Source organism: Rhineura floridana, chromosome 6, assembly GCF_030035675.1.
Source record: "Rhineura floridana isolate rRhiFlo1 chromosome 6, rRhiFlo1.hap2, whole genome shotgun sequence".
Taxonomy (NCBI): Eukaryota; Metazoa; Chordata; class Lepidosauria; order Squamata; family Rhineuridae; genus Rhineura; species Rhineura floridana.
The window spans coordinates 86,486,842-86,558,930 of record NC_084485.1 but is presented as its reverse complement, the minus strand read 5'-3'; the positions used below and the strand labels follow the sequence as shown (position 1 = coordinate 86,558,930).

The 72,089-nt window shown below is 42.7% G+C and overlaps 2 protein-coding genes across 7 annotated transcripts in view; both read left to right on the top strand.

Annotated features, from left to right (window-relative positions):
- LOC133387666 (cytochrome P450 4A2-like) overlaps window positions 1-5,088 on the top strand; it is a 21,138-nt gene extending 16,050 nt beyond the window's left edge. For all 3 annotated transcript variants that reach the window (XM_061632905.1, XM_061632904.1, XM_061632903.1), the window contains 3 exons: window positions 812-876; window positions 2,786-2,868; window positions 4,636-5,088. In XM_061632905.1, the coding sequence (XP_061488889.1) occupies window positions 812-876; window positions 2,786-2,868; window positions 4,636-4,804 (317 nt within the window). In that variant the 3' untranslated portion in view covers window positions 4,805-5,088. The remainder of the gene's footprint in view (window positions 1-811; window positions 877-2,785; window positions 2,869-4,635) is intronic.
- A 21,068-nt stretch (window positions 5,089-26,156) lies between these two features.
- Window positions 26,157-62,096, top strand: LOC133387665 (cytochrome P450 4A6-like). 4 transcript variants are annotated; one of them, XM_061632899.1, is made up of 13 exons: window positions 26,157-26,203; window positions 26,868-27,013; window positions 38,714-38,855; window positions 42,337-42,381; window positions 43,675-43,802; window positions 44,210-44,340; window positions 44,500-44,654; window positions 46,693-46,799; window positions 48,325-48,515; window positions 49,574-49,707; window positions 53,172-53,236; window positions 59,477-59,553; window positions 60,597-62,096. In XM_061632899.1, the coding sequence occupies exons 2-13, from the start codon at window positions 26,870-26,872 to the stop codon at window positions 60,763-60,765; spliced, it is 1,488 nt and encodes a 495-aa protein (XP_061488883.1). In that variant the 5' UTR covers window positions 26,157-26,203; window positions 26,868-26,869; the 3' UTR covers window positions 60,766-62,096. The 4 variants fall into 4 exon arrangements, with proteins under 4 accessions (XP_061488883.1, XP_061488886.1, XP_061488882.1 ...); XM_061632902.1 differs by lacking the exons at window positions 26,157-26,203; window positions 26,868-27,013 and adding an exon at window positions 27,748-27,852; XM_061632898.1 differs by lacking the exons at window positions 26,157-26,203; window positions 26,868-27,013 and adding an exon at window positions 33,978-34,349.
- Window positions 62,097-72,089: the final 9,993 nt, after the last annotated feature.

The window sequence follows — 72,089 nt, the reverse complement described above, 5'->3', positions numbered from 1 at the left end:
ACAATGCAAGGGCAGCTTCCATATAGATGAGACAAATGAATTATCTGTGACCAAGGAAGTGCAGATTACAAAAAGTAATTCATTTATGCTACCTGTAAGGTACAAGTCTTTCCACAGGCTAGCCAACACTTAGAAATCCTATGGAGATACTTTGGGGGCTCAATTAATTGGGAACTTCAGCTGTGCAAATCCCACTGGGGTGATTAGGAAGTGAAAAAAAACATAGTAGATTGTGCTCAAAAGGTTTCTTAAATGGCCTGGAAGATTGTGGTCTTACCTATGCTGAAATTAATTGTCATGCTTATTTCAGTTTTTACTTGCATTGGCCTCAATAAACAAATAAACACTTTATGCTATCCATAAAACCAAGGAGAACATAAATAGACTTCAAAAGCAACAGGGCAGTAGATCATTACTAATAATAATAGCAGATCAAACTACAAGAGTACTCCAGTTAGAGTAAGCAATTGCTGCCCACCATAAGAGAACTCTTGAAAACCCCAAATGAAATGTAACACTCATTTTTAACATTTTATTTCTTCCAAGCTAACTTCTTCTGCCTCAAGTCAAGTTGTCAGAGTAAAGGCAAAAATGAGGGTGAGAAGGAAAAGTGCAGAGTATTGGGTGGATGGAAGAAGAGATGCAAAGATCACCAGCAGCAGTCTAAAAGTTATGATTCTGCTCCCCGCATCAACAGTATCTAAGGTTTCATTCTGCTGCATGATGGGACTCTACATTAATGGTCTGCACCAAAGCACTCACAATTCTAAAAAGTTGCAATGACAATATTTTCCTGTTATTTATTTTACAGGTTTTGTCGTTTCAGTTGCGATTCACTGTGTTCATCAAAACCCTAGTGTATGGCAAGATCCTGAGGTAATTATACAGCCACAAGAGTGGCTGTATAGTATAGCCAGTGTGGATTTTTCGTATTCTGCAATGCTAAATTGAAAATAACCCCCATGCCGTCTGCTGCTTCCCATAAGCTCATTTCAAAACAATACCTTACAAAACTTATAGTCCTGAACTCAGAAACGCTTGCTTAACAACCCTGTTAGGTTTTCATGGCAATACACACAACAATTAAAGAGAACTAAGAGTTCAAAGTGTAAAACAAGAGAAAAAAATATACAGACTCCTGTTGGACTTGTCAGTCGTCTCATAATTTGTTGAAATTAATTAAAAATCAGCCATGTTCAGAGTAACTCTAATCCTATTACTGACCTTGCCCCATACTCTGACCTTCATCTTCTGAAGTTTAAAAGTGTGTGTGGGGGGGGAATGCATGGCTCATTTTCAATTAATTTAAGAAATTTAACATTAAAGTTTATTATAACATCGGGCATGCTCAGTAAGAACCAACTGTCAGTGTTCTAAAATCCAGACTCACAGCTGTTTGGCTTGCCTAATCAGGAGGCCACACCCATGCCTACCTTTATTTCACTTTAGACAGTCATGGCTTCCCCCAGAGAATCCTGGGAAGTGTAATTTGTGAAGGGTGCAGAGAGTTGTTAGGAGACTCCTATTCCCCTGACAGAGCTCCAGTGGCCAGAGTGGTTTAATAGTCAGCTGCTCTGATTGAAGCTCTGTGGGGGGAACAAGGCTTCTCCTAGCAACTCTCAGCACCCTTCACTAACTACACTTCCCATGATTCAGCCCCTCTTCTGGAGACTGGAGCTCTGTGAGGGGAATAGAGCCTCTCCTAACAACTCTCAGGAAAGAAGCAAAGCAAAGAGAACATCAACAAACATACAAAATCTAATTCTCCATCTTTGGAGATGCAGTCCTGATTCAGGTGTTGCTACCACTCATGATATGCTTAGAGGCACATGTTACCACATTCTTCCAAAGTACACAGGAAGTAGATTGGACTGTGAAAGACCAATCCAAATTTTGTTGTTGTAGGGCAGTCCAATATCTCAAAGAGGAGATCAGGTCTCCTGCTCCCCTGGTCATTCACTATAGCTGCCCAATCTCCCTGCTTTTTAAAGGTTTGATAGAAATATCTGTTGGCTATAGGTACCTTCTTAAACCTCAAGGGTTTTTTGCCCATTAGTGAATAATTCTTTTAAACAAGGGAAAAAGTAACTGTATAGTTTATTTCAAGTATTTCACTAAGATCTGAAGTGCTATCGGGCTCTAGGACGAGCCTCTATGGGATAAAGGAATTTCCCGTTCACTTTAATATTTTTGTTGTTGTGCATTTTAATTGTGGAAATTTTTTTTGCAATTTATATAATTTGCTTTTATATTTTGTGAAATACTTAGAAGCCTATATTTGGCTACACACAACACACACACACACACAGGGTCAGTCTCATATTGGAGAACGTCTGCAGGATCACGATTTCTTTCAAATCAAAATATGTTGTTCTTATTTTAAGAAGCTCCAACAGTTGCCTATGATGAAAAAAAATGGAAATGGACTGCCTTCAAGTTGATTCCTACTTATGGCAACCCTATGAATAGGGTTTTCATAGGACAGCAAAAAACTATGAATACAAATTTGTTTAAAACAGTTCTAAATAATGTATTTTATATTGTTTTGACCTACTTGGACCTACTGGTGAAAGGTGGGTAATAAATTTAATAATACTAATAATACGTATCTCCCCATCACATCCAGAACAATGAGAGCTTTTTTTAATGGTTCCCTGAATGATCTGGGTGGTTTAGCTTTCCTATAAATAAACGTCTCTTTCTTCTCTGGTGTCAAAAGCAATACTCTCTGTAGTTTAGCAGCTAAGAACCATTAATAAAGTACTTGCAAACTCCCTTGCTTTAGGTATTTGATCCTACAAGATTTTCAGCAGATAATTCATCCCAAAGGCATCCCAATTCATTCATCCCTTTTGCAGCTGGATCAAGGTTAGTCCGGATTGTGCTCTTTTTAATAGCTTTTTCTTTTCTTTAAAGGCTTGTGATTTGTCTCAAGGCATTGCTAGTCTACTGAATATGACTTAAGGCAGGGATGGGGAATCTCCTGCCTCCTGGCCACCTGCAAGGCCATTTCCCCCAAAGCATGCCCACCTGCACATCAACTGATGTCATTAGTGACATCAGATGATGGATGGGAGGACAAAGTTTAATCCTGGTTTGGCTGTACAATTCTGTTCCCAGTAGGAAACAAGATCATATAGCCAAGGGAGCAAGATTTCATCATTAAAACCCTATGCAAAAGTGCTTTTTGAAGCAGCTTGTGCATGAGAGCAAATTGAAAGAGGTTTTTGCAAAGGCTTCAAGACAGCTCCTGCACTCCCATTTACTCAAATGGGACTGCAGGGGGCTGTCTTAAACCTTTTGCTAGTCTTCCCTCTCCTCCTTTACATCCCCAATCACAGAAATTTATAAGGGAAGCACAGGTGATTTTGACACGGGGGTGGCCCTTGTCTATCATGTTATGTCATGATGATGTCATGTGATTGACAGATGGGCAACCCTACCCAATGGTCAAACGTGGCCCACAAGGCAGATCCTGATAAAGATATTCCCTGTGGAGCCAAAATCATACCCCACACCTGACTTTAAGGAATTACAGGAAGAACATGAATGTAACCAGTGTGGAGAAAGTTATTTTCAGTCAGAAGAATTTCTAGAAAACTGTGCAATTCATAAAATTGTTTCTCCAGGTCAAATGTAGGTGCTTTTCCACAGGAACATTCCTGTACAAATGGTTCTGTGTTCTGTATCTAAAATACTGAAGTTGAGATCAAGAATAACACTTATAGATTTCCTATGCTTGCTGGAAGATCTCCTTTTAGTGTTGGCCAGAAGCACACAGCAGGACTTGCTCAGTCCCAGAGATTAGCAGTGCTCTCCCACGGCACTTTCATTCTTGGTTAAGTCACCTTAATAATATTCCTGTTGGTAAAACTACATCACTTTCCCTGAAGAGTAAATACATGAAATAATATTCCACATCTTCCAGCCTTCCCCGAACTGGACCCTTTAAGAAGACTACAAAATGTTTTTGACTATAATTCCCATCAGCCCTGCTTAGCATGGCCAATTGTCAGGCATGCTAGGTAGAGCTGATGGGAATTGTAGTCCAAAATATTTGGAGGGCACCAGGATGGGAAATGGTTATTTATCCTACTAAAGAGGCAATACTATTTGCATACAATAGGAGACTATTTTTCTTTATTGTTGCAACATAAAGAGATTAAACTAATGATATGACAACACATACAGTTTTCAGTTGCAAGTTGATGCAGCAGGAAGCTCTGTCTGTAAATATCAGAAGGTACTGATGTAATTCATTGGCCTGATCTGCAAAATTGCTCAGGCTCCATAAACTAGAGCATCCTCCCCCCAAATTGCTCCCCTCCTGATGTTTTGGACTCCCATCAGCCCCAACCAGCCTGGTCAATAATCTAGGTGATGGTGGATGATGAGAGTTGTGATCCAAAACATCTGGAGGATACCAGGCTGGGAAAGGCTAAAATGGAAGTTGCCTTTGAGTCATGTGCTTGTGCTCAAGTTTATTGCAACTCCTCAGTTTGCAAAAGAAGATCATTGACTGCTAAATGCTTAACAGAGAAACTACCTTGAGCTGTTTGAATATAAACAGAGGTGCCTTTGCAATTAGATTGTTTGATTATTTTCAAGGCTTTCTTTCTTTTCTCCTCTGATTAGGAACTGCATCGGGCAACAGTTTGCTATGAATGAGTTAAAAGTAGCCCTTGCTCTGACACTGCTTCGCTTTGAAATCTTGCCTGACCCAGCAAACCTTCCCATCCCCATCCCTCAGATTGTCCTGAAGTCTGAAAATGGGATACATCTCATCTTGAAGAAACTTGGTTGATATACCAGAGAATTCTATAAGGAGGTGTTTCTTCCTGAGTTGCTGTCAAGATGGTGGCTGTTTGCATGGAACCTTCCTCCATCAAGGGAGTCCCAGGGCTAGGTTTTGTTTACCACTATTTCCAGAACTGGTGGGGGGTTTTTTGGTATGCTTTTATGGTGGTTGAATTTTCAAGCTTATCATGGATATTTTTTGCTTTATTTTTTCACTTTTTCTGTGCAACACTAGAGTGTGTATTTTATGAGATGTCTTATGAATATGAATAATAAATACATAAATAATGAGCTGAATGTGTTTAAATGAAACTAGCAACACAATAGTTAAGTGATTCTTGTGCCACTCAAAGGGTATATATTTAATGATTTTTTTAAAAAAGTCTTTCTAAATGTTCTGACACAGAGTGAAATTGCAATACAATAAAAAGGGTGAAAGAAGTGATCCATCCACTAATGTAACTACTGGCAGTAGAGACCCACCTATCAAACAGTAATGTCAAATATCAGATTGCAATTCAAAATATGTAATACATAGTTTAAAAAAACCAGCACACAAAACATAAATGTATTGTGAAGATAAACATGTATAAATCAACCTTCATTTGGTACAAAAATACACCCATAAGCTGCAGATGTCGTTACTCAGACTTAGTACAAAAAACTAAATCTACATTTGATTACAATGATATTCTAATCAATAATTTTAGTGTCACCCCCCTCACATGCTGGGGTGGGGGGCAAAAGCAGCAATGGTTCTTTTAGATATATCCATGTAGACAATAAAGATTGTCACCAGCTGTGATAATTAAAGTGGTTTATTTAACTAACAGCATAACACTGCAGATAGGCATGATACTTCAGAACAGATAATACCTCACCTCATTCAGCTACTGGGACTCTCTCCTCTAGATCTTTACAGTAGCAGCTGCTGAGTCATACACTCCCTCATCCTGGCCAGTTCTTATGGTGGTATATGGAGTCTCTCTTCCCCTGTTCTGGTCTTATATAGCGCAACAGCAGGATAAGTCTGCCATCTGCCATCTCCCAGGGGCTGACCCCTTGTGGAGAACTTTCAAACAAGTGAATAGGACAGAAAGACCTGTAAGTTTGGGTTCCATCTTTTTCTCATTTTTCCAATCTTAAATTCAGTTCTCCACATTTCTGCAGCAATTTTTTAAAAATCATCCTGATGGCTGTGTTTCAGGTCTCATACTATTTTGGAAAGTGTGAATTCCATAAATTTAGTTTGAGGTGCCAACTGAATTGAATTTCTTCACATCCTTACTCGTGAGACAAGGTACTAAAATGCTTTCTTTGGAGGAACAGCACAAAAAAGCCTCTCAGTGCAGAGTTAGGGGGTATAGAATCATAGAATCATAGAGTTGGAAGGGGCCTTGTAGGCCATCGAGTCCAACCCCCTGCTCACAGCAGGAAATCCACAGCTAGAGCATCTCCCGCACATAGCTGTCCAGCCTCTGCTCGAAGACATCCAGCGAAGGGGATCCCACCACCTCCCTAGGCAGTCGGTTCCATTGCTGAACTGCCCTTACTGCCAAGAAGTTCCTTCTAATGTCCAATCTGAATCTATGCTCCTGCAACTTAAAACCATTAGACCTAGTCCTACCCTCTGGGGCAGCAGAGAACAAATCTGTACCCTCCTCTATGTGACAGCCCTTCAGGTACTTAAAGAGGGCAATCATGTCACCCCTCAGCCTTCTCTTCACCAGACTGAACATGCCAAGTTCCTTCAACCTTTCCTCATAAGACTTGTTCTCCATACCGGCTATCATCCTCGTCGCCCTCTTCTGAACCCGCTCCAACTTGTCTATATCTTTCTTAAAATGAGGCGCCCAGAACTGAACGCAGTATTCCAGATGAGGCCTGACTAATGCAGAATATAGTGGGACTATTACTTCCCTCGACCTGGAAACTATAGCTCTATTTATGCAGCCCAAAACCGTGTTTGCCTTTTTTGCCGCAGCATCAAACTGCTGGGTCATGTTCAACTTGCGATCCACTACAATTCCAAGGCCCTTCTCACACGCACTACTGCTAAGCCGGGTATTTCCCATCCTGTACCCGTGCATTTTGTTTTTGTGGCCTAAATGCAGAATCTTGCATTTGTCTTTATTTAATTTCATTTTATTAATTTCAGCCCAATTTTCTAGTCTATCCAGGTCCCTTTGGATTTTATTCCTGTCTTCCATTGTGTTAGCTATCCCTCCCAGTTTCATATCATCTGCAAACTTCATAAGGCTTCCTTCCACCCTGTCATCTAAGTCACTGATAAAAATGTTGAAGAGTATCGGCCCCAGGACAGAACCCTGTGGCACTCCACTCGAAACCTCCTTCCAGTCCGAAGCAGAGCCACCAACGACCACTCTTTGAGTACGGTTTTCCAACCAGTTGTGAATCCACCTGACAGTATTTCCATCTAGTCCGCATTTGACCAGTTTGCTAATCAAAAGGTCGTGGGGGACTTTGTCAAACGCTTTGCTGAAATCTAGATAGATGACATCTACAGCATTTCCACCATCTACTAAGCTAGTGACCCGATCAAAAAAAGAGATGAGATTAGTTTGACAGGATTTTTTCTTGACAAACCCATGCTGGCTCCTACTAATCACAGCATTGTCATCTAGATAGTTGCCAATGGACTCTTTTATTATCTGTTCTAATATCTTTCCCAGTATTGAAGTCAGACTGACCAGCCTGTGATTCCCCGGATCTTCTTTTTTACCCTTTTTAAAGAGCGGGACGACGTTTGCCCGTCTCCAATCTTCCGGCACCTCTCCCGTTCTCCAGGATTTCTCAAAGATGATGGCAAGAGGTTCCGAGAGTATATCCGCAAGTTCCTTAATACTCTGGGATGCAGTTCATCAGGCCCTGGAGATTTGAACTCATTTAGGTTAACTAGGTATTTCCTGACTATCTCCTTATCAATCTTGAACTGCAATCCCGACCACAATGTACTATTGTGACATTGGCAGCCAGTAAGCCAGGGATGGGCAATCTTTTTTTCCCCCTGTTGAGGTGGGTGAGAAATTTGATTCAGTTCACATTTGAAGCTGAATTTTTCAGTTTAGCACTTACTGAAACAGTATGAGAACCAAACCACAGCCATCCTACAAAATTTGAATACTTGAATTTTGCAATGTAGTTTGCCAACCAATGCTTATAAAAATGCATATATTAGGGGAGTGTGTATAAGAATGAATATATGAGTGAAAACAACATACAAATATGCATTACATGATGAGAAATTACAAAAATGTGTATGAAGTTTCAAAACTGCCTACAAAAATGTGATTATCAGGAGAAACGCATTAAAATGCTAGAGAATTTTCATGAGGATTATTTAAGAAAAAATTAGCAAATTGCTGCAGAAATGTGGAGAACTGAATTTAAGATTGGAAAAATGAGAAAGGTAGAGAACTGAAATTACAGATGTTGCCATCCCGAGGCGTGGGTCCCATTCCCTTGAGGGTAATCTGTTGGGGCCTGCATGCTGGTGTCAGGTGGGGCAGAAGCCAGCGAAGGATGAGGCTGGAGCCATTTTCCCCCTGCCTTCCTCTTTCTTGAATGCCCCTTTTCTTTTTCTTCCTCAGTAGACTACCAGGGAAGGGGCAGATCACCCTTGCTAGAGGTCTGAACAGATCATTTGCAGAGAACTTCTGAAATCAGGCCAAGAATCAAGCCCAAGAGCCATATGTGACCCAGATCTGCGGTCTGCCTACCCTTGAGGTAGATCAGTCTTCTCCTTTTGCTTCCCCCACCCCTTATTTACATGTCCAGAAATACTAAGCTCCACTTGTTGAGACAGGTCAGGCTGTAGATTCCAAAACATTGTCGCAAAAGTACATTTTTGCTTGAATTTGCATCACAAACATGAGAGGAAGCAGATGACAAAACAACAGCAGGGTTATGATGCAAGTTTACAAGCCCTGAGGGTTAAAGACATCCAATTTGATATTGTTAGTAGGTGTGGCCAGAGAGGTTTTTGTACCGCTCTGTCCTATAACCTCTCTTTTGCACAACATGGCAGGTTGCATCTTGCTCGGAACACCTACGAAGGTGAAGGTGAATGCCTTTGTGTGTAGAAGGATTATGACAGTGAAACTAGAGGCAGTGAAACTAGAGGTAGTTATGAAACCTGTTGTGAAAAGAAAAATAAAGCCCCTCACTGGGTTAATCTATAATGGGAAAATTATAGGCCTGTTTCAAATATTCTGTTTAAGGGCAAGATGAAAAATAAGGCTGTGAAGAATCAGATTTCTCTTGGGGGAAGCTGATTTCCTGGATGAATTGCAGTCTGGCTCAGAGAGAACTGTGGCCCATAACCTGCCTTCTGTGTATGTAACTTTGCCTTGAAAGGGATGAAGCATGAGGAGGATGGCTAGCTATCACATGAGAGCAGCATAATCAGTGGCAGGACCTGCTTAAGATGAGGTGGAGTTACAGCAATGCAACACCCCACCCACTTGGTTTGGGGCAGTACAGGATAATTAGCCAGTTGCCATTGAGGCCAATGAGGACATTTTGGTTCCCCTTACAGATTTGGCTACAGGGAGGGACGGTGGGTTTTTTTGTTTTGCATTCAGCACACTGGTAAGCAGCCTGAGGCATCAGAATGGAGAAGAGAAGATTGCCCAAAACAAACTCTCAAGGCTTAGCAGCCCAAGGGATAGAGAGCCTGCCCTTGGGCTTTTTCATTTGGTGTAGTGGTTAGAATGTTGGGCTACGACCTGGGAAACCAGGGTTCGACTTCCCACATAGCCATGAAGCTCACTGGGTGACCTTGGGCCAGTCACTGCCTCTCACCCTCAGAGGAAAGCAAGGGTAAACCACCTCTGAATACCACTTACCATGAAAACCCTATTCATAGGGTCTCCATAAATCGGGATCGACTTGAGGGCAGTCCATTTCATTGCAAGGTTTACTAGCTCAGGGGCCAATGATGCTGACAAGGGCCTCCTCTGCACATGTCTCAGGTGTGCAGGCAATGAAGAGTACAGGCTACTTATATGAGCCAGTTCTTGGAGGCAGTCTAGTGTCACCAAGGGATGAATGAGCTTCCCAAGCTTTGTCCCAAACAGAATTGGACTTTTGTGAGTGCCTCATATGAGCTCTCACAAAATGCTGGAGAAGTGCCTCCTCTGTTGCATCTTGTCTGGGATGGCTGAGAAGGCTGCAGAGGTAGCAGCAGAAATCCAGACCCTCAGTGGAGCATCCGTTTCAATCCCAGGAATGGGTGAAAGTCTCTTGGAAGCCTCCCTATACAGATTTCCTTCCTTTACCTGCTACTATGAAGAGCACAATGCAGCCAAAGGGAAAATGGTGAAGGATCAGGATGGCCCTATGCAGTGGATTCTTATCTCTCCCCCCTCCCCTTCCCATATATGAACTGATGGATTCCAGATAGGAAACCACTGAAAATCAGTATACCCCTTCCCTCAAGCAAGATGAACACAGCAGATGGAAATAGCTAACAATATCCAAGCAACCCAAAATATGGCAGCAAATCCTAACCTCCTCAGTTTCCCTAGCAGTTCACTGAATTTGTGACACATGCTTAGTGATCGCCCCCCCCCCAAAAAAAACCCTTTGTAAACAGGTAGCCCATCAGGACTCTTCTGTGAGTATTGTGGGCACATGCTTTTGCTTCAAGTTGTTCAACCCTTCAAAATACTATTTGCCTGAAAATAGTTTCAAATGGCTCAAACAAATGAGCTAAGTATTGGACTATAAGGGATAGCTCAGTAAATGCAACTCAAAACGAAAGGTGTAGTGATCTTTATGCCTGAGAGGGTCTGAAGGGAAGGAGTCAGTCTTCCAGATATGTGGAGCCTTCACTGTTTTAAAAGTTAAAGAGACTGACAGAGTCTGGCTGGCTGGCTGCCAGACGTCTGTCTGTCTGTCAGATGTCTGGCTGTCTGCTGCCAGACGTCTGGCTGGCTGGCTGCAAGATGTCTGTCTGTCTGCTGTCAGACATCTGGCTATCTGCTGCCAGGCGTCTGGATGTGTGGCTGCCAGAGGTCTGGCTGCTTGGCTGCCAGACGTTTGGCTCTCTGGCTTCCAGATGTCTCTCTGATGGCTTCCAGACGTCTGGCTGTCTGGTTATCAGACGACTGGCTGGCTGCCTGCCAGACATCTGGCTGACTGGCTATCAGACCTCTGGCTGTGTGGCTGTCAGACATCTGGATGTCTGCTGCCAGGCATCTGAATGTCTGGCTGCCAGACTTCTGTCTGTCTGGCTGCAAGATGTCTGGCTGTCTGGCTGCCAGATATCTGTCTGGCTGCCAGATGTCTGGCTGCCAGATGTCTGGCTGTCTGTTGCCAGATGTCTGGCTGTGTGGCTGCCAGACGTCTGGCTGCCTGGCTGCCAGATGTCTGGTTTTCTGGTTTCCAGATGTCTGGCTGTCTGGCTGCCTGACATCTGGCTTTCTGGCTGCAGACATCTGGTTGCCTGGCTGTGCGGCTTTCTCGCTTCCTGACGTCTGGCTGTGTGGCTGCCAATCATCTGGCTGTCTGGCTGCCGGACGTCTGGCTGTCTACTGCCAGACATCTGGCTGTGTGGTGCCAGACGTCTGGTTGTCTGCTGCCAGACATCTGGCTGTCTGGCTGCTGGACGTCTAGCTGTCTAGCTGCCAGATGTCTGGCTGTCTGCTACCAGATGTCTGCCTGTCTGGCTACCAGACGTCTGGCTGTCTTGCTGCTACACATCTGTCTGTCTGGTTGCAAGACGTCTGGCTGTCTGCTGCCAGATGTCTCGCTGTCTGGCTGTCTGGCTGCCAGACATCTGGCTGTCTGGCTGCCAGACATCTGGCTGTCTGCTATCAGACATCTGGCTGTCTGCTGCCAGACATCTGGCTGTCTGGCTGTTAGACATCTGGCTGTCTGGCTGCCAGACTTCTGGCTGTCTGGCTCTCTGGCTGCCAGATGTCTGGCTGTCTGGCTGCCAGAATTCTGGCTGTCTGGCTCTCTGGCTGCTAGATGTCTGGCTGTCTGGCTGCCAGAATTCTTGCTGTCTCTCTGCCAGATGTCTGGCTGTCTGCTGCCAGACATCTGGCTGTCTGGCTGTCTGGCTGCCAGATGTCTGGCTGTCTGGCTTCCAGACGTCTGGCTGCCTGGCTACCTCAAATTTGACATTATACTGCCAGACATCTGGCTGTCTGGCTGTCAGACGTCTGGCTGTCTGGCTGCCAGGTATCTGGCTTTCTGGCTGTCTGTTGCCAGACGTCTGGCTGTCTCGCTGTCTCTCTGCCAGGTGTCTGTCTGTGTGGCTGTCTGGTGCCAGACGTCTGGCTGCCACATGCCTTGCTGTCTCTCTGTCTGGCTTCCAGACATCTGGCTGTCTGCTGCCAGACGTCTGGCTGTCTGGCTTCCAGACATCTGGCTGTCTAGCTGTCAGATGTCTGGCTGTCTCGTTGCCAGGCGTCTGGCTATCTGGCTGTCTGGTGCCAGATGTCTGACTGTCTGGCTGCCAGATGTCTGGCTAGCTGGCTGCCAGATGTCTGACTGTCTGGCTGTCAGACATCTGGCTGTCTGCCTGCCAGATGCCTTGGTGTCTGCTGCCAGACGTCTGGCTGTCTGACTTTCAGACGTCTGGCTGTCTGGCTGTCAGATGTCTGGCTGTCTCGTTGCCAGGCGTCTGGCTATCTGGCTGTCTGGTGCCAGATGTCTGACTGTCTGGCTGCCAGATGTCTGGCTAGCTGGCTGCCAGATGTCTGACTGTCTGGCTGTCAGACATCTGGCTGTCTGCCTGCCAGATGCCTTGGTGTCTGCTGCCAGACATCTGGCTGTCTGACTTTCAGACGTCTGGCTGTCTGGCTGCCAGACATCTGGCTTTCTGCTGCCAGATGTCTGGCTCTCTGATGTGAGTCATCTGTCCATCCGTCTTTCTGGCTGCCAGACATCTGGCTGTCTGGCTCTCTGGCTGCCAGATGTCTGGCTGTCTGCCTGCCAGAAGTCTGCCTGTCTTTTGCTGAATGTCTGGATGTCTGCTGCCAGACATCTGACTGTCTGACTTCCAGACATCCAGACGTTTGGCAGCAGGCAGCCAGATAGTCAGACGTCTGCACTATATGGCCAGACATCTGGCAGCCAGAGAGGCAGATGTCTGGCAGCCAGAAAGACAGATGGACAGATGACTCACATCAGAGAGCCAGACATCTGGCAGCAGAAAGCCAGATGTCTGGCAGCCAGATGTCTGGCAGCCGGATGTGTAGCAGCCAGAAAGTGAGATGTCTGGCAGCCAGACAGCCAGACAGCCAGACAGCCAGACAGCCAGACAGCCAGACAGCCAGACAGCCAGACAGCCAGACAGCCAGACGTTTGGCATTAGAGAGACAGACGTCTGGCAGCCAGGCAGCAAGACATCTGGCAGCCAGACAGCCAGGCAGCCAGATGTCTGGCATACAGACAGCCAGACGTCTGGCAGGAGACAAGCCGACATCTGGCAGCCAAACAGCCAGACCTCTGGCAGCCAAACAGCAGACAGTGAGACATCTGGCAGCAGACAGCCAGCCAGCCAGACATTGGACAGACAGACAGACAGGCATCTGGCAGCCAGACAGCCACACATCTGTCCTCCAGACAGCCAGACATCTGACAGCCAGACAGCCAGACATCTGACAGCCAGACAGCCAGATGCCTGGCAGCCAGACAGCCAGACATCTGGCAGCAGACAGCCAGATGTCTGGCAGCCAGGCAGCCAGATGTCTGGCAGCCAGGCAGCCAGATGTCTGGCAGCCAGACAGCCAGAAAGCAAGACGTCTGGCAGCAGACAGCCAGACATCTGGCAGCCAGACAGCCTGACTTTATATATATGGCGTTTATTGATCTGACTAAGGCCTTTGACACTGTGAATTGAACCGCTCTCTGGAGCATCCTTCTGAAAACTGGATGCCGTGATAGATATGTGAATATTTTGCGACTCCTTCATGACAACATGTCAGCAACAATTTTGGACATCAATGGCTTTCAGAGCAATTCATTCAGAGTCAGATCAGGCGTAAATCAGGGATGCATCATTGCTCCTACCTTATTTGCTATCTTCATTGCTATGATTCTACACCTTATTGAGGGGAAACTTCCTACTGGTGCGGAAATCATATATCAAACAGATGTAAAGCTTTTTAATCTCAGTAGGCTGAAAACAAAAAGTAAGGTAACGTCAACCTCTGTCGTAGAACTTCAATATGCTGATGATAATGTAGTCTCTGCACATTCAGAGAAAGATCTTCAAACTATCCTAAATGTCTTTGCAGAAGCATATGGAAAGCTTGGGCTCTCACTTAATATTAAAAAAACCAAAGTGCTTCATCAACAGGTGCGAACTTGTCCCTCTGTAGCACCATCGATCCAGCTTAATGGTGTGACATTGGAGAACATTGATCACTCCCCTATCTCGGCAGCCATCTCTCTGTAAAAGCTGACATCAATGCTGAAATTCAGCATCATCTGAGCTCTGCGAGTGCCACATTCTCCCAAATGAAGCGTAGAGTGTTTGAGGATCAGGATATTCACAGGGAGACCAAAATGCTTATTTACAAAGCCATTGTATTACCGACCTTACTGTATGCCTGTGAAACATGGACCATTTATAAACGCCACTCCCAACTTCTTGAAAGATTCCACCAACGCTGCCTCCGGAAAATTGTGCAAATTACTTGGGAAGACAGACTAACTAATGTTAACGTTTTGGAAGAAGCAAAGACCACCAGTGATGAAACAATGATCCTTCAACATCAACTTCGCTGGACCAGCCATGTTGTTTGAATGCCTGATCACTGTCTTCCAAAGCAGCTACTTTACTCCCAACTTAAGGATGGAAAACGGAACATCGGTGAACAGCAAAAGAGGTTTAAAGATGTTCTTAAAGCCAATCTAAAAAAATGTAACATGAACATCGATAACGGGGAAGTCTTGGCCCATGAACCTCCCAAATGGAGGTCGGCTATGTTGGGTTAAGAAAATGAAGGTTGATATAAACATGATATCGGTTTATTTCCCCCTGACCTGACCCCACACTCCAAGTGGCTGGGTAAATAAAAGCCTGAATAAACTGGAGATGACTCCCTTCCTTCCTTATGCATTCAATATCAATACCCTATAGATTGTATCATATTGCTGACCCTGAGCACAAAGAAAGCTAATGTTTCTTTTAACATGTCTATAGATTTCTACACGTATCTGTTTGTAAATGCAGAAATGTAACCTGAATGTATCCCCCACTGAAGGGCCTCTCTTGTTTCAATACTCCCCTTTTCCTATCTGTACTTTGTTCTTTTGGCTCCTAGCGCTTATCTCAAGGTTGCACAAACTATGCAAGTGAATGTCTGCAAAAGAAGCAAGATGTTCCTAGCTTTGTTACTTTAAGCACCCCTCTTTACATATCTAAAAGTTACTTTGTCTACAGTTATTTTTCTTGTAGTTTATGACGTCTGCTCCCCATTTTTGTAACCACTGGGGAATCTATATAATCTACTGTATTTCAATAAACGGGGTTCCCACTTCTGAAAGGCAACTTGCTGGCAGGTTTTGGGACCCCTTTGCAAAGGTAATTTTGGCAACTTATTTCCTGATCTCTGGCAGTGGGTTATTGCTCTCAACTCCGCACCTTCCCGGGTGGATGTGAGCTGAGTAGACAGTGACGGCTTGCGTGTTGGGTTTGGACCTAACAATTGGGGGCTCATCCGGGATCTCCTGTGCGAACCTCGTGCTGCCGGAGGTACCCCTCTTCCTCGGGCAACAGGCGCCACGAGAGTTATTCTCTTGGTTGCTAGAGATGAGGATCTAGTCAACAGCACATGGGTAAAGTAGCAGTTGAGAAATCTCTGCCAGATATCATGGGACAGAGGGGGAGTATTCCGGTGGAGGAAGGCCCTCTCGGGGTGATGTGTAAGTTGCGGGAGGAGAAAAAGTTGCCGGTGTTAAAAGGCATGAAAAAAAAAAGATGATTGAGCTCTGCGCGGAGGTTTGGCTGCGGACAACTGCAGTTTCAGCCCCTAGTGAGAGGTGGCCAAGAGGTGGTGCTTTTGAAGCCATTCCGTTAAGGGGAGTAAGGAGACGGATTGAGGTAAACCACCCAGATCAAATGGATTTCTGGCTCCTGTGGCAGGCAGGAGCGCAGAAATGGAAAGGATTCACAGTTATGGCAGTAAGATCTTTGACCAGTGAGGACCCTCCTCCCAGTTATTTTGCTGATGAAGAATCAGAGAGGGGAACAATTTTGAGTCGTTCCATAATACCCTCTGCCCCGCCTCCACCTCCCAACCCCGGAGCTGGAACTCCTCAGGCGAGGCAGGAGGATACCTTTCCAGATTCAGATGATGAACTGGAAAAGGGGAAAGGAGAAGGGGCCTCAGGGGAAATGGTCACTCGCTTGCGAGAAAAAGAGAAAATTAGAAAGAAAAAGAGAAAGAGGATGGTGGTTGAGCACAAGATGTCCTTGTTTTTCATAGGATTTAAAGAACCTAATCTGTTCCTTTAGTAGCTTTTAGCAATCTTTTAAGTTAGTGTGAAGAGATTTGCTCTGTTTGTTTAAGCAAGTGATTAAGAGAGATAGAGAAGGGGAGGGTGAGGAAAAGGGAGTACAGTGATGGTCCTGGAAGTTTTAGGCTTCCCTACAGCAGGCAAAAGCATGGTGACATAACCTTTAATGAAGGGTGGTACGTGGAAGGAACCCCAGTTTCTATGGGGGCAGTTGTAAGATTGAGGCATACAGGATGTAGACAGAAGGTTTGAGCTACGCAGACAGTGAAAAGGTTAAAGAGCCAGTTGTGATGGGTAAGAAATGTCTTGGGCAAATTAGTGGATTGTTTTAGGGAGAAGAAAAGAGAATAATTTCTGTTCTATAATGTCAGAGTCCCTTTTCTTTCTTTGCTCCAGTACTGGGTTTTCTTTTCATTACTGCAGCTTGTTCTCTGTGTATGTGCGTGTCTAAAATTACAACCCCTCCTTCCTTTCCCCCATTTGACAGGTAAACAGCCAAAAGAGCAACGCAGCCGCTGCCCCTTGCAGCCCGGTATAATTCTATTATATCTTTCAGTTCATTGTGTGATTGCGGTTGTTTCCGTGCATATAAATCATGATTTAATTACAGGAATTAGTTCTCGACTGACCCGAGATTTTCTGCTGATAACTGCGCGGACAGAGGGTTTTCTTTATGCCTTTCCGATTATAGGATGAAGCAGAAGCCAGGAATCTCCCTTTATTACGGGTTTTCATTTGTCTGTCTTGATTGATAAACGTTAACAATGTTTGTTTTGTTTTTACATGGGTATAAAGGAGAACCTTCAGGATCTCCCTTTTGTCACTCTGGTATAGTGTTAAGAAATTAAGAAGTTTTCTACTGTCTGATTTAAAGCATAAGTATATTTTGGTAATTTAAGAATGCAGCTGCAAATTGTTTTTCTTTCTCTCTCTCCTTGTATTCCTCTGTGCAAGATTTTATTTCCTCCGGAGCTCCCTTCTCTTATTAGGTTTCTTAAAGTTGTCTTCTCCAGTCTGTGTAGAAGCTGCAAAGTAATCCCCCTTCTTCCTAAAGGCTGCTTTTCGTGGCTCCTTTTTTGGGCAACATCTGTACATGGCCACAGGCTAGGGAAACTCGAAAGTTAGAATGTGTAGTATCGTTATGTGTTCGTCTGCCTGAAACCTTTTAATTACATTTTTTTTCACTACTAGTGGGAATATTTAGTGCAAGGTGTAAAGCAGCTAAAATTGTTAGTTGCAACACAATATTTTGGTTTTTGTCCACTTTTGTTCAGAAGTCTCCTCTGTGGCCATTAATATATTTTATTTTTTTATATTTAATCTCCTGTGCTGAATGATTTGTAAAGGAAGCATTTTCTCCAAAAGGAACGTTTTCTTTTTGCGTGTGTGTCACAGGAGATTTATTGCAGGCATTTTTGACTGGAGCCTCACAGATCACTGACGTGAAGCTGGTACCAACGCCCTGGGCCAGGACATAGCTATGCAACTGGCGTGCCATTCTCCAGCATGTGCTACAATAACAGCATAGGGGCCTGCTTCATTCTTCCCCAACTATAGGAACTGACAGGTCTACTTGGCCATTGACCTGAAATGGACACCACTATTTCTTCTGGCGAGATGTCCCATGTTGTGCAAGCTTGCAATCTTTATCACAATCACTCGGGGGGAGGGGGAATGACTATTCTTTTCATTATTCCAGTTTTTCTGCCTGGCATCGGCAAACCATACACAGTTCAGTTACAGCTTCCACTGAACATGACCAGCTGGTTTCCAGGGGATGAACTTTGTGCAAGCCATCCCACAGCATGTTTCAACACCATGATACTTGTTTTATGTCCATTATAATATTGAATGTAATTATTTATGCATTGTCCTTTAAGGATGTGTTGACTGTTGTTGTTGTTGTTGTTTTCCTTTTATAATTTATATGTTATGGCTGTTTTGCTCCTAGGATGTTTTTGCTTTTCAAATCCCTCTGAGTGATTTCATAACAGGGGGTTTACAGAATTTGGCTATTTCAGATGTGGGGTTCATCAGTGTAGAGTTTTGGCCCATTTGTTTATTTTCCCATTCTGTCATAACAATGGTTAGGAATAGTGCAGTGTTTAGGAGTGCAAGTTACACGTCAGATAACACATGATTGTCATGCAGTCACTCATATCATAGATAAGCTCTCACAGATAGAGGCACATGGATGGTGGAATTCCCTGTTTGGCTGGGGTGAGGACGCCAAAGGAGGTTTCAACCTTATACTGTACCCCGTTGTGGTGGTTTTGGCTTTCCAGAAAATCTTGATCTTTGTCTAATTGGCCCTTGTAATGTGTATTCATCTCATATAGCACAATTACACCAATTGGAAGTCAGCATTGGAGCCCGGGGGCAGGATTGTGATTACTAATATGTGAAAGGACAGCTGTGTACATCTGCCTTTCAAATAAAAGGGGGGAGTGGTATGGCTTGGCTAACCCCATGTTAGTTCAAGTGGACTCTAGGAGGTGCAAGGCCAAGAGCTATAACTCCCACCCCAACTCTCACACACCCCCACCTGATGGCATGGCTGGTGATGCATTCCAGAGGTTTTGTGCAAAGGAAAACAAGGGCAGAGTTAAACGCTGTTGCATAAATGTTATCTTATTCCTTGGCATATACACCCCCACCCACAGTGAATCCCATTGTTCGTTAGAAAGAGCCTTAGTTTTTTTTAGTGTCAATTAGAAGCACACATGCAGATATATACACACACGTATGGGGTCTCCTTACACCAAGACTCCCTTTTTTTTCCTTCCCATTGACCACACATGGCAAATGGGGAACTCAATACATACTGCATGCCCAACAACAATAGATGAAACCACCCTTGCAATTGAGCACAACGTGATCACATATCGCCCACCAAATACACTGACCCCAAAGTTCTGTGTAGAGACAGGAGCACTCACATGCTATGAAACTCTACGTGACAAGAAAAGAGCACATCAACACCAGGACAGTAATAAGAAAGAACACATAGGCCTGGACCTAACAGGTGAGATATGGGCACCCATAGCCACCCAGGGATGGGGGGGGCAACCACCCTTTTGGCCACCTTAGAGACTGCAGCTCCAAAATGGGGACCTGTTACGTCTGTCCCCTTCCATTTTCATTCCCAAACATTACAGCAGCCCAGGAACCAGAGGGGGAGCTCACATTGAATGGGACGTAGAGCAATGAAGTATGTGTCAGCAACACAGTTAAGGTAATAGAGGCATGATTTGCACACACACACCATTTACTCTACAATCCAAAGCAGCTGGGGTCTTTGAAATGGGACATATGTGGTGCTTAACTTAACTTGGATCACGGCATGGTGGGCTCTACTGAACCTCACTACCTCAGACCAACACCTGGCCCCCTTTCTCCTTAACCTTAAGTTCAAGTAAACTCCCTTAAGACCACAAGTAGTTAAATGCAGCTTACTGATTGATCCGTGGGCTCAATCAGTGCTGAGAGGGGGGACTGTTGGGTATGGAAATATTAAGGGCTTGATATAAATTAAATATCGGTTTATTTCCTGGTGACCTGACCCTAAACATTCCAGTGGCTCATCAAATAAAAGCCTGCTTAAACTGGAAATGTGTTCCCCTCCCATTTGTCATGGCCCCGTCAGAGGACTCCTCAGATGAGGATGACTCGGGAGTAACAGCAGCAGACCCAGGAGCAGCAGACACAGAAGGAGACACGGAGGAGCCTCCTGAGAATCCAGCTCCTTCTCCCCCTCAGCTGCAGAGCACCCCAGATACAGCAGAGGCCCTGCAGCCAGACACAGACAGTACACAGGATACTCCCCCCTCACCTGCAGAACGTAGACAGCAGAAGGTCAGGCAGAAGAGAGGCAGGCCTGTCTCCTTAAGGCCCAAACGCTGAGGGCTCACACCTGCTGTCAACCCTGCTCTTTATAAGGCACACCTTGGCTGCAGCTTGTTGCTGACTGCAACGTCAGAGTTGGCTTGTGTGTTCCTAGTTTCCGTGCAACCTCTTTTGGACTGACCCCTTGGCACTTGATCCCGGACCTCTACTGACCTCGCTTCTGGACTCCTGACTCGGCAAGTACACTTCGGACAAGCCTGGCCCTTATCAGCTCCCCTCCTCCTAGACCTGGCAGATTTATGACCAGACTGCCGGCTAAGGACTTTGCTTCCCTGCCAACCACCCAGGAATTTCCAGCCCCCACTGGCACTGCTGACGCAGTGTAGAGCTGACACCATTTCTCTGTGCATATCTGTATTTTAGGTTTCATATAATGTTGCTAGCTGTATCACAAAAGAATGCCTATACTTTATTTATATGGCTGTAGGCCTTGACACGTATACTCTTACAAATGTAGAAGATGTAACTTGAGTGTTATTCTTACTTTAATGATCTCTCTTGTGCTGAACCTCCCCTGTTACTATCTGTCTTTCGTTCTCCTGACTCTGAGTGTTTATCTCAAGGTCGTAGAAACTATGCAAGCCTATGTCTGAAAGAAAGCAAGATGTTCTGGCTTTTGTTATCTTTAGCACCCCTCTTTTCATATCTAAGATGTTACTTTGTCTAGCAATGTTTTTCTATTACTTTATGACGTCTGTTCCCCATTTCTGTAACCATTGGGGAAACTATATAATCTACAGCATTTCAATAAACGGGGTTCCCACTTCTGAAAAGCATCTTGCTGGCAGGTTTTGGGACCCCTTTGCAAAGGTAATTTTGGCAACTTATTTCCTGATCTCTGGCAGTGGATTATTGCTCTCAACTCCGCACCTTCCCGGGTGTATGTGAGCTGAGTAGACAGTGACGGCTTGCGTGTTGGGTTTGGACCTAACAGCTGTTATCAAAGGTGCTGTGGACTTTGAAGAAGCATGAATACAGGGCGAACGGGACAGACGAGCTAAGCGGAAGGCACATCAAACAAATCCTCACTGCGACCATCTTCCATCTGGAAACCTATGTCCTCACTGTGGGAGGCTGTGTGGATCCAGAATTGGCCTCCACAGTCACTTACGGACCCACTGTTAAAGACCTTATCTTGGAAGACTATCTTACTTGGCCACGAGTGATCGCCAATGAATGAATGAATGAATGAATCTCCCCATTCAAGAGACAGGGTGAATTCATATATTGTACTACATTAATCTATTACAAAGGGGGAATATAGAAAATTGTCAAGTATCTGGATCAAAAGTTAGAAACAATTCATTTGGATTAATGCTAGGAAAAATACAAAATAATTGGGAAGATGAAATTACTTCTGTTTATTATAGGAGAGTATGGAAGTGAACATCATGTCATTACAGATCATGAATTTGTGGCCGATTCATTTCCATATGCTTGTACATCATTTTTCTATATTTGATTTATTGTACACTTAATCATATTCATAACTTGATGGCTGTACCATCAGGTGGTGGGTTGCATATATGAATGTGCCATCATCACATATGTAAGGCAACAGATAAAACTTTCATTTCTCCCCACATCTTGTCACATGCAATCCTTTCAGTCAGTAGTGGGTGGTGTGGCCAATCTGGTGCTCTTGTCAGTGTATTTGCACTGTGCTGACCTAGCTGTCTTTCCCCCTGTCCCACTACCTCCTGGTGAGCAGCAGCAACACAACTGACTGGAAGTCAGGTAAGTGCTACCGCCCCACCACACTGTCCACTACTGCATTCAGTTACCAGTCATCAAGTGATGAGCATGCATGTGTGAACCAGGCCTTAATGAAGTACAGATAAATATTGGAATTGACTTTACTGTGGAGGGAAAACACTGAGTTGGTAGCAACATGAAATGATATTTAAGTTCTATCTGTGTCATTGTATCTGCAATGGGCCATTCCCACATATGAGACCTTGCTTGATATAGCTGTTACCCATCAATCAACATACATGAGTGAGTCAGCTCTGAAAGATTCTGCCAGATAACATTGTTCTCTTAGTAGCTCACAAATATAGTAATGATAATTTTTAGAATCAGAAGTTGGCAGTCAAGTTCTGGGGAATACAACCAGACCCTCAAACAGCACTAGGAAATGCAGAGTCACTTTGAAGATGTCCCATGGTGCAGACATCAGTCTACTGCACCAAGAGTGGGAAACCTGCAACTCCCTGATGCTGTTGGACTTCAGCTCCTATCAGCTTCAGTCAGCATAGCCAATGATCAGGAATAATGACAGCTGTAGTCAGGGGTTTAGTTGTCCATGGTGTCAGGGGGTCTTAGACCCCTTACTTTTTCTGGAGCAGTGTCCCAATGTCTCCAGTGTCCTATGAGCCAATCAGAATGAAAGAGGAGTGTGTTAGCCAACGGGAAGAATCTTCTAATGTGCTTCCTTGGTCTTTCCTACTGATTGGAGCCAATCAGAGTGAAAGGAGGTGAGTCGGCCACTGAGAAAACTCTTTTCCATAGCTAACACTCAGGGGCATCACTAAGGGGGTGCGGGGTGTGTGGGCTGCACCCGGGTGACACCATGAGAGGGGTGACACCCAGAGCCACCCCGCCCCTAGGCAATGGGAAGCGGGTCAGCCGAGCAGCCGATTCCTCCCCAACCCAGCCACTTAGCTTGTCAGCGCTCCAGCTCCGGGGGCCCGGAGGGAGTCATCACATGGTCTTATCACATCTTGTGACATTACTTCATCCTGGAGTAATGAATCTAATCAGTTAAATTCTGGAAATAAATGTTTTATTTTGTCAGTCCTGATAGTATTGCCAGATGTCTTCATTGAACAGTGCTGGATTTTAGAATTATGGGAGAATGAGGAAAAAAATCTTGTCTCCATTCATAATTTTTACTAACCTCCATGATAGGTCTCCCTTTCTTTCTAAACCAAGTTCCACATGCTTGTCTTTCCTTTTGAGGAACTTGCTTCAACCTGAATCCTTTGATCATTTCAGTCCTATGGTGTCCTTTCTGAGATGGGGTGACCAGTGCACAGTATTTCCAATGTAGGTTTCTATAAAGATGTGATGCTATTCATTTTGTTTTCAGTTGCTTCCCTAACTATTCCAAACAAGATGGTGTGCATGGTGCCCCCGTCCTCATTTTATCCTCCCAGCAACCCTGTAAAGTAGGCTTGCCCACTGTGAGAACACAATGCTGGACTAGATGGGCCTTTGGTCTGATCCAGCAGCCAGGCTCTTTGTATGTTCTCTCCCCACCCTCCACCACTCCTAGTTTAATTTTATTCCTCCATAGGAATCTGTTTCCACCTTTTAACAGTTTCTTTAAATAATAATAATAACAAAAATAACAATAGCTGGAAACTCTGCTGCAACTCCATCCCCTTTGCTGTAGGACTTCCTCCCAAGCCCACCAAAAGTTGGGTATCCTTCTTGGAGAAAAGAAGGAGGGGAAAGCACACTGCACATAAACAGAGGAACTATTGTTTGTTTTTGTTCGTTTTCTCACATATAGGGGAAAGGGGTGAGTCTTGCTGATGACAACAGGTCCTGGGGTTTAGTTCTGGTGTGCCTCAAATCAAGCCCCCTTTGTGATCCCACCGCCCCATAGAAAGGTGATCACATCCAGGCTTCAGACTGTTATGAAGTTCATTTATTTATTTATTTTTATTTAATTAAGCTTATATACTGCCCGACTAGCAACAGCTCTCTGGGCGGTGAACATTAAAAATACAATAAAAATAACACAAAACTGTACACAAAACTGTACAGTCTAAAATCAAAATATAATAATTTAGAATTAACAGGAATTAAAATGCCTCAGAGAAGAGAAAGGTTTTAACCTGGCGCCGAAAAGATGATAGTGTCGGCGCCAGGCGCACCTCCTCAGGGAGACCATTCCATAGTTCGGGGGCCACCACTGAGAAAGCCCTAGATCTTATCACCACTCTCCAGGCTTCCCTATGAGTCGGAACCCGGAGGAGGGCCTTCGTAGTAGACCGTAGTGTACGGGCCGGTTCATATCGGGAGAGGCGTTCCGACAGATATCGTGGTCCCGCGCCGTATAAGGCTTTATAGGTAAGTACCAACACTTTGAATCTGGCCCGGAAGCATATTGGAAGCCAGTGCAAACGGGCTAGCACAGGTGTTATATGCTCAGACCGCTTAGTTCTTGTTAGCAGTCTGGCCGCCGCATTTTGCACTAGCTGTAGCTTCCGAATCGTCTTCAAAGGTAGCCCTACATAAAGCGCATTGCAGTAGTCCAGATGCGAGGTTACCATAGCATGTACCACTGATGAGAGGTCCTCCTTACTCAGATAGGGACGTAGCTGGGCTACCAACCGAAGTTGGTAGAACGCATTCCGGGCCACCGAGGCTACATGAGCCTCAAGTGTGAGGGAAGAGTCTAAGATGACTCCCAGACTACGCACCTGTTCCTTTAGGGGGAGTGTAACCCCATCCAGGACAGGGTATATATCCACCATCCGATCAGAGAAACCATCCACCAACAGCATCTCAGTCTTGTCAGGATTGAGTCTCAGTTTGTTAGTTCTCATCCAGTCCATTGTCGCAGCCAGGCAACGGTTCAGCATGTCGACTGCCTCACCTGAAGAAGATGTAAAAGAGAAGTAGAGCTGCGTGTCATCAGCATACTGATGACAACGCACTCCAAAACTCCTGATGACTGCCCCCAGCGGCTTCATATAAATGTCTCTCTCCCGACATAGGTCATCAAACAGGGCGACCAAGGCAGTCTCAGTGCCAAAACCAGGCCTGAACCCCGATTGAAATGGATCTAGATAATCGGTTTCATCCAATAGCGCCTGGAGCTGGTCAGCAACCACACGTTCCAGGATCTTGCCCAGGAACGGAACATTGGCTACTGGTCTGTAGCTGCTGACATCCTCTGGGTCCAAGGAAGGTTTTTTCAGGAGTGGTCTCACTGCCGCCTCTTTCAGATAGCCAGGGACCACTCCCTCTCGTAAAGAGGCATTAATCACTTCCTTGGCCCAGCCAACTGTTCCTTCCTTGCTAGTTTTAATTAGCCAAGAGGGGCCAGGATCCAGTACCGAAGTGGTCGCATGAACCTGTCCAAGCACCTTGTCCACGTCCTCGAACTGAACCAACTGAAACTCATCCAACAAAACATGACAAGACTGTGCTCCGGACACCTCAGTAGGATTAACTGCTATTAAATAGGAGTCTAAGTCCCGGCGAATGCATGAGATCTTATGCTGGAAGTGTTCAGCAAATTTATTACATCGAGCTACCGATGTATCTGCCGTATCTTGTAGGCCTGGATGAAGTAGGCCACGAACCACTTTAAAAAGCTCCCGTGGGCATGAGAGAGATGACTGAATAGTGGCGGCGAAATGTTGTTGTTTTGCCGCCCTCACCGCTCCTATCAGAGTTATGTCTGGGATCTTTAATGAGGCATTAGAGCCTGTTTCCATTGCCAGGGGACCCAACCCTGGAATAAAGGAAGACAGTGCCTCTGAGCATGTACAAGCTGCTGTACTGCAGCCCCACTGTGTATTTCTAACATTAGAAAGTGGGGGGGGGGCTTCACATTAGTCTGAGGTCAGAAAATGTGTCTGTTCAGAAATTAATGCCTGCCTTTGTCGTGCTGTCTGTTAACCCCTAACAGACATGAGTGTCTTAAGCATGAGTGCGTGTGCAAGTTTATAAGGGATTGTTCATTTTCCTTCTTCATTTTCTTTCCTTTTGTTGATTTCCCCCCCACATATGCAACCCTTGGGCAGCGCATTGCTAGAACTGTATTGGTGGGAGCAGGCGCTTCTGTTGCATTCTTGTTGTAGGTAGAGTGGGGAGCAGAGCCCCATACGCCAAGCCCCACAGACTTTGCCCTGGTGATTTGCCTGATACGGGAAAAAGCATTGCGGTCATTGTCCCTCTCTTATTTAAAGCAGGTTCCCTTTTTCTGAAGGCCCCTGCACTGTTGTCATATCTGTAGAACTGTTGTCATACCTGCAGAACAGTGAGTGCTTTTCTACCCTATATCTCAGTGGTAGGCTGAGCATGTGCTTTGCATGCAGAAGGGCCTGGGTTCAATTGTTTGCATGTCCTTGTGAAAGGGAAAAAATATTCTAGGTTGTTTGTGTGACGATCCCACAGGTGGCTCTGTGTGTGTGTGTGTGTGTGTGTGTGTGTGTGTGTGTGTGTGTGTGTGTGTGTGTGTGTGTGTGTGGAGTCTTTCCAACAACCCTTTTTATTGTGCAGGGATATTCTATCATGCCACATGTAACAGTAAAGTTTAATGTTAAAATGAACATAATTTTGATGTAGTTCTTAAATGTTTTTACTTCGAATTCTATTGTTTTCTTACTGAATTTTCACTTTAACCACATGAAACTATGTATAAATGTAAATACATTTAGACTGTGTATATGATATTGTAATTTAATGGTGTAATTTTAATTTTGCTAGTTGTTTATGTCACTACTATTGCCATTACATTCAGTGATATACGGGAATTATGATTTACGAGTAACATTAGTACAAAAAACATTACTAAGGATTCTGTATGGTCTGGTATGGGAGGAGGTCCATGGGGGTGACACCATGAGTTACCGCACCGGGTGACACCAACCCTAGTGATGCCACTGCTAACACTCTCCCCTTTCATGCTGATTGGCTCCTAGGAATGTCTGTTGAGATGGGAGAAAGTGTGCGGAGGAAGACAATAGAGAGCAAACAAGTGAGGGTGTGTGGTGTGACTATCATGCAGGGACCCTGCACTTCTGAATTTGTCACTACTTTACAGGCTGCAGTCCAGAAAAGCTTGGAGGTAAAAGGTTATTCACCCCTGGTCTATATAGTTCACTTCACTGGAGCTAGAAGCCTGTGTTACTCATAAACCCTGTTAATCTAGATAATGATCTGCCAGGTAAATATATTACAACAGTCTAGGCATAGAAGATAAGATAGTTTGCACAACTACACACCATCCTCTCCCGAGCAGAGAATCATGACTAGTGTCTGCACGTCAACTGTTGCAGAGATGTTAGATGTACATAAGATAATATTCACTGACAGGCAAAAAAAACCTTGCAGTTTAAGAACATACCTATAGCCAACAGATATTTCTATCAAACTTTAAAAAGCAGGGAAATTGGGTGGCTATGGTGAATGCACCAGGGGAGCAGGAGACCTGACCTCCTCACTGAGATTTTGTACTGCCCTACAAATTTGTAAAATGCAAACACAATTTGGGGTGGTCTTTCACAATCCAATCTACTTCCTGTGTACCTTGGAAGAATTTGGTAACATGTGCCTCTAAGCATATGATGAGTGGTGGCCAGAGCTTGGAAAAGTTACTTTTTTGAACTACAACTCCCATCAGCCCTAGGCAACATGGCCACTGGATTAGGCTGATGGGAGCTGTAGTTCAAAAAAGTAACTTTTCCAAGCTCTGGCACATGCAATCAGGACTGCATCTCCAAAGATGGAGAATTACATTTTTGTGTTTGTTGATGTTCTTTCCTATTTGTATACATAGGGAAAGGACTGCGTATCTTAAGTGGACCTAAGTGGCACCAGGATAGGTGACTGCTAACGCCAGCTGTCCAATATGACATTTTCAAACCCTATGTGGCTCATATTTCAGATTCGGTCAAAGTAATGCTGGTAAGCAGCCTATTCTCACATTATGAAACTAATGGGAAAATAGTAGGTGATTCACTAATAAGCAAAAAACCTTGCAGTTTAAGAACGTACCTATAGCCAACAGATATTTCTATCAAACTTTAAAAAGCAGGGCAATTGGGCAGCTATAGTGAATGCACCAGGGGAGCAGGAGACCTGACCTCCTCTCTGAGATATTGTACTCCCTACAAATTTGTCAAAATGCAAAGACAATTTTGGTTGTTCTTTCACAGTCCAATCCACTTCCTGTGTAGCTTGGAAGAATTTGGTAACGTGCCTCACAGCATATGGGGAGTGGTGGCAACACCTGCCATTTCCAAAGATGGAGAATTATATTTTTGTATGTTTGTTGGTGTTCTTCTTACTTTGCTTCTTTTCTGTGTTACTACTGTTTCTAAAGAGAATCTAACCTAGAAAATTATATTTCTCTCATTATTCATCCTAGAAATCTGCGACAAATTTATTTTTATTAATTTCAAAGCCTTTTTACTGGTCATTGTCATATGATGGTGAAGACAGCCTTTTGTGTTTCATACTGGAGGTTATGTTCTATATCTATTTTGAGTGCATTAACAGATGAATCTGAAACTACAGTTAGATGTAAAATCAGACTGATTACAATATGTTGCTACTTAAGCAATGAATCTAGCTGTTGTAAAAAATAAACTTGGCCTGCCCAAGATGCATGTTTTCAGCCTGCTATGCTTAAACCACTCCACTTAAAGAAAGGCAGGCATGGTCAATTAAAAACATACTGCACACCGAGCATTTTGTTAGCATATATTTCACCTCCCACAGTTTTATCTTGTGCAAACTGAGACACTCCTCATGTCCACTGGAGACTATTCTGCAGAATCGTCAGTGCCATTATTCAACAATTGTTTTTGGAGATTTTTAAAGTGTAAATTATGCAAAGTGTACACCACATATTCACAGAAACAGAAGCAAAAGAAAATGATTTGCTATAGGAAATTTCACTAAAATTGCAAAGGAAATCAAACTTATTTGATTCTCCATCTTAGGAGATGGCAGGTGTTGCCACCACTCACCATATGCTCAGAGGCACCTGTGACTAAATTCTTGCAAGCTACACAGAAAGTGGGTTGGACTGTGAAAGACCAACCAAAATTGTCTTTGCATTTTGACAAATTTGTAGGGCAGTACAATATCTCAGAGAGGAGGTCAGGTCTCCTGCTCCCCTGGTGCATTCACTATAGCTGCCCAATTTCCCTGCTTTTTATTGAAATATCTGTTGGCTATAGGTACGTTCTTAAACAGCAAGGGTTTTTTTGCCTATTAGTGAATTCTCTGCTTTTTAATCCGGGAGGTAAGAAATGTGATCCTGTGCAAGTTTGCTGAGAATGGATTGATCATCTGCATGTGTATTGAGTTCAATGGGATTTACTCCCCTGCAATCATGCTTAGTATAGGTGAATCTGAACACATGGGGAGGGGAGGGGAGGGGAGGGGAGGCGGAAGGAAGGGATAGGTAGGGGAGGAGGAGGGAAGTAAGGAGGAAGGGCAGAGGGAAGAAGGGGGAGGGGAGGAGGAGGGCAGGTTTGATCATCTGCATGCTTATTGAGTTCAGTGGGATTTACTCCCACGCAGTCATGCTTAGGATAGGTGAAACTGACCATAGGAGTGGGGAGGGAAGAAGGGAGGTTAGATTGGCAGAGGTGGCAGAAGAAGGAAGAGGGAAGGGGAGGGAGAAGGCAGGAGGAGGGGAGGGGAGGGGAGAAGGGAGGGATGAGGAACGGAAACACAGGTCTGATCATTTGCATGCTTATTGAGTTCAATAGGATTTACTCCTGTGCAATCATGCTTAGGATACGTAAAACTGACAATGGGGTGGGGAGGGGAAAGGGGGAGGGAAGAGGAATGGGAAGGAGGAAGGGAGGGGAGAGTGAAGGGGGAGGGGAGAGTGAAGGGGGAGGGGGAGGGGGAAGGAGGGTGAAAAGATTGGAAGGGAAGGGGAAAAGGAACAGGAGGAAAGGGGCAAGAGGGAGGGGACAGGAGGGAGGAGGAGGGGAGTGCAAGTTTGATCATTTGCATGCTTTTTGAGTTCAGTGGGATTTACTCCTGTACAATCATAGTTAGGATTGGTGAAACTGACCTGAGAGAGGGGCAGGGAGGGGGGCGGAGGGAGAAGGGGGAGAGAAGGGAAGGAGAGATAGGGGTAGATAGGAAGAGCGGGGGAGAGGGGGAGGGGAGAAGATTGGGTGGGTGGGCACTGGGCAGAGGAAAAGCCCCTTTCTTTTCCAAAAGGAAAACATTGTGAACAGGATCATTCCTTTTCAGGGTTTCCCCCATCTTTTTATTCTGCTGCAGGCACATGTAGTCTCCCACACATTTAAACCAAAGCTGTCCATGGCCACATCCACACCAGACCTTTATTCCACTTTAAATAGTCATGGCTTCCCCCAAAGAATCCTGGGAAGTGTAGATTTTGAAGGATGCTGAGAGTTGTTAGGAGACACCCTATTCCCTTCACACAGCTACAATCCCCAGAAGAGGGTCTGACTGTTCAAAGAATCTGGCCACTGGAGCTCTGTCAGGGGAATAGGAGTCTGCTAATGAGTCTCAGTACCTTTCACAAACTACACTTTCCAGAATTATTTGGGAGAAGCCATGACTGCTTAAAGTGGAAAAAAATGTCTGGCAATGTGGCCCCCTGATTAGGCAAGCTAAGCAGTTGTGAGTCTGGCTTTGGAACACTGACAGTTGGTTCTTACTGAGCATGCTCTGGGCTATCATAGAGTCCAATGTTAAATTTCTTAAATTAATTTAACAATCAGCCATACATTTTTTTTTTAATTTTTAAACTGCAGAAGATGAAGGTCAGAGTATGAGGCAAGGTGAGTAATAGATTACAGGTAGTCTCTGAATATGGCTGATTTTTAATTAATTTCAACAAATTATGAGACCACTGACAGAAAAAAGTCCAACAGGGGTCTGGATTTTTTTCTCTTGTTCTTCACTTTGAACTCTAGATTCTCTCTGAGTGTTTTGTGTATTGCCATGAAAACTTAGAAGGTTGTTAAGCAAGTGTTTTTGAATTCAGAAAATGATATTGCACTTACTATGTTCTCATGCAGGGACTGCTTTGTTAAACCAAAAGGAAAAAAATCTACAGTTCATCCCTCTTCTGTTTCCCAGTTTGTTTTACTAAAGAATCACTCTTTTAATATTTCAGTGCACTAAATGCCAAAGGGAAAAATTTAGTAACTTAAACATGCCCTGGGTTCCTACTGGGAGAAAGGGTGGGATATAAATCAAACGAATGAAAGAATGAATGATTGTAAAGTATAAGCTGTTCATCACCTTTCAGAATTCCTTGTGGATTCTGATTATTGTGCTCCCCTTCTGTTTCTCCTAGCACCAGAAGAGCATCTCAGGGTGCCAGGCAGAAATTATAGAGTTGCTTCAGTTAGAAAGGGAAGAATGTGAGCAAGAGGTGAGAGAAAAAAATCCAAGCCAACTGGACTGCCAACATAACGATAATATAAATTAGCGGCAAAGAAAGTGCTAATCTGAGCTTGCTAATTACATACCACTTGTTTCATGTCAGGGACAAGACTAGAAAAACTAGTTTTGGAGACTAAAGGGATGTCAAAGGTTATTATGGGAGCAAGGATGTTTAATCAATGTCATATACTATAGAACTGTATCCTTCTGTAACTGGAAGCTGGGGGATTTTTTGGGGAGGTGGGGCAGGAACACTACTCCTAGGGTTATCTCAGTTCTTGAGGGTAAACACACCATTCTCCCCTATATTTATTTTTCAACTATTTATCATTGCAGTTGAAATCAGGGGAAGTATAAAACCTTTCATGAAATGGAAGGAAACATTCTTCTGATATCTCTCAACATGGCTACTAACTTCTGTGAGCTTAGTATTTGCAAAGCTTCACTATTGCTTGTCAAGAAATAATAGTTGGCTCAAGCCTGGAGAACAAGCATTGGTGTCTCTAAGCAAACTGTATTTCACATTAGTTCCCCATTCTCTAGTCGTATATAACTAGGGTTGCCAGGTTCAGGGCCTGACACTGATCCTGTATCTTTAGGAGAAGAGAAAGTCAGCCAAGTGCAGGTGTTCTTGTAACACTGTAATGGGAAAAACCACAAGGTGGAATTCTCCTTTTCCCCCACACAACTTTTAAAGATACAGAATACCTCTTGGAGGCTGGGCCTGGTCTTCTGTACCTGTATCTTTAAAAGTTGTGCAGCGGGGAGGGAGAATTCCACCTTGTGGTTTTTCCCATTACAGTGTTGCAAGAACACCTGCACTTGGCTGACTTTCTCTTCTCCTAAAGATACAGGATCAGTCTCAGACCCTGAACCTGGCAACCCTAACCTATCCAAGGAAAGGGTGATCTTTTGACTGATAAATTGGATATCTAATTTCCCCTCTCTCATCTCCATACTTCTAATGGTTCCATATCATTTCCCTCAAATAAATGAATACTGTAGCATTCTAAAGGCTCACTTCAAACATGGATGCAAGGTTTTTCTTTATTGGCCCAGGGCCTTTAAGACAAGAGAGGGAACCTTTTTGGCCCAGCAGGCCAGATCTTTGTCTCCCTTGGCCTGCTGAGTTGGCAGAAGATACTGCAGAAGAAGGATTGAAATCTCCATACATCAGCTGGTGTCGCTTTGTGTAGGGTTTGGGTGCACCAGCCAATTCACTGGGTGTTTCAGTATTGCTTTGTACACTATCTCCCCTCACTCTGATGGACCAAATTTGACAGGTAGATGGGGCAACCCACCTGTCAATTACCTGACATGAATATGATGCACCCAAAGCCCATGTATGGTATGCTTAACCTAAGCAGGTTTGAACTCTCTGTGCATCAGCTGATGTGAGGAGAGTTAAATCCTGCTTTCCATAGCTGTGTCTCTGCCTGCCCCACACCTGATGTCACATATGAAGTTAGGTGTAGAGCAGGTGGGCATGGAAAAATAGTCAGGAGGGCCAAATGGGGAGGTTCCCCAGTCTTGCTTTGAGGCCTTGATCTTATGCACACTTACCTGGAAGTAGAGATGGGAGAGAAATTTAGTTTGGGTCACATTTTAATGCAATTTGACCTGATTCACACTTCCCAAAACAATATGTGAACCAAAACACAGCTAGCACTTCTCCTAATTTTGCAATGCAATTCTTCAAAAAATGCAATATTGGGGGAATGTGTGTTTAGAACTGCATATATTAGTGAGCATGACATTAAACATGCATTATATTAAGTAAGATGACTTGCACAAATGTGCAAATCAGGTAAAAAAAAACATTCAAAAATGTGTGGATTAGAAGAAATGTGAAATAAAATTTATTATTTATTTATTTTATTTATTTTTATTTATTTATTAAATTTATATACCGCCCGACTAGCAATAGCTCTCTGGGCGGTGAACATAAAACAGCATAAAAATACAATAAATAACAAAACAATACTAAAATACAAGCAACAATTCAACACAATAAACATTTTTAAAATTAAATCAGTGTAACTTAAAATGCTTCAGAGAATAGGAAGGTTTTGACCTGGTGCCGGAAGGAGAGCAGAGTCGGCGCCAGGCGTACTTCCTCAGGGAGACTGTTCCATAGTTCGGGGGCCACCACTGAGAAGGCCCTAGATCTTGTCATCACCCTCCGGGCCTCCCTGTGAGTTGGAACCCGGAGGAGGGCCTTCGTAGCAGAACGTAATGCTGATGATTTTTTGTGAGAACTTTTTTTAAAAAACCAAACACAAACTGATGCAGAAACATAAAAATGGGAAACTGAGAGAAACCAAAATACGCAGTCATTTATCCCTATCTGGGAGTAAGCACCACTGAACTCAGTGTGACTTAATTTCTAAGATTGCACTGCAGAGATTCATTTCTATGCACACTTACTTGTAAGCAACCCCCACGGAATTCAGTGGAACTTACTGAGTGAACATGGACAACATTGGTTTCACCTTACTAATGTAAACTATGTTGCTTAACCAGTTGAACCACCTGAACTCTTCAAACTCAGAGTATTCTGTCTAGGGTTGCCAGGCTCAAGACCTGAGAATGATTCCCTCCCCCTGCCTTGTCTGGATTAACTAGGTGGAAATGCTGAATTGCAGAGTGGTATTTGTTGCATTGCACAAACTTCCTCTAGGTGGGAGGTAAAGCAGCTGAGTATTCCACACAGAATTGTACTCAAGAAGGAGATGTGATCAGCATGTAAAGTAGGAGGCTATTGATTACCGAGGACAGTCTTTATACAGAGACATAACAAGGCAAAGCTGTTAGAAAGGGAAAGATCCTGCTGCAACACTATGCTTTCCATAGGGATCCCTTTTCCACAGCTTTTGCAGCTTTTCATTGGGTGCATCCTCATCTGTGGGCTCCTGCAAGCCATTCAGCTGTATCGGAGGAAAAAAGAGCTTCTCAAAACCTTCAAGAGCTTCCCTGGTCCTCCCAGCCACTGGCTTTATGGCCAAAACAGGGAGGTAAGGAAGGTGGCTTGGAAGAGGGAGAGGGCAATCTTTAATTACAATCTTTCTAGGCAACAGTTAAGGTGACCAGATACAAATGAAGATGGGATTTCTACCTGCAGGCCAAGCTTCACCTGCCAAAACTTCTCTCTTCTGCACAAGAATTTAAAGAAAACAGGAGCTCTATCCTCCTTTGCATCTGGTCATTCTATTAGTCAGGAATTGAGTAAAATAATGAGGAAATGTTTTAAGGTGATCTTGTCCTTTCAAATGAAGATTGTTAGTGTAACCCATGCTTCAGTTATTGTTTCCAGTATTGTTGAAAAAAATGATAAATACAGCATGCCTGTGTTTGCTGGCATTGGGTGTGCCTATTACCCTTCTCCTCTCTTTTTAGAACCAGCTATAGGAGCATGCTCAGTAAAGTAACCTTCAGGGTGGGCTGGCTTCTCTGAGAAGATTCTAGCAGACCAGCCCAACTCAAGAAGAAGGAGCTGCTCCAGATGGGATGGGAAGGCCAGCAAACTCTGTGTTATTCACAGGCCTGCTTTGATTGTTTTTAGGAGCCAAGCAGTGACGAGAGAAGATTTTGTCTCCTGCACAAGGAACTAGCAGTAAAGCGACAGGACTGTGAACTCATTGTTTTGTTTTGGGGTTATTTTTCTTTATATCCTGTTAATTGTTGGGAAAGAAAAAAGAAATTGTAACTTCTTCACTGCTATGAAGCAATAGCAGGCAGACTGTTAAGAGTATTAAGATTATTATTATTTATTTGTTCTGGTAATATATGAGAACTAATTTTCTTCAATATATATATTTAATTTTAATCCTTGTGGGTTTTTTTTTTTTACTGCAACTGTGGAAGGGAATCGCGCTGTCAGAAAAGACTGAACCCACCCACTTCTCCTATTTAATGTAGAGATAATTGTGGGTTACATTAGCGTGTGTGAATAAGAGGTTAATTCTGTTGCTGTCCTCCAGTATTCCCAGCCTGGATTAGGATTTCATCAGATTTACTGAAAACATATTTTACTTGTCATTTGTTCCTCTGTTCTTAAGTTTCTGAAGTACGTTCTCTTTTACTTTCATTGGTACATGTTGGATTGGCCTTCAGCAGCAAGGGGGAGTATCTTTCTCTTCCAAAAAAACTTTCACAAATATGTTGTGCTATACAGTAACATATGATCCTCTGTGGCGCAGAGTGATAAGCGGCGGTAACGCAGCCAAAGCTCTGCTCACGGCCCGAGTTTGATTCCAATGGAAGGAGGAAGTCGAATCTCTGGTAAAAGGGGTCGAGGTCCACTCAGCCTTCCATCCATCCGTGGTCGGTAAAATGAGTACCCGGCATATGCTGGGGGGTAAAGAAAGGCCAGGGAAGGAACTGGCAATCCCACCCCATATATACGGTCTGCCTTGTAAACATTGCAAGAAGTCACCCTAAGAGTCGGAAACGACTTGCACTATAAGTGCAGGGACACTTTTACCTTTTTTATACAGTAACATACCTCCGCGAAGCACAAAGCAACCAAGATAAACACCATGTAAATTGAGCTGAAGGAGTGGGGGAGAGGAGAGAGAGAACATAATCAGGGCCATCAACAGGGCTGTGGAGTCAGTATGCCAAACCTTCGACTCCGACTCCTCTATTTTTCTACTCTCCGACTCCGACTCCACCCAAAATTGCTTCCAACTCCACAGCCCTGGAAAGGGCTGTAAATGTCTTTTTAAATTGGAAGCTCTCATAGGAGCATTTTTATCGCTGCCTGAATATGCGCTGATCTTGGCATCACAGCATTTGTTTTCATCTGGGTCCTGTGTCATACACTGACACACAAAATGTTTTCCATCTTGATTTATGGTGAAATGCTCAACTACAGCTGACTTTATGGGAAGCTTCTTTGACATTTTGAATTTATATTTCAAAAAATTTGTCAATCAAAATTTATTTTGAAGTCAGAGTCGGTACATTTTTACCGACACCGACTCCAACTCCACCCAAAATTGCTTCTGACTCCGACTCCACAGCCCTGGCCACCAATGTCTAATTTAGCTGCAGCAAGGAAAGTACTCTTGATGAAACTATTCTTATGTTCTTAAACTAGTAGAAATTTCATAACTCTGAAGTTTGATTAAACTTCTCATTAAACATCATCATTAATGCATGTTGGTCTCGCTCTGGTTATGCACTGAATTTGTGCCTACTTTTCTCATTAGAAGCTGTCTAGCTGAGTCAGTGCCATCTTGCTTGGGAAAACAGCATCTCTCCCACCTACCAGTGTCTCCTGGAGATTAAGAATCTGTCAATTTCAGGATGTAGGGACTACAGTGGCTGTTTTCACTGTATTCCATTATTCTGATGATTTCTTCCCTGGTAATTTGCGCATTATATTTAATCTTTCACATGACATACAAGCTAGTTCTGGAATTTTAGTGGAATGTAGTGCAAGTTTAGTGCTAATTTTCATGATAAATAATACCAGAAATAATCAGTTTGCAAGTTTGCAAACCTGGAAAATCATGGGAGCTTTTCATTAGCTGCAGGCTACCCACAGCAGATTGCTCTTCTAGTTTTCTAGGCCATGTGTGAGGTTTACTCAACCCTTGTTTACTATTGACTTCTGCCCTTTGCTAATTCTGTATCTGCCCAAGTTCCTCCCAGCTCTTGGCTTCTTTTCATATTTTTTCTTCAGGTCCCCTGCATCTGTTTTTCCATGTCATTGTCTTTTTTTTTTTAACTTATATCAGTTAAGAGTACAGTCATCATTTTAAGCATATAGATACAACCAATTTTCAATGGCATCCCTCCAGGGCCAGCACCAGGCATGACTGGGTCCTTGAGCACTAGCCTGCCCTGGACCTACGGTGCCATAGCGCAACCCACTCCTCATATAGGTGGTGTGGTGCTTATAAGTCTACCCACACATTCCACCTACCTGTCCCATCCCTGTGAATGATGCCTGCCATCAACCAAGATGGCGGCAGGGATGTCAGCCTCTTAAGGAAGCCCCCGCTGCCATCTTGGTTAATGGCAGGCATGCACGCACACGTGGTGTGTATGTCATTCACAGGGAGGAGAGAAATAGGTGGGGTGTGACTGCATGGAAGGGATGCCTGGGAGGGTTGGGAGCTGACACTGCCATGGATTGTGGAATGGAAGCACTACCCTCCTTCACTAAGGAGGGGCCTTCAGAGGCCCCTCTGGACCACAGTGGCCCTTGGCCAGGGCCTGACCTGGCTGCCCTCTGGTGCCAGCCCTGCATCCTTCACCATTATATGATCAAGCAACTATGTTAATGCTGTACTTTTTTTTCTCTGCAGAACCTGCATGGCTATGATTTATCAAAATGTTGGCTATTGAATGCCTTCTGTTATTTCTACACATTCAATTAATTTTTGCTATTTCTGCAACTTTGCAGGTTTATGTAACTTTTCATTGATATTTGCAGGAGCAATAGTTTTATGCCAGTGTGAAGCTAGTTACCAAATTCCGTATCAGATTATAATGCTCTTACTGTTCCACCAAGAGGTCTACAAGGATATGAATGTGATTGTACAGAATGGTGTAATATACAGCCAACTCTGTTTTGTTCAGTCATCCAACCCCATTCTTCAACCACCCTGCCTGTGTTCTTAATTCCTCTGCCACCTCAGGCCTTACAACCTCACTTTTAAAATACCTTTATTTTACATTAATTTTGCAATTCCATAAGGATGCAATCCTGTGTTTCCTTGCTTGGGAAAATACCCCACTGAACTCAGTGGGACTTATTTCTGAGTAGACATGTATACTAAGATTGTGCTGCTACAGTAATAACTGCAAAGGATTAAATTCTTGGATTCAAAACAGGCCATTTCAGCTGTTCTTTATTCTCCTCTTTGTAGTGAGAGGGACTTTCATTTTTTCTTCCTGCATTACCCAAGAAGCATGAGTAAAAAGATAATGGAGGAAACTGGTAGTGTTGATAAGATCTTCAGTATAATTTCTAGGAAAATCTATCAGTCATAAGCAAATGAATCGCTAACCCTTGAAATTTGAAATGTTTCTGTCCAGATAGCTTCTTCACCTACAAGGGAACAAACTGTACTTTTATTGTAGAAGAACTTTCCTCCACCTGATGCCCTTCAAATGTTTTGGACTACAATGCCCATCTAGGCCAGTAGTCAGCCTAAAAGTTCAGGAGGGGGCCTAAAAAGTAGGGGTAAGGAGACTTTCCCCCCCTATTTTGATTACCAATCTTACATATCATGCCAGCATCTTCTTGCAGAGCTGCATTCACCAAAAAAGTGAATGATTATTTGTGTGTGTGCGTGTGGGAATTCTCCACCGCAATATGGAGAGTGTGATAAATGTTTTCTCTGCTTCCTTTCTGACATTGCAGATTAGTCGAGGAAAAGAATTTGGCAAACTCTTGGAATGGGCAGAAAAATACCCTTATGCCTACCCTAGATGGTTTGGTGGCTTTGTGGCTGTTTTAGTAATCAACCATCCGGATTATGCCAAAACTTTGTTTAATCGTGGAGGTAAGTTTACACATAACTGTAAATTTCCCCTTATTGATGTTCTCAAAGTACAAATCCCAGCTCTTTTCACAGCAGAAAGAAGAGGGCTAATGTTCTAATTATCTCTTTTTATTTTCTAAATTAAAGAAAAAAACCGGGGAATAAGAGTATAAGAAACCTGGATCATCATGCAGACATCATTGATATGAATTCTGTGATGATTTTCCCACCTTTAACCCTTGCAACACTTTGGATATCCTGTCCTGAAAGATGAAGAGATCTAGTTTTCAAAAAGCTTTTTCCCCTTGTTGTTTAACTCTGATGTTTTATCATCATCAGTTTCAATTGATGTTTACTGTTTTAATATTTCAGTGCAAACTATTGTGAGATTTGTCTGAAGAGCAGCATATACATTTATTAAATAAAGAAATAAATGTAATAGGAGAGATATAGATAAGATGTATAGATCTTCAGTGGAATGTAGCCAGATGAACTCGTTCCTCCTCCCTGAGTGCAGGCACCAACATCTGAGATGGGAACTAGGAATTATCATCACTAGCTATCTACCTCGCTTGGGTGACCCAATCCTGGCTCAAAGCCTCAAATCCATCTTGAACCTGATCCTTTATCCTCATTGCCAGCCCACTTAAAAGTGTGCCGAAGATGCTCAGCAGCATGCAAGTCAGTGAGCCTTTGGGGCCAATGAGATCACCAGTGCCTAAGGGCTGGCCCTGTCCCAGGCTGACTCATGCCAGACAGCTATGAGTGAGGATGTGGGATATCCCTTTTTGCCACTACAATACCCAGGTAGCTCACCACCATAGCCTATGCCTCTCATCCTCCATGTCAATGCTGTAACTGGCGACAGCCATCCTACCAGGGATGGGCAAATCTGTCAGTTTGGGTTTCTCTCAGTTTCTCATTTTTCCAATCTGAAGTATAATTCTCCACATTTCCACATTAACTGTTTTTTGTTAAAAAAAAAAAGAGTCTTCACAAGAGTTTATCAGCATTTTAATGCACATTTCTCCTTACACACCTTTATATGCCACTTTCTCTAATATAATGCGTTCTATGCTATTTTCACTAATATATGTATTTCTGTGCACACTTTCCCCTACTATATGCATATTTCTACCCATTATTTGCATGGAGAGCTGCACAGGTTGAAGAAGTGAAAGATAGCATGTTCTTTTGGGAAGTGCAAATGAATGAAGTGCAAATTAAATGTCTCTCCTGTCCCTCAATCGTACCTCATAATTCTGAATCCCCAGTCTGTGCAGCAGTGCAAAGTAGGTAAACACCCCCTTTCCACAGACAGTCAGGAAAAGTCACCCCACATTTCCACTCAACCAGCTGCTCCTGCACTGTCAGAAATCAATTGGGTAAGCAGGCAGCCACTTCTTCCATACTGAGGCTGATGGGGGGAGGCACGAGTACGTTAAATCCATGCTCCCGCCATGCTTTTCCATTGGTCAACTGGCATGAGGCAGCCAGTACAGCCCACCCGCTGCCTCATGCCCCATTCTCCCAAGGGGGCCTTGAGGCAAAGCCTCCCTACTTGCTTGGGGAGGAGCATTGTTCCTGAGTTCAATGGGCAGAAGCTAGGCTACTTTTGGTAAGCAGCAGCTCCACTCTTAAAAGTTTCTCTGTACAATTGTACACTAATGTATATGGTCACATAGAATAGTAGAGTTGGAAGGGGCCTATAATGCCATCGAATCCAACCACCTGCTCAGTGCAGGGATCCAAGTTAAAGCATACCTGACAGGTGGCTGTCCAACTGCCTCTTGAATGCCTCCAGTGTTGGAGAGCCCACCATCTCCCTAGGTCATTGGTTCTATTGTCATATTACTCTAACAGTTAGGAAGGTTTTCCTGATGTTCAGCCAATGAAGAACATAAAGAAAACAAGTACTGCTTGTTTTTGAAAACTGACTTATTCTTTAAGACAGAGACGGAGAGCTTTTTTTCCCCCCCACCCCAAGGGCTATATTCCCTTCTGGGCAACCTTCTGAGAGCCACATGCCAGTAGTGGGGTGGAGCCAGACATAAAAGTAGATAGAGCAGCAAATGAAAATGTCACTTGTGCAGTAGGCTACATACTCTCTTACACCCCTCTCTATTCTCAGCCCAGATAAGCAAGAGGCATTATCAGAGTTCAAAGACACATCCAGCCAGGCAACCACATTTGAGGAGTGTGTGAAACAGGGCTGGTGAGGGGTGTGGTCTGGGAACAGTTCTGAGGGCCTGGTACAGAGGTCTCAAGGGCTGCATTCAGGCCCTGGGCCTGAGGTTCCCCACCCTGCTTTAAGATGTCAGAGCGCTTGTGTTTCCTCTATTCTCACATTCAGTTTTTAATCATCTGCATACAATGTAAAGGCTGAGCTAGTTTTGTACCACAACAGCCATTTCTAAATGACTGTATTAGTATGCCATGGGTCAACATGACCCTGCATGCCAGACTAAAGCAAGACATTGCTGGTTCCAGTGCCAGTAACCTTATGCCAGTGAAAAATGCGACAGCTCCAAATTTTAGGATCCGAGTCAAAGAGGGTGCCTTTCAAGTTGGATTTGGCAAACCGGTCTCCTGGCCTAACAGCACCAGCAACTTTGTATAGGTTAAGCGCTGTCTCTCTCTCTCTGTCTCCCCCTCTCCCCCTCCCTCTCAGAGTGCCTCATGAAAACCAAATGAAGTCTCAAAACAGATCTGTGTAGTTCAAATTAAAATTTACAAAAAATTGAAAATTCATCACAACTTACCTTTGATTCTATCATGGGTTTTTGCTTTGTTTTACAGCACAATCCTATATATGTTTACCAAGAAGTAAGTGCCATTGAGTTCTATGGGATTTACTTCTAGGAAAGTGTAAATAGGATTGCAGCTCGGGATACAAGGATCTGTCAATTCTCTCAGTTTCTCATTTTTTCAGTCATAAATTCAGTTCTCAACATTTCTGTAGCAAATTGTGATTTTTTTTAAAAAAAACCTCATAAAAATTCTTCAGCATTTTAGTGTGAATTTATCCTAATAAACACATTTTTATTCAGTTTTGACTAATGTGCACATTTTGGATGCAATTTCTCCTTATATAATGCATTTTTGCATGCCATTTATTTATTTATTTATTTATGAGATTTGTTAGACGCCCATCTGGCAGAGGTTAATCTGCCACTCTGGGCGACTTACAACCAAACACAAGTACATTCCATTTAGAAATAATCAAAATCCTAAAAATTAGAGATTAAAAATTAAAAGCTTAAACAACTTTCACTAACATATTCATTTTTATGCATGTGCCTTGAATATATGCATTTTTGTAAACATTGGTTGGTTGGAGAATTGATTGCAAAATTAAGATAAGCACATATTTTGAAGGATGGCTCATATTGTTTTGGAAAGTGCAAATTTGATAGTTTCACCTTGAAATGTGAACTGAATTAATTTCTCTTCCATCCCTAATTGCAACCTTTAAAAAAACCTTTTCTGTTATATTTTTCAGACCCAAAAGCTCTGACAACCTATAAGTTCTTGGTCCCCTGGATTGGTAGGTAGACTCATTATTTCTTCACTTTTTCACACCTGAGAGCTTAGGGGTATGCATTTCAGTCTCATTATCTGAACTTCAGTCATCCCATGTTTTTGATGATCTCAGTTCAACCTCTGTCACCTGAAGTTGCTTCACATCAGTATAAACTAAGGCAAAGAGTACTTCCATTTATCCTAGCTTTTTCAACCACATATTGAGGGTGTCTCATGGGATATTTAGTTAAATGATGCAATGCCATTTGTTTTGTATAAAAACATGTATTTCAATTTAAAGCTTGTTTATTGAATCTTTTGTCATGAGGGTTCTTGAAGTTGAATGGTAAGGGAGAGATTTTAAATGAATTGAACAATTCAGATGTGCAACTTGAAGGATTTTATTTTAAAACAACTACAGCAACCAAAGAGAGTTTTCCAGAGAAAAATAAGTACTTTAAAGTACCATTGGGTTCAGTGCAAGTGTTGATCTGTGGTTTATTCTCTTTTGTTAAATGAAGGAGACTTAAAGGGGCTTGGCAGGATCCAGTTTCAGGCTTTCAGTCCTTGTTAAGGCTGCAGTCCTAATCTCACTTACTTGTGAGTAAACCCAACTGCAGTAAATAGGATTTATTTCTGAATAGACATGGTTAGGATTGCAGTCTTAGTCGTTTCACAAAAGAATGAAAATAAGCAGAAAGAGTATGTGATTCAGGAAATATGGTTCTATCCTTTTCATACCTGCCTATTCCTTCTGCCAGTATTCCCATATCTGTAGGGCTCCTCCTGGAACCTCTCTATATCCCCTCCCATCCACCACCACCCCGCACTGCAAAATAACACCTTCCAGATTATGTAGGCAGATAATTTCGATTTGCAGAAACTGACATTATCTGGTGCAGAATATGAATAGCAATGATTTGTTGTTCTGCTCTAAAGTAGTCCATTTTGGAGAACCTGTGGCCCTTTATTTGTTGTTGGACTCCAGCTCCCATCAGCCCCAGCCAGCATGTCCAATGGTGAGGGATGATGGGAGTTGAAGCCCAGCAGCATCTGGAGGACCACAGGTTCCCTAGCCCTTTTTAGATCCTCCATTCAGATTTTTGCCTAGCTGTTTATTTCTCCAGCACCTTGTTCTTGCAACTTCCTTTTCCAGTGGCCTCCTTCCCATTGCAAACCACTCTGAGTATGTGCGTGTCTATAAACAAATGTTCATATTAGGAATAGTCCTTTCCTACAAATCCTGAGCTCCATCTGCATCATCAGCTTGTTAAGCTCTGTAATGTTCTGAATGACCTCTTACTCCTTGTGCCCTTAGGAAAAGGACTTCTCATCCTGCATGGACCAAAGTGGTTTCAGCACCGCCGACTGTTAACTCCAGGGTTCCACTATGATATTTTGAAACCTTACATAGCACTGATGGCAGATTCAACCAAAGCAATGCTGGTAAGATGTTGTGATGCTGTGATGCATGTAAGATGTTGGTGATGCTGTCTCATTGTGGGGGGAAATAGTTTGGTGTAAGACAGAATAAGGGACAGGTAAATGTTACTGTCTCCTACTACTGAAATGCACCTGAACTTGAATGTTAAAAAAATGAAATTACTGACCATTTCTATGTGGACTGAGAGGACTCTCCCAATCCACTCTTCTCTCTTTACAAACAGAGAGGGTAAGTTCAAATTATCCACCAATGGCTAGTAAGCATAAAGGTTATTAACACTTGGTAAGTTTGTCTCTGTTGACAGAAGTGCTCCCATGAAGAGAAAGCTTTGATATCTGGCCTGTGGTAGCCATTCAATAAAACCATGCTATTCTGGATCTGGAAAGTGAACTCTCCCTATCTTTACTAGGATAAATGGGAGAAATTGATTGCCAAGGATCCCACAAAATCTTTGGAGATGTTTGAACATGTCAGCTTGATGACTCTGGACAGTATCATGAAATGTGCCTTCAGTTACCAAAGCGTCGGACAGACTCACAGGTTTATGTTGTCTTCTTTTATTTTTGATTTATTCTCATAAAGGTGGCCTACAAATATTTTCAAAGAAAAATATATTAAAAAATTATGCCCATTCTCATTTAAATTAAAGGTGAGGGTTTTGTTTAGTTTTTTTAAATCCGGCTTGCTTTTTTATTTCAGAGAGTTGGAGTTTTACATCAAAGCAGTTTATGACATAACCTATCTGGTGTCTCAGAGAATCCGTACTCTCTTCTATCGGAATGATCTCATCTATCGATACACCTCAGCTGGGCGCCATTTCCTGGAAGCCTGTAGACTGGCACACCAACATACAGGTAACACCCCACAATCAATTTATCCCTTCATTTATGGAGAATCAACTAATGAAAATGTTACAGAAATATATATATTTTTTCTCTAGCCCTTTGAGAAGAAATTCCAAAAGAGTCACCACAGGTGGGTAGAGACAAAACAGTACAATGGCCAGGCTGAGTTGTAAAACTATTGTATTAATCAGGTGGTGGTGGGTAACCCAAGGGGCTTAAACACATTCCAATAAACCTTGGTGATTGCTGGTTCAACAAGATTTCTGTTGCTCAAATTAGAGCTGCACAAATTAGAAAGAAAGTTGGAACTGCTTGCTCTATCCATGACTTAATTGCATTGGTTACAATCTAGAAAACTCCCTAACCCTGGACACAAGAAATGTATTTCTCCCCCACTCCTTATAGCAAAACAACTCATTTGAAATGTGGTGTTGGAGGAGAGTTTTGCAGATACCATGGGCCGTGAAAAAGACAAACAATTGGGTGTTAGAACAAATTAAACCAGAACTATCACTGGAAGCTAAAACGATGAAACTGAGGTTATCATACTTTGGACACATAATGAGAAGACATGATTCACTAGAAAAGACAAGAATGCTTGGAAAAACAAAAGGGAGTAGAAAAAGAGGAGGGCCAAACAAGAGATGGATTGATTCCATAAAGGAAGCCACAGACCTGAACTTACAAGATCTAAACAGGGTGGTTAATAACAGATGCTATTGGAGGTCGCTGATTCATAGGGTCGCCATAAGTCGTAATCGACTTGAAGGCACATAACACACCCCACAGCAACTTTTCACACTCTGTCAGAAACTGTTTTTGAAATTCTACTGAGTTTTCAAATTGGTTTATGAAGTAGCATATGAGTCTACTGTTAAGAAAAAAGACATCTCAGAACCTTCACTGAGCAAGTGGGACAAGTGCAGCCTAAATTATGGATCATGGATGCTGCTAGTCTATCTCAATTCTCAGAATGAACTACCTTTCCCGACTGCCAGGCTGACATGACTGATGGGTAAGAATAGGGGACAAATGCAATGCAATTCACATGTAAAGGTGAGTCTACCTAATTTGCACTTTCAAAAACAATATGAGAACTGAAGTGCAGCCATCTTTCAAAATTTGCACTCCTCTGAATTTTGCAATGTAATTCTCCAGTCCATTAATGTGTACAAAAGGGCAGTGTCCATAATATACCAGTATATATTAGTAAAAATAACATACAAAATGTATTATGTTAGGGGAAAGTGCTTTGCAAAAATGTGTATATTAGGTAAAATTGCATACAAACAAGTGTATATTAACAGAAATTAGTATTACAATGCTGATGAATTTTCATGAGGATTTTTTAAAAAAACTGCAAACTGATGTGGAAATGTGGAGAACTGACCTTAAGCTTGGAAAAATGGCAAACTGAGAGAAACTGAAATTAACAGCTTCATCCATCTCTACTGATGGGTCACTCCAGCGATAGTTCCAGGTTTGGGGGCTCTGACCCCCTGAATGTGCCAATCTCCTTGTGGCTGTTGCTGTTGCTGATTTACTTGCATCTCCCATTGGGCCCATTTGGCATCGCCTCAGAGAGAGAGAGAGGGGAGACAAGATGTGCAGAAGTTATTGCTCCTTTCCTTGGTTCTCTTACTACCTGCTCACTCAGTTGGAGAGGCAGATGAACCAACAGCAACAAGACAGAGGAACAGCCGCAGAGTCAGAAGGTTCCAGGGGCTGGTAGTAGGGCAAGGGACCACAGCAGATGCCAACCCTTGATACAGGCCCTGGGTCACTCCAAGTTTGTCCGGTTGCTTCCGATGTATATTGAATTCATTACTGTTGGGTACAAGAAACTATGCTACAAGAATCAGTGGTCTGACTTCAGGTGTTTCTCAGCCATAGAACAGGTCTAGCATTTCCCAACTCTACCCTCCAAAAGCAATATTCTTGATTTACATTGGGCAATGTGATTGCTTCATCTGATTATTGGGACAGCATGGTCTTTACGAAAGTGAAAAGTCTCAGTTACTTAAATTCCCAAACGTATGTCACACAGACAAAATAATAGAAGAAAGAAAAAAATTATTTAAGGAGGAAGGAGAACTCGAAAAATTCCAACAGAAACGGTACTTGGATTTTCTGGATATTCTTCTTTGTGCCAAGGTAAGAAACTTCAATCCAGTAAAGCAATGAACACCTTTTGCTATGTGCTGTCAGCAGACACATGAACAACACTGACATTAATAACCATCCTACAGTATAATATGAACCACAACATCCAGCCAAATGACAAATAATTTATACAGATAAAAGTTAAATAACATTTAACTGATAAACCAACTTTAGAACTAACTACAATGGCCTCCTCCCACTCTCCTACATAGCAAGCCCCAGCTCTCTTCAAATCTTTATGCATCAATGCGAAGTGACTAATAGGATGCTTCTGACATTCTCCCCTTACCAAATTTCTCCCTGGATTTTATCTTTTCAGATAACCTAGTCTTGTTTCCAAAGGCAAACCAAGGTGTTAGATTTTTATTTATTTATTTATATCCCGCCCGTCTTCCCAGTAGGAGCCCAGGTTCCATTCCATGGTGCCATTTTTTATTTATTTCCCATTTTTGTATAGAGTGCTATGCATGCACAGTTTCATAACTTTTAGTTTTTTCATTTCATCCATGTCTTCCCCCCGAGTCCATCACATCCATATCATACATTTAAATCACATTGCTCCCCCCCAAAGAATCCTGGGAACTTCCCCCAAAGAACCCCATCAGGATTCCAAAACTACCTATGCCAGTGGCATTTGCACACCAGAGTTGTTTGGCATATCACCATGGAGAAGAGGCTCCCACAAACTCATTATTCATGTGAAGAACTTTCTTCTTATGTTTTAGTTCTCTTTGCCTCTTGGCATAAGATCACATATTCAGGTGGGAGCTGGATCCTTAGAAAAATAATTTATGCTCCAATCTTATGAACACGTCTTTGGGAGTAATGAGATGTACCTCTGAGATGTGCTTTCCCACCACAAAATGCATGCTACATCTGAGGTCTAGTAGGCTCATGTAGAGGCAGGCCTCCATCACTTTACCTTCTTCTCCCTCCTAAAGCAGCATTTCCTAACCTTTGGGTCCCCAGATGATGCTGGACTACAATTCCCATTATTCCCGACCATTGGCCATGCTGACTAGGGCTGATGGAAGTTGTAGTCCAGCAAAATCTGGGGACCCAAAGGTTGGGAAAGGCTGCTCTAAACATCATAAACAAAATTTAAACCCTAATAGATGCCGACTGACACACATTATATTACACATTATACAAATCATATTACTTGCTTTTTAAGGATGGCTAGATATGACATCTGCAAATCTGGAGTTTTTGACCATGGAACTGCATCAATCACATAGGGGGCTTCCATGTGGGCTATTTATTGCAGTATTCTTCAACCTTGGGTTTCCAGATGTTGTTGGACTTTAACTCCCATCACCCCAGCCTGCTTAGCCATTCCCTCACCTGTGGCTATTCTCCCCAGGCATTTTTCTTTTCAGCTTGTACCTATGATTAATAAATAATCAAATAAACTAATAACAGAGCCTTTCAAAAATATTTCTTAAATTTTCTAACCACAGCCATTTTTAAAATCTCTAATCAGTTCTAGCTCAAGCTAACCTCCTTGTTTTATCAGGATGAAAATGGTGTTGGATTATCTGATGAAGATCTGCGTGCCGAGGTGGACACTTTCATGTTTGAAGGCCATGATACCACAGCCAGTGGGATCTCTTGGATTTTATATACAATGGCCCAGAATCCAGAACACCAGCAAAGGTGCAGGGAGGAGATAAAAGACACTCTAGGAGATCGAGACACAATTCAGTGGTGAGTCCTCTAACCTAGTGTCTCTGTATTCACTTTTTCTTTAATTTTATGAGATATTTGAAGAGAAAGCAAGACTTCTTTCTAATTCTAGAAAGAGCAATCACAGAGGCAACCTTAGCCTGCCCCTTCTGTTCGAATTTCCTGCAAGATGGCAAAAGGAGCAGCAACTATTTTTTAAGCTCCGAGTCTTGAGCTTTGTTTTAATCCCTCTATGCCCCTTCTGTTCATTTCACCCCTTCCATCAATACCAGCAATCCCTGACAGACTTCCTGTTACAGATTGTAAAATTCTGTGCACATTTCTTTCCCTGATCTACTTATTACAAGAGGAATCTACTGGGACTGAGCTGGTACTTTTAGGATAAACTGTGCATGTGCCTCCAAGCTTTGATATGTAACTAAAAAAATTCCACGTTGGGGGAGGGAACTGACCCATATTTAGGATTCTGATACAATTGTAAGGTTATGAGCTTGAAATATAGGGTGGAATCCACTGAAATCAATGGGACGACCTGGCCATAACTTGGGTCTCACTAATTTTGAAGGAACTAAAGCAGCCTTCGCCAATCTGGAGCTCTTCAGCTGGCTAGGGCTGATGGCAGTTGTAGTCCACAACATCTGGAAGACACAGGGTTGGCAAAGGCTGGAGTAAACTTCCTCTGTTTTTATGTACACTGCTTAGAAATGTAAATGATTAAGTGGTATATATATGTTTTAAATAAATAGATGCACCCCACGGTTTCCCAACTAGTGACCTATTCAGCCATTCAGTATCTGTGGGTACTGCAGTGTCAGGCCCATGCATTCTCACTACCCCTTGCATGTGTTCAGTATGCATAGGTACCACATATCTGAGTAGGGTTTAGATCTTGTGGTCATCGACTCCATTACAGCTGTGGTATCATTAGATATCTGTGCTAGAGAGAGAAAGAAAACCATGATGTGCAATATATATTTCAGACCCTATTTTTTGTTGACCTGTTGCATAGCTGCTGGTAGTTACTATCATCATTGTTGAGAAAGGAGTTCCTTAAGCATGATTTCATCTTATTCTTTCAGGGATGACCTGGGGAAGATTCCATACACCACTATGTGCATTAAGGAGAGCCTTCGTCTTTACCCTCCAGTCCCTGCAGTGTCCCGCCAGCTCAGCAAACCCATAACTTTTTGTGATGGACGCACCTTGCCTGAAGGTTGGTTTAGACTGGCCCTTTTCTGTGGGCTGTGGTCTACCTTTGTTGAATAAAATATTTGATATGTGATCCGCCATAGGCATTTTAACGTTTTCCTACTGAAATCAGTGAGATTTAAAAGTGCTGCATTGTGTCCTTTGCAAAAACATTCCGATATGACCTACTTTATAAAACAAGCCCAAATTCTAAGTGCCTCAGTGAAGTTCAGAATTCAAAATCACATTCCAAATTACAATAATAGTATGTAACTTTTCATTTACAATTTAAAGTGGCATTTTTAAAGTGCAAAATAGAGAGGTTTGGAATTTGTGATTTGACTGTTACATGTGCATTGCTGTTCCAAGTGACTATTCAGAATGCACATTTACTCACAAATGGGGCGACGACGACTGCTTTTTCTAATCAGGATGGTGAACCTCTGGTCCAGGGACTTAATTAGATCTGGCACATGTCTCTGTTAGTTTACAGGCATGGTTTGGATTCAAACTGCATCTGCAAATAGTCCTCAAAGGGGCTTGCAGTAACCACCAATCAGCTGATCAGTAATTACACCAAGCCCCTTTGAACTTTGACAGGTGGGCACTAGCTGGATCCAGTTTCCCACCCTGTCATAAACAAACCCACACTACTAACTTCCTCCTGGCACCCGCATAACTTCACAGAGAACATACAATAAAGTCTGATGATTGTGAGCCTGCTGAAATGTAATGGGCACTTAGAAGGCTCCCTTAAGGAGCCCAATCCATATTTCCAAAGAAAATGAGACATTTGCCTTGGTTGCCTGTAGCAGCATTTTCAGTTCACATTCCGCTGTCCCCCTGTGCTGCCCTGCTCCCTGCTTCCATCCGAATGTAAAGGTTAGCAAGTCTACATGGGAAACTATTCATCTACAGCAATACCACAAACCACCAACAGAAAGAAGCTGTGCTGTGGATAAAATTGACAGATCATAATCCACTTGTAAAGGGCTTCTGACATGAGCAGTCATCACACAGTGGAATTTTAAACTGTCATAAAGTCTAGGCTTGTTTGCTTCTTTTGAGACTCATACAAAGTAAAAGTAATCATCCTTGCTCCACCCCTAAGATCCAGGAGGACTGGAAATGTAACACAGGTTTCCCCATTTCTAGAAGAGATCAATGAAGTGGCTTCTTGTGTTCTGTTTGCACCTCAGTACCCTTTCCTCCTAAGTCATTGTGTGCAGACCTTCATCTGACACTGAGTGATGTATATGTTGTGACAAGTCTGAATAAACTCTTAGGCATTTTCTGTTCCACTCCCATCTTAAATCCTGGGCAGGGTAGTAGTGCAATTAGCACAATGTATAATGTCATCATTTGCAGAAGTGCCTTGGTAAAATCATTAGCACGGCCCAGTGGTGGGAGAGGAAAAGAACATTAGGTTTCTTTAATATTTGAAATCATCTTCAACATTGATTAGGATTAACTTGGTTGTTAAACTTCTACTTAGGTAGCACAATTTAGTCCATATTGGTTTTTTATATCAATCCCAAGGAGGCCTGTAGTGTGCAGTGGTGTGGAAGAGGAGCAGCAGTGAGTATACCTGGGCATAGGAGAAAATACATTCTAAATAAATGGGACTGGAAAGAAAAGGGACTTGGAAGAACAGGGGCTCCCAGACTGTTACTATTTGGGGGTGGGATTCAATCCCACACTAGCAAATTCAGGTTGTGTAATTATTCTTGACTGGGAGGTCTTGCACAATAAGCCAGCTTCCCCAAAAGATCAGACATTTGGCCATAAGAAAAATGACAAGAAAATGCACTGGGCAGTGTGGGATCAATGCATGCTTCGATGCAACATCATCCACCTTCCCTGCAAACAAATACAAAGGAATGCTCCTTAAATAGCCAGCATAATCTAGTCTCCCTGCAAGTAAATCAGGGTGAACCCTCAATAAACAGGTCATCTGGAAGTCCCAAAATCTGTTGCTGTGTGGAATGGTTCCTGTTCAGGACCCCAGCCTTCCCTTTCCATTTCCCTGCTCTACCAAATTTCTGTCCTCCACCCCACAGTCGGTCAGCATTGCATGCCCATAAACCATGTTCAGTTCTCATTTAATTGTTTGGGAGGGGTTCACCTTTCTTAGGTTTTTCCCTCTAAAGGTTTTTTTTTTTCAAATCTAGGGATTCACACAGGCCTGCTGATACCATCCTCTTGCATGTTGCGATGGTCAAATATGTCAGATTTGTTTTCTCTCAGTTTCTCATTTTTCATTTTTCCAGTCTTAAGTCCAGTTCTCCACATTTCTATATCAGTGTGTGTAGTTTTTTTAAAAAAGAAAAAGTCCTCATGAAAATTCACCAGCATTGTTCTGTGATCCCCCCCCCCAGCATACACATGCTCATATGTGATTTTGCCTATTATACACATTTTGGCAAACCAATTTTGCCTAGTATAATGCATTTTTGCATGTTAGTTTCATTCATATATGCATTTATATGCATGTTTAACCATAGTATATGCCTTCTTGTACACCTTCCTTGGCTGGAGAACTGCACTGCAAAATTTGGATAAGTATGAATTTCAAAAGATTGCTGTGTTTTGTTTTGCATATTATATAGAAAAATGTGGATTTTGTATGATCACCTTTAAATGCAAATTGAAAAGAAAATCTCTCCTGTCCCTACTTGTGTGTGGGTGGTGCTGTTTTGGCTATATAAGCCTGAACACTGAAAATAGACAGGAAGAGCATTTTTACTTTTTTTATATATTTTTTTCTATGATGAATGGAAATTGTGTATTTCTGAATCTATAGTCTCTCAATTTGTAAATATTCAAGAAACACGCTTGGAAAAAAACTGGCTAAAAACAGAGCTATAGTCCTTATACAGATATGATTATGAGTAAGCCTGATGTTGTGCATAGAATAGAATATGGCTTTTTAAACAAAGTACATATGTTTCTACATCCTGATCCAATCCGATCAAGTCACATTTAAATCCCACTTAAATCAATGGTACTTAAGGCAAAACTAGATTGTATATGTTGCATTGTATTGTTTATAGATGTTTTAAAACATCTTTTTTATTTTTAATTATATTTTTATTACAGATGTGCTTGCCAGCCTGGGCTTCTCTGGAAGGAAGGGCAGGATATACATTTAAATAAAAATAATAATTATTATAATATAGTAATAAATGTGTTGCTGCTTTATATTGCCTTTTGTCAATTGGCTTTTCAGGGGAGGGTTATCAGTGGTGTTGTGTAATAACTATTTGTGTGTAGCATTTAATCTCACCCTCAGTTAGCTGTGACTAACATGTTGTATCAATTTCAATAGGATGTGTGTGCAACTTTGCTTAGAACCTTAAGGTCTCTCTGTCCCCAGTGCTATTCCTCTGTCTTCCTTCCCAGAGCTGCTATTGTAGCTCTAGGATAGGTCTTAGGGAATTACAGTGCTTAGATACTGAGAGTTAACACTGTTATCACTTTACATTGCAGGTTCCTTGGTGGCCGTTAGTATTTATTGCATCCACCGAAACAAGAGTGTATGGAAAGATCCAGAGGTAATTTGTAATTGGGTAAAAGCAGATGACACTGTTCACAATTAGTTCCAGAGCTGGAAAACATATAATAGCTAGTGGGTTTCAGGCAATCTTCATTTTTAAAATAATTATAAGTGAAGGTGATTCCATTGTGTTGCAATGATGTAATGTCAGCAACTGAATATGTTACACCGAGGGTTAAACTATGCCAGTGAATACCAGCTGTTGGAGAGCAACAATGAGAGAGGGCTATTGCAGGAAAGCTCTGCCTGCGGGCTTCTCAAAGGCATCTGGTTATGCAAAACAGAGTGCTGGACTAGATGGGACTTTGGTCTGATCCAGAGGGCTCTTATGTTCTTAAAGCAGAATGTTGGTATGAGTAAGGGAAAGCTTTCGTGACTTTTTCCCCTTGCAGCATTTTCTGCTAAAAACACACACCCTCGGATACTTTCTGCCTGTTTTTCCTTTAAAAATCAAAAAGCACTTTGACTAGGGAATAATCAAAACAAAACACGAGATGATGAGGGAAAGAAGATACGAATACACTGTGTGTGTCACCCTCGCACCTTAGTTTGTAGCTTCATGCTTTATAAAACAAAAACTTCAGGGTCAACCTTTATGGGACTGAGAGAGTGGTGGCTGGTGTCCAATGGAACTGGTAGCATGGCAGGCAGGAAAACCAATAGTAGATGGAGTCTGAGCCAATAACAGGCAACCCCGTCACTGGTTCTAAGTACAAAGTCAGGCAGGCCGGGACTGGCTGAGGGCAGACTGAGGTTGATGGGGCAGTGTGTAGTTTGGCCCTTATGTGTAGCTTGGCCCTCAATCTGTCACCATTTTATTCCAGAGTTTAACATCAAATCTGGAAATAAAATCCCTTGATTTGGCCCCTCAAAAATCTTGTAATATATGTGTAAATAACAGCATTTTTAAAAAGTCACATCTGCTGTGATTCACTGAGGAATCAGTAGCCACGTGCACTGAAAGGGTGCTCTGTGCAGAATTCAAGACCCAGGGTTGTGTTCATGGCTCATGTCACTGGATGGCAACAACAAATAGCACTCAGCAGGGGGTTAATACTGGCTGCACTTTATTCTGGTAGTCTGATGATTTCTTACCTGGTAATTTGCACACTATATTTGATCTTTCACACGATGCACAAGCTAGCTCCAGAATTCTAGTGGAATGGGGTGGAAGTTTAACGCAAATTTCCATGATAAATGATACCAGAAATAATCTGTTAGCAAGCCTGTGAACCCGGGAGATCACAGGAGTTTTTCGCTAGCTGCAGCTGCTCACTTGACAGGCATCCCAGCATGCAGTGTGTTCCCACACTTTAGTCGTGCAGGGTGTTGTTGTTTTTTGCCTAACAAACGTTGTACCAGTATTCCAGCATCGGCTCAGATAGCAGCAGCATTTCCCACACACACACCTGTCTTGATACAACTAAAACAATCTAAAAAGTCAGATCCTAAAGGGGAAGGGCTTGCATGGCGATGGGGCGAGATCTTAGACCTCCTACACAGTGGGGAACAGTGCACATGGGTGAGGGACGAAAACAAGGCGTGTGAAAGACAGTTGCGCAAAATGCCGGTATATTGGCTGAAAAAGCTGCTGTTCCTTAACGCAACAGGTACTGCAATGTGAAAGGGATTTTAGAAATCGGGACAGAAGTGCTACCTTTTTAATCCATTAAACTAACACAATCAGCCCCATGTGTGAAAGCAGTCACTGTCAGCTCTGACAGTGCTCATCTTAACTTGAGTAGGAAGCAAAGGAGGGACTCAATCCAGGGTCCTTCTATGTTCATCTCCCCAAAAGGTGATCAGCTCTGTGGCGCTGACTATCTGATGTAAGCATAGATATCTATGTGTAGGTGTGGACAGTCTGTTGTCAGTATAGTGCTTTCATTTGTGTCTTGTTTTAGAACCTTCCATTCATTTTCAAATTTAGCTCTGCAACTATGAAGACTAGAAGTTTAGTTCAAGAAAAAATATGCAAAGCTAAGGCTCTTAGGATTCCAACAATACTGTTAAGCTGCTACATTTGCCAAGTCTATAGCATACCAATTTCTGATACTCATAGGTTGAGCCCAGTGATGTCATAAGATGGGACCTGATGACATCATATGGTAGGGATTGGTGATGTCACCATGGGTTGCCAGCCCTTGAAAGTAAAACATAAATCTGGTACTGGTGTGAAGTCCTAGAAAAATGAAGAAAAATATTAGAACGAAAATAGAAATTTAGAGGGAAATTGAACAACCTCTTATGTTACATTTTCTTTTTCAGAATAATGGCTGAAATAATTTTAAAGTAGTGTTTTTAAAAAAATTCAAATAATATTGTAGCTTTTTAAAATAATATTAATACACTGCTGTAAAACTCCTAGACAGTTCAAAGATAAAATGTTAGTGATCATTGTTGCTACATTTGTTATGATTACTGAACTATATCTTCCAATATTTCACTGAAGATAAGGACATGCCAGTTCAACTTCAACTTCACTTCAAAGGATCACTGTCTGAATTTCTCCCCCTCTCTTGATCACTGTTGCCCTGCACATGCATGCACATGTGTGTGCACACACACACCTGTGCGCGCACACACACACACACAGAGTACTTCCCTGAATCTTTCCTTCTGCGGGACAGGCTGGCCCTCCATCGGCTGCATGGGTCAAGTGACCAGAATTACAATGTGGGTAGGGCATGCTGCCCTCATCTAGGGATTGCGAAGAAATTCAGTTTGGTTCACATTTGAATGTGCACTTCCTGAAACAATACATGAACTAAAAGGCAGCCATCCTTCAAAGTTCACACATCTCCATATTTTATTATGCTGTTCTCCAGCCAAATAATGTGTACAAAAATGTATACATTAGGTAAAAATGTGCATAAAATGCAAATATTCATGTACTCTGTTAGGCAAAATTACAAATTTATTAGACTTGCATATTAAAAAATGTATATTAGGCAAAATTGCATATTAAAATGCATATATAATGAGAAAGGCATATTAAAATGTGTATATAATGAGAAACATTGAACGCTGATAAATTCTCAAGAGGACTTTTTTGTGCTAACTGATGTAGAAATGTGAAAACCTAAACTTAAATTTGGGAATCTGAAAGAAACCAAAATGGACAGAATAGTCCAGAATAGTCTCAGCTTCTCCCAACCATCATAAAATGTTGAGGAGGTAGAGGAGCAAGTAGACAGGCTCTCCCTGCTGCTGCTACCCCTGCACTGTTGCCTGCCATCACTGCTCCTGCTATGTCACTGCCCATTTGAGCCAAACTGTAGGGTGACCAGATGAGCATGCCACAGCTACCACTGTCATGCTCTTTCCTTGCCACCACTGCACACTTCTACTTTCTCCTCTCTTGCTGAGCCAGTTGGAAGAAATGGAGGAGGTGGGACAAAATGACAATGGAAGAGGAAAGGCAGAGTGACAGAGTGATCCTTTGCTTCTTTCCACTTCCACTCTTCCTGGTGAGGACCACAGCCATTGTGGCAGTGGTGGCTGGCCCTGAGGTTGGATCACTGGCCTGGAAGCTTGAAGATTGGGACCATTATTATTCTAATTGAACCAATAATGGCTTCCCCCAAAGAATCCTGCAAACTGTAGTTTGTGAAGAATGCTGTGAGTTCTTAGAAGATCCATATTTCCCTAACAGAACAGCAATTCTCTGAATTCCCTGGGAAGAAGGACTGACTTTTAAACTACTCTGAGAATTGAGTATTTTAAACTTTTAAACTACTCTGAGAAGAGCATTCTCATAACAACCCTCAGCACCCTGCACAAACTACACTTCCAAGGATTCCTTGGGTGAAGCTATGACTACTTAAATTGGAATAATAGTGGAATAAATGAATAGTGTGAATGTGGCCTAGGTCTCGGCAGTGGAGGCTGCTGCATCATAGCAAATGAGGCACTTCCCCACCAGCCTTCATCTGCCCTCAGCCAGCCCCTATAATGTCAAATGGATTGGTCTCATTGAGATATCTGTAATTTAGCAATTGCCCCTTTAATGCCCAATCTGGAGCCCAAATAAAGGGTCTGAAACCTCTTAATTACATGCATTAACAGTATATGATATAGGCATACAGTAGGGCCCCACTGATATGGCACATTACGTTCCAGACCCCCGCCTAAAAGCAAAACCCACCGAAACGCCATAAAAGCGGAACAAGCGCCATATGAGTGGGGCCTTACTCTAATTGAAAGCCACCATATTAGCGGAATGCCAAAAAGCGGGCTGTCAAAAAGTGGGACCCTACTATATGTCTTGGTAATAAGTAGAAGTTTATTAATTCTGTCTAAGAATGGATGATGTTCCTGATATCGTAGGAGAGCGTGGGTAAAGGCAGTCTAATTAGAAAAGAGTGGAAGGAGTGGAGGCTTCAGGTCACAAAGACAGTCAAGGGGAGTGGGGGCTGACTGGGCAGTGCCAGACAGGAGGCCTATACAAGGGATGTGTCAGGAAGCCCATATGTGGTAATGTAATGTGCTTATTTTGATGGGCTGCCTGCTAGGCAATGACTCATGGGCACAGCTGGACAGGAAGCCTAACTATGGGCTGTCAGATGGATTCATATAGCAGCTGGCTGTCAGGAGGATGGCACATGTATCATCTTGATTGGCTGAACAGGAGACTAGCCCCTGAGAAGTGGGGGCAGCCAACTAAATATAAAAAGGGCTGACAGTCCATTGTTTACTAGAGATTCCATGTACCATTGTTAAGACTCAGGCAGCAGGAATGCATGACCCAGCAATCCCTACTGTTAGGATCTAGAGAAGGGACTCACCCAGTAGCTGAGTGGTAAAGTATAATGTTATCTGCTTACTACGCCCTTATCTGGACAGGGAAAACCTTGCTTCAGTTGTCCATGCACTGGTAACCTCTAAACTAGACTACTGCAATGCACTCTACGTGGGGCTGCCTTTGAAGACGGTTCGGAAACTACAGCTTGTGCAAAATGCGGCGGCCAGACTGTTAACAGGGACCAGATGGTCTGAACATATAACACCAATCCTGGCCCGCTTGCACTGGCTGCCTATATGTTTCCGGGCCTGATTCAAGGTGCTGGTTTTAACTTATAAAGCCTTACACGGCTTGAGACCACAATACTTGATGGAACGTCTCTCCCGATATGAACCTACCCATACGCTGCGCTCAACATCAAAGGCCCTCCTCCGGGTGCCTACTCAGAGAGAAGCCCGGAGAGTGACAATCAGAAAAAGGGCCTTTTCAGTGGTGGCCCCCGAACTATGGAATACCCTTCCCGATGAGGTACGCCTGGCGCCAACACTATCTTTTCGGCGTCAGGTAAAAACCTTCCTCTTCTCCCAGGCATTTTAAACTTTTTAAACATTTTAAACATCTCAAACACTTAAACATCTAAATTATTTAATATGCTGACATTTTAATTATCTTAATGTTTTTAACATTCTTACCAATTTCACCTCTTAATATCTTCACTTTAGTATTGAGTTTTGCAGTTAGTTATGTGTTTCATTATGTTTACATTTCTTTTTTCTTTGTTTAATTAATTCATTTTTAACGTGTGTTATATATGGCTTTTTACTTGTACTTCAGATGTTTATTTGTTGTAAACCACCCAGAGAGCTTCGGCTATGGGGCGGTATAGAAATTTAATTAATAATAAATAAATAAATAAATAAATAAATAAATAAATATTCTGCTAAGTAACTAATAAACCAAGTTGATTGGCAGACCTGGTGTTAATTTTCATCTGGATTTGTTTGAAAGGACATTTGCCACCACCCTCTGGGTAAGTAGAAGTGGGTGACATAACAGCCCCCACCTGCCTGCCTTGTTATTTATAACCAGTCAGGGAGTGGGTCTGCTTGGGCTCCGACTTCACCTACTGTTGGTCTCCTTGCTTTCCACCCTACCAGTCCCAATAGGCACCAGCCACCACTTGGCCCCGGGTGCATCCAAAGTCCCTGGGTCAGATTCAGAAGTCTGGCCACCTTATAGGTGGCATCAACGTATATTAGAGACAAGTGGCCTAAGATAGTGCCCAAGATTATATAACAGCTTTCAAAATGTGAAGCAAGCCTATTCTTTTTATTGTTGTTAAATTGTTTTGTTGATCAGTTTGCTGCTCTGGGCTCCTTCAGGAAGAAAGGCAGGATATAAATTTTAACAACAACAATTATTGTTGTTGTTGTTGATACAGCAGCTTGATTGTCAGAGATGCTAACAAAATACATTTTCATCCTCTTCCTCCAGGTGTTTGATCCCACAAGATTCTCAGAATCATCTCAGAGACATTCTCATGCTTTTGTGCCTTTTGCAGCTGGACCAAGGTGGGTATATGCAAGATATGATGAAACAGCTCTGTGCACAGACAATTCAAAACAGATGAGTGAGTGGTGGTTGATGATGAACAAAAGGAAGGGGAGGAAGAAGGGTTGTCTGGTTCATGGTGGAGAACCTGTGGCACTCCAGATGTTGCTGGACTACAACTTCCATTATCCTTGACCACTAGCCATGCAACTTGATGGGAGTTGGAGTCCAACAACATCTGGAGGGCCACAGACTGCCCGCCAATGACCTGGACCATATTTGCAGAGGATTAGGGATTACATGCACTTAATCAGGACAAATCAAACCTATAAATTATCCATCTGCATGTAAAACAGGGGGTCCTTCCTCAAAACAGGGTATTCTGGGTGAAGTGACCAGGAAGAGTGCCTGTGCTGCTGCTACTTTTCACATAGCCCTGATCCTGACACCACCTCACCCCTCCCAGTAAGCAACAGCGGCACTGCTGCTGGGAGCCTCTTGCAAGCTGTTCCTGGATTGTCAAGTACAAGTGATGAGTTGCCATAGACTAAAAAAGCTGAAGATCCTTCTGGAAAGGAGACTATCCCTCTGTCTCCCCACTCATCAAACTCTCCCGGCTGGAGGTGATGTCATCAAGAGGCCTGACTTGCTATTGGTGAGAAACCAAACCTATGGCATTGGGGAGTCTCCTAGAAATGTATTGAGGTGTTGGATCTGTTGGAGCTGCTAGCACTGCGAACATTCCAGTTTTGTAAATAAAACCTTCTGTCAGAGAAATACCATAGATCTTCTGTGACCTTCATTCCAAGGACATCAACTTCAGGGCACATGCAGGAACCCCTGAGATATTTCGCCAGAGATTGAGGTGTACATTACAGCATTGATCAAGGTTCCAGACCCTGAAAGGATTTGTATTTTGTTGTTGTTAATGGTTGGGGAAATCTCTTCAGGCTGAAAGTTGGAATAAAAATATTTTGATAGATTCATCCTTCTAGGACATTCAGAGGTCAAGCTCCCAGAGTCAGATGAAAAGCCCGCCCTTACCCTTTCTGTCTTTCCGCAGGAATTGCATTGGACAGCAGTTTGCCATGAACGAGATGAAAGTGGCTCTTGCCCAAATCCTGCTCCGGTTTGAAATCTTGCCAGATCTAGCACAGCTTCCTGTTCCGGTCCCTCAGGTTGTCATGAAGTCTGACAATGGGATACACCTGTTGCTAAAGAAACTCAACTGATGACATACAGTAGGGCCCTGCTTCTCGGCGCCCTGCTTTTTGGCGTTCCGCTAATACAGTGCCAGCGGGGCAATCAGCTGGAGGGGGGCTGGAGCTCCCCGCACTCCAGCTGATCACACCGGAGGAGGGGAAGATCAGCTGTAGTGTGCTACAACTGATCTTCTCCTCTTCTGGTGTGATCAGACTCCCGCTCGAGCTGATCGTGCCGGAGGAGGGGAAGATCTGATCTTCTCCTCCTCTGGTGCGATCAGCAGGTTAGGTTCCAGATCCCCGCGCTACAGCTGATCTGCTTTCCAGTGGTTTTTGCTTTCCGGTGGGGGTCTGGAACCTAACCTGCCATATGGGTGGAGCCCTATTGTATAATGAATTTTTTTTAAAGGCAAGCTGTAATTTTTGTAAATTGTCTATGAGAGGAGTCGTCTAATAGCACAGAGGGATGTAGAGAGATGCATTTAGGAACTACCTTGGAAGAGTCAATGAAGTAACTACTCAATCATGGATGAAGAACCCCAGGGGTCAGCAATGCCTCCAGCCTCTGACTACAAAAGCTCATACCAAGGACCACCTCTTAGTTCAAGAGGGCACCCCTCTGTTTCCACACCACTTCCAGGGGCAACAGACAGCTTCCCAGTCCCACCAGTATGAGTGTCTTCAGAACACAACTCAATCCTCCTAAACAGGAGCAGGCAGCATGGCAATGTTGTGGAGGTGGCTCTCTGGTAGCAGCGTCACAACCGCTTACCAGGATGATGCAGGGGTGGGACAGGGCAATGGTGAGGTGGAGCTGTGTGGGCGGACCAGTGGGAGCGATGGATTGGTTCCACCAATGTGCCCATGCTGCCCCCTCCATTCTAATAACTGGCAGTGACACTGCTGCCTGAAAGCTGGGTCCACCGCAGCATTCTGCCCCTAAAGCAAAAGCAGCTTCCAATGGAGAGAATGAGCATTAGGCACCAACCTTGTTGGAGGGCTACTTGAATGTACAGTAGGCTCCAGACTATTACTGGACCCCCTGCATGGTGACATTTGTTCAGCTAGGGGAGGGGCTAGTCAATCAGGGTCCTTCTTTGTGAGGGTTGTCTAACTCCTTCTGATATAGTTTGAATGTACAGATGCTGAGGGTGTGTGGTAGTGGTACACAGCAACAGAGAGGCTGCCCCTTCCTCATCTTCTCTCGATGATTGGAGGGGGGAATCTTGAGAATCCCCTCCAGTTTTGTCTTGTAATCAACTTGGAATGAGCTGTTTAATGTCCTGACTATCTGTGGCTGACCCTGGACCTTTTGTCATGTATTGCCAATTACAGAAATGAAATAAATGAAGATAATTATTTATTTGTTATTTCATTTGTGAATTGCTTCCCATGAAGCATCCTGAAGCAATAAAACAATAAATATATTTAAAAACAATTTCCAGTCCCATACAGTGATACAGACTTGGATAAATATCTCAGTTTAAAAGGTTTGTTGGAAAAGAAAGGTAAGTGAGACTGTGTTGGGCTGATATGTGATGGTGGTGTTTGTAGTGATGATGATGATCAGCTGGTATGTTTAGGGGGTGGTATGCCCATGTGACCCCCAATGTGGAGTAGCAGCTTCTGTTCATTCTCCTGGACTTTTGTTACTACTAACCACATAATTGTCCTAGATCTCCTACCAAGGTGACAGCTGGTGGGAAGGGCTGGTGGTACTCCAGTTTCATCCCAGCAAGCTTTAATTCACTTAAATAGGGTGTTGGGGAACATTTCACACACACAAATTTTGCTGAACTACAGTTGCAATCATCCCTGGCCACTGGCCATGACTGCTGGGGCTGACAGGAGCTGTAGTCCACCAACAACTGGAGGGCCAAAGGTTTCCCACACCAGATTTAAATGGAAAGTACAATGTCACCAATTTGGAAGAAAATGTTTTTTTTTAAAAGAAAATCTTGAAGCTTCAAGTGGTCCCCTCTCTCTGCCTGACCCTGGTCCTCAGTAAGATCCTATGATACAGATCCATGTAATAGTGCACAGAATGGCTTATGTTCTCAAGTGTGGTTTTAAATAAAGAGGAAGTATCACATTTTATGAACATAACACAGCACTAATATTGCTGATCTGTTGTGTGTGTGCGCCAAACACCCTTAGGATGCAAGCAGGCAAATTATCGCCATTCATGTTCCTATTGTGAAGACTTCTCCAACCAGTTGTGTACTACATGCTGGTACTGGTAGGAGCACCAGCCCACTGCTGCTATTAATGATATGTCCTGGATCAACTTCTAAAGTCAAGGCAATGCTACAGCCAGGTTGTCAGTTTTCATAGCTGAGTTGTTATTATGCACCCATTCCAAAGATCTCCCTCCCTCTTGCTACTGATACAGTTACTCATAGGCTAACGCTAAAACAGGAGGGAAAGTACCAACGCATGCCTTCATTTCGTTGGTTAGCAGCTTAAAAGATCATTTGCTTGTTTGTTTTTCATAATATAACAACTCAAAAGCAGCCTCACAGACAATTCTAGGTAAAGGAATGTCTCACTATCTTCTGAAAGACAACTGAACTTGGGTTCATTATGAAAGAGCTATAGTCAGATAAAAATGGGACCCAAACAAAATGTTTGTGTGGAGAGCTCCCTGTTCAGGATTTTAGCCAGTAGTGGGCAGCATGGTGGGGTGGCAGGGCTCACCTGACCTCAGATTGGCTCCCCTGGTGCATTTACACCATGCCAGCCTCACCACCACCTTGTTCCTCTCTCTCTAACTCCCAGTAAGCATCAGTGACACAACTGACTGGAAGTCAGGTGAGCATTACCGCCCCACCATGCTGCTGTCATTATTGTTATTGTTGCTGCTGCTGTTATTTAAATGGAGGCAGCTGTTTCCACTTCTATCTTCTAGAATGTATTTTGGGCACTACCACAAGCAGCAACAGCACAACATTTAAAAAACAAGGGAGGAAAGCTACTTCCTCCTTGTCCTGGTAAGGCCCCAGCCTCCAAAAAACTCTCCATTTTATCCCCCACCCCAGTTCTATTGTGCTCCCTCTCTTTCACCCCAACACACACACAGTGGTTTTCAGAGAAAAGTTTTCAAGTGGGGATGACAGTTGGAGTGACGGTTGAACTGTTTCCCCCCCCCAAGGGCTCAGACTATGTATAAGACCATTTTGACTTCACTGTCTCTGGACCGAGGTACACCCTCAGTTTATCCAGCATGCAGTGATGTTTCATGTGAGAAAGGACAGATAATGACATCTCTGAAGCATCTACATTGTGAGTAATCCTCAGGGGAATGCTGAAAACCCATTGCAATGCTTTTGGTTGCTTAGATATAACTTAAACTGTTCTGAATCCCACACTAACAGTTAGCTGGGTGTAACCACTGCTACTAATTCAGAATATACATCAGTAATGGTGATCTGTGGAACCTATAAAGTTTTGCAACTTGTTTTGGATTTCCTGTTCATTGAGTAGCTCATCTGAATTATCTCTTCTTCCTGAATTATGGCCTTGCTATAAAGATTTTCTGGTGTGAATATATTTTATTACTATTACATATCTGTTGTTATTAGAATTGCTTGTAAGAAAGCAGTGTTTCAGTCTGTTATGTTAATTAGCTTATAGGATTGTTCTGAAGTAAGTGACATACACACACACATATATACATATATAAATATAGATATAGTTTATTAAAGTGAAATTAATGAACCCAAGTTAGTCATGTCTATTATCTTCAGTGGGTCTGCTCTGAGTAGGACTAGCATTGAATACCATCCAAAGCACTTTGGATGGGGCTCAAGCAGAGCTTGGAAAAGTTACTTTTTTGAACTACAACTCCCATCAGCCCAATCCAGTGGCCATACTGGCTGGGGCTGATGGGAGTTGTAGTTCAAAAAAAGTAACTTTCCCAAGCTCTGGGCTCAAGCCATCATTCAGTCCCTATCTGGAACTCAACCAGCTTTGCAAGAACACATTTCCCATCATCAGGCTTGCATGCTTGTGACATATCAAAGCAGTTTCTTCAGTTTCAGATGTAGCCCATTCTCAGAGTGTGTGACAAGCTGAGCCACAGGAATTGAAGGGTTTGCTGGATCTGGTTTCAGCTTGAATCAGAGCAGAGTCAAAGCAAGAGCCATTTCCATCTCAATCATGGCAAACTGCTGTCCAATGCAGTTCCTAAGTAAAGAGACAGGTGGACAGTATTATATTTTCAAATAGATGATCAAAGAACATAGGCAAAACCCAAGACTTTTATTGCAATCTTAGCAAATTGAGTGTGAGGTTACCAATTTTCACATTGATCTGGTTCAAATGTAACACTAAGACATGGTTTAGTGCGATGTGTGTATTCCAAGCAGAGTCTGAGTTCACACATGTCTCCTGCCATCCTCTTCCTGCACAGCCAGAGAAGAACTTCTGCAGCATTTCGTTTCATTTTTCACAAATCCTGGCTTACTGTTATATATGCACCAGAGATCATACTTTAAAACAAACCTTGGGCAGTTTCTAAACTAGATAGCTTAAAACAATGGGTTATTAAACTGGCTTGTTTAAGTAATGAGTTGTTTTTTAACCACAATCTCCTGTTTGTCTATAGCAGCCTTTCCCAACCAGTGTGCCTCCAGATGTTGTTGGACCACCACTCCCATCTTTCCTGACCATTGGCAATGCTGGCTGAGGCTGATGGGAGTTGTGGTCCAACAACATCTGGAGGCACACTGGTTGGGAAAGGCTGGTCTATAGCAACACGCCAGGATTTGTGGAAAGTGAAGCTAAATGTTATAGAAGTCCATCAACTTGGTCACCTATGTTCCAGCCCGATCACTGAGATCATCAGGAGGAGCGCTATTAATTATCCCCTGTGTTACAGAGGCCCAACTGGCCTCAACCAGAAATTGGACATTTAGTGTTGTCAATCCCATGCTGTGGAACACTCTTCCAGCACAGATTTGGCAGGCATCCTTCCATTTGACTTTCAGGCACCCCTTGAAGACTTCTTTGTGCTGACAGGTCAATGCAGCTGTTTAAAAAGTCTTGAAAAGCCAGTCATTTTAATGATTGTTTTGTATTGCTTTTAAATGTTTTTAGGTTGCAGCACACTGCCCTGATGTTTTGCCAGACGGCGGTATATAAATACTTTTATAATATATAAATGAATGGGGGAAGGGATGGGGGAGCATGAGACTGAAGCTTTGCTCTGACTCATTCCAGCTCACACATGTAATGCTGTTGCTGTTGGGCTTCTGGGGCTGTCCCTATATGATAGGCAAGAGGATTAACAGAACTTGACATTATTGTTATTTATTTACTTGTAAAACAGTATTTTGTAGAATACTTTCTACAAAGTACAAGGCAACCTTCCAAATGACATCAAAGCTACAATAAAAAATGGCTAACACCAATAAAAACACAGAAAAAAACATGCAAGACAGACTTTTATTTTTATTGTAGGCAACCCAGAAAATTGTGTTATTGGGCAACATATAAATATCATAAATAAATAAATGAGATGTCACTACCTTGGCCCAGCAGCAAAAGGCAGAAAAGCATAGGGATGATGAGCATCTGACTTCTATGGGGAAAATCTCATGGGTTCAAAGACCTGAAGACAATAGGTAAAGTATTAACGTCTGAACTGATGTGGCAATTGATCCAGGGGCCACTTCACTTAGCTAATACGAGATGCATGGTAGCCCCTATATATATGCTGGAAACTGAATCCTGCGTGTAATAGGTGCACAAAGCCAGCTGTTTACACATGCAGACTTTCAAGCATTTTCCTGCAGCCACCCATCTAGAGGTTACATGTAGACAACCTTGGATCAGAAGAAAAAAACATGAAAGAATTGTCTCTGCATTATCATGTAGGTCATCTATTGTTCCCATAAATACAAGGCTTTAATAGTATACTATTTAATAAAGAAAATTAGAGTGTATGTTATACAGGTGTTGGATCACCCAAGACCTCCTAGGTGGCACAGAAGTTGGAAACCATCTAATGATGGAGTACCACAGTGCACTGGAAGAAAAGGAAGAAAATGACTTCTGCACTGAAGAAAAATTAAATGTTCTGATTAGTTTTCTGATTTACCCTGTAGTTTCATAGGGTGAGACTAGAAATCACATGCATATGTGTGTGACTCTCTCCCAACCATTTTTAAAAATTGCAAATGGGAGTAGACAAGTTTGACTGTAGGAGGAGGAGCAGGTGAGGGAATTCCTTCCTCAGACATTTTTGCAATCAAATTTTCCTCCTGCCAGCCTGGGGGATTTTGACTAGAAAAATGGTTGTTGAGGATCCTCCCATCACCCCTCACTCAAGATCACAGCCTCTGAAGGCTGCTTTTCATTAATAAATAATGTCAGGAGGAAACTACTCATATTTGTGAGAAAAATCAAATTTGATTTTCCTGTTTCTTTTAACACCTACCTAGTTTCTTCCTGTTTCTTCACTACCTAGCATCTTAAATATACATACATATATACACATATAATTTTAAAAAAGTTAACCTAAGTATTCTTTTCCTCAACTTGTCCTGTAGTCTATGGCCTCTTTAAATAATCTTTGGTAATTCTGAGTACTATGGTCTCTCAGTATCCGTAATCTTGCCTAGGGATATTGGAGAATTATGACAAAAACAGGAGTGGAAATAAGTGTTTGCTTATTTGTTAAATGTCAGGAATGCAATGCTGTTATTGTTTTCAGTCCACAAATAGTCTGCAACTGTACCTAATAGATGCCCCCCCCAATTTGCATTGCATTTCCTTTGCATTGAAACAAATAGTGTGGGATAATAGGAAAGTCCTCTCTCTCTCTCTCTCTCTCTCTGTCTCACATACACACACACACACACTCACTCACTCACTCACTCACTCATATGCTTTCCTAGCAGAAAACTGAAATAAAATATTTTAAAGAGGAAATAATCAAAATTGATCTTCTGCAAAGGTTTATCCATTTTGAAATGTGGCAGGTGAATTCAATTCTCAACCTATTAGGGGTACTGGAGGGTAAAGCCAAAGGCTCTCTGTAATGCACATGGTGCTTTAAGTCTTCTTCCCCAGGTCCTTCCTGGAAAAAAACCCCTGGAAAATTCACTGGAGAAACCATGAGTGAACTCCATCATTAAATGTATTTTGTACAAAGTTCATCCTCATAAGCTTGACCAGAAAAGCTTTTATATATTAAAAAAGTAGGACTGGCAACTGGCAGAATCAGCAAGGTTGACATGACATGAGATATTCATGACCAGGATCTCTGGATTTTTAAAAGAAAAATCAAAACAGCCTTGAGGAGACTTGGTTCATATCAGATCTGTGGCACTGTGGGAACAATCATCGGGATACTAGTATGTTTTTCTCTGCAGCAAATAGCCAATTGTGGGAGGGATTTAAATCAAAACAATTGTGCAAGAATGAAGGATTTTAAAACCCTCCATCAGCTGAACAAGAACAAAAAGCAAAATTCAAGATAGATGCAGTCACAATGGTAACTGATATCTCAGAAAAATGTGGAAACATTTAAAAAAGAGCACGACGAAGGCAAGGCTGAAAAAAGCAAATGCTATTACCTCAGCCTTTTCTTCAAAGAAGTTTGCTTTTATATCTTGTATTCGTTCAGGGAGGGAGCGTTTGGTGGATGCAAACCCCTTTCTTCCATCCTCCATGAAGGCAGGCAGACACTCCAACTGCATTCACCATTTAAGACACATACCCTCAAACACAGAGGCATTTGAGATGGAGACTGCTTCTTTGCGCTGACTCAGCCAGAGAGTCTGTGGATAAGGGGCAGAGCTGCATGTCTTGATCAAGTGAGCATGTCCAGTTTCTGCATATACAGCAGTCAAGCAGATAAAAATCCTTGATTTTCCCAGGACAGCTGTGGCGTTCCTCATTGACTAAGAACAATGGAAGGCAGAGTACGTTGATTTCTCACAAAATGGGCAGAAAACTGCCTCCTCATTTTGCCTTGTATCTCTGGATCCACAAGGGCTAGAGACTTGCTCTTTTTATTTATGAATGCTGAGAATCCAGGCTATGCAATGGGATAAGTGAGCAGCAGGAAACATGGCCAGAATCCAGGTAAAACCTGGCTAACTGGGCAGTATGGCAACTCTAGTCAGTACTCATATTTTGATAAAAGTGCTGTGGGCACCAGGCCAGCACAAAATGGCTGTCATGGGCAGCAAAAGAAGAAGTGACAGTACTCCCCAATAGTGGCTAAGGTCAAAAATAAGAGCACTGGATATCATATACAATCAGCTCTCCTAGTACATGCATGATGTGTATGATCTCCAGGTCCATTATCTCCTGTGAAGTGGTCACAACACTGACCTTTGCAGAAAGAATATCTAGATTGCCCCCACACCAAGGAAGACACGTGACACCAGACTGGAATAATGTTATATTTATTAAATATAACATACTAACTCAATTAAAATACAGCCAATTATTCATATCTAAATACTTCGGGCAGGTGAGGCTAAACCTATCTATGAGGGATTACACCCTCACCTTCAAAACACATCAATTCTTCTGAGTCTGTAACTCCAGAGACAAGGACATGGGTGAATTCCTCCCTCCTTGCTCTTAGAGCCAGTTATGTGGTTCCAACCTCCACACCATGGCCCCGCAGTACAGGCATTCACCATGATGCGCAAGCCGGCCCCACCAGGACACTACCCAGATCCCCACCTGACATGAAGCCGTGATGGTTCCCTAGGAAGTGCCCCTTTTTCAGAATGCCTTAATCACCTCAATTCAACCCTCTAATACCTCATCTGCCCGAATTCTATGCCACAAGAGGGGATCAGCTGAAGCTTGGTCCCCTCAGCCCAAAGAAATTAACAAACCCCTTAATCCCAACATCAGGTCCTCTAAAAAGAAATCATACCCCTGTTCTGAAAGATGAACGCCATCATCACGAAACAAATGTGGGGCATGGAACCTGATCCTATTGTGAGGAATATATGCCCCACCAAGAGATAAGACCAGAGCCCTGACTTTCCTATTCACCCATTTCCGGGATCGATCCTGTTAGGATGAAAAGCACCCCTCCACACCCTCCTAGCTAGCATATCCGACCACACCAATAGGAGGTTGGGAAATGAAGAAATAAGCCACGTGAGATCATGAGTGACCTTACGGAGCAGGTCCATCCCTGGACGCTGCACCAAGTCATTTTCACCCAAATGAATCAACAATACATGAGGCTGATCCGCTGAAGACATAATTCGGCAAACTGATGGCAACAGCGCATCCCATAGCATGCCCCTACGGGCTTCCCATCGAACTGTAGCTACGGCCGAGAGCTGCCGCTGAGTTCCAGGTATTGACGAAGAGGCACGCCGGTGCGCCCAAAACAAGATTGAATGGCCACACAGAACGATCTTCACGGGAACTGGGAGGCTCAACAAACCTAATGGAAACAAAAACACAATGCATCATAATTTTTTTTTTTTTCAATAATTTTTATTCAGATTTTCATAAAACATACAAGACAAAATCATAAAACATTCAAAGACAAAAAACAAAATCAAAAAAAATTAAACAAAAAGAAAAAAAGAAAAAAAAAAAACAAAAATAAAAAATAAAGAGTAAAATATTGACTTCCCATTTGTCAAAGATCAAATCAGTTATAAGTCTATAATATATAACAATCCTGTCTCTTAAGTCATATTATAAAATCACTTTCCTCCAGTAGTTATCTTACTTAATCATCAAATCTCATAAACATTACTTTATTCTTTCCACAAAAAGTCAAAGAGAGGTTTCAATTCTTTAAGAAATATATCTATCAATTTTTTTTTCCAGATAAGCATATCGATTAATCCATCTCATTACTAATTATGATAATCTTATTGTCATAACCATAGTCAAAATAAACATTTCAATTAATCCATCACATCAGAATCTGTTAGGTTCAATAATTTCAGTAGCCATTGTTCTATTATCTCTATTAGTTCCATTTTCCATCTTCCATCTTCAGTAGTCTTGTTAAGTCCAGTAATTTCAATATCCAATCTTCCATTATCAGTATTCCATAATAATCTTGCTGTCAAAGCCATAGTCATATAGTAAGAGTCTGATGGGAATTACCTCTATCCCAAATATTTTCTTGCCATCCATTCTGAATAGGTTGCTGAAATACTGCTGTAAAATCATATCTCTGTTCTTTTTTTCAAAATGCACTGGGTCATCTCTTAAAAGTTTTTCCATTGTCACATGGCTGCAGTTAATTCCATAGATTTTCTCTATATTGGGCTCCATCACATCATTCCAGTCCAGAAGATTATCCATGCCATTGATAACTTTATCTCTAGAATCTTCATTCATTTCTTCAGAGATAACATTGAGTTCCAAACAATAGATTTTATTTCTAAAGTCCATAGACTCCAAATCTTGTTCCTGTTCCACGTTGGTTCCAATCTCCGGGATCTCCTCTCTCACAGGGACCCCTATTCCAGTCTCCAGGGTCTCCTCTCTCACAGGGACCCCTGTTCCAATCTCCGGGGTCTCCTCTCTCACAGGGACCCCTTCCAGGGTCACCTCTCTCACAGGGACCCTTATATCTTTAATCTCCTGCTTCATTTTACTCAATTCAATTTTCGTTATCTCAATCTCATCCATTATTTTCTGAAACATAGTTATTTCCAGATTTTCAGCCACTTTCTTAATTGCCATTTTAAAAGAAAAATATAGGAAAACCACTTCTTATTTCAGCAACAATTGGGTTAATACTCCAAACTTGGTGACATCACAGTATAAACAGTGCAGACAGCCTTATCTCTCCAATAGTTAAGTAAACAAAATGCAGTTCCCAGGATCGAAACAATTAATGGCAATCGTCAAGAAACAGATTCGTCAAAATAAAATAGACCAAAAAGAGAGTAGTCTCAAAACAGTATAATATTTTTCAAAATAAAAATCTGGAATAGAAATCCCTCTTCTGTGTATATCTTTAGAATGCAAATCCAGGACAGCTTTTTGCAACAAAAACAGAGATAAGCTATTAATTAGTGCGTAGCAGAGAGAAGTTATGGCTCCCCAGTGAGATGTCAAAAACTGATCAATCTGGCAAATCTCTTTTAAACAGCAACAATTTAAGTCAAGTAAAAGAAAAATATAGAAAGAAGGGTGCTTGCCTGTTAGTGCGTTCTCTCTTAGAAGATAAGATGAACGTTCGCTTTAACAGATAGAGCTTGCTGTTGAAAATCCGTCCCACCTTCGTCGGCTGGACCTCGTCCCATAAATTAATGAGATCTGGTCGTCCCAACAAAAATAGGCTTTGAGGTTAATCTCTTCGTTTCTCCCTACCCGGGAGAAGTTTAATCAGTCAAAGAAAA

Excerpts from the sequence above, each read along its gene's own strand:
- LOC133387665 (XM_061632898.1), top strand. The coding sequence starts at position 34,176 with ATGCTTTCCATAGGGATCCCTTTTCCACAGCTTTTGCAGCTTTTCATT. Across the intron at positions 38,856-42,336 it reads AACTTTGTTTAATCGTGGAG|ACCCAAAAGCTCTGACAACC; the intron begins GTAAGTTTACAC and ends TATATTTTTCAG. Across the intron at positions 59,554-60,596 it reads CCTTTTGCAGCTGGACCAAG|GAATTGCATTGGACAGCAGT; the intron begins GTGGGTATATGC and ends GTCTTTCCGCAG.